The sequence below is a fragment of the Anas acuta genome, chromosome 5 (genome assembly GCF_963932015.1).
Source record: "Anas acuta chromosome 5, bAnaAcu1.1, whole genome shotgun sequence".
Lineage (NCBI taxonomy): Eukaryota > Metazoa > Chordata > Aves > Anseriformes > Anatidae > Anas > Anas acuta.
Window position 1 is genome coordinate 3097970 of NC_088983.1, and position 59420 is coordinate 3157389.

The window sequence follows — 59420 nt, forward strand, 5'->3', positions numbered from 1 at the left end:
GCTGTTGGGTCAGATTTTTTTTTTATTTTTATTTTTTTACCTTGCTGACCTTGCTAAGAAGTTCTAACTTCACTAACTTTCTAGGAGAAGAGATTCTTCCTCAATCTGCTCTTTTCCTTCAGGTTTCTAGGTTTAGCACTTTAATACCTTACAGATAAGTATCATTTCTGTTTAGCATTGCTTACAGCCTTTTTCTTAACTGATACAGAAAGCCAAACCTTAGGTACACAGCTGATCTTCAGTAGTCATCTTTAGCCTGTGAAAGGAATAAATGTATTTCCTTTATCTGATGGAGTAGAATATATGCATTATCCTCGTGTAAAACTTGCTGTATTTCACCTTAACTTCCTGTGTGCAAAATCCACCCTTCCAAAAAGCTTCTAGAGCCCTGTTCCCAGCTCCTGCTATACCCAGTGAACTGCGATTCTCCTCCTGCTGCTGCCCTGCTGGTAGGTGCCTCCTTTGTGCTGTGGCCAGAAAGTGCCAACAACTGAAGGAATGCTTGGTGTTGGGGTCCTGTGTGGGCCAAATGCGAGGCAGATCAAACACCCAGCCTTTCCTGAACTGGGGGCTGATGTTTTTCTCTAGGAGACCCCATTTCATCGCATGGCCATGGCACGTGGACCTTGAAGCATCGTGTGCAGGAGCTGGGTTCTGGTAGCTGCTTTATGCCTGTATAAAACCGGTGCCCTTAAAATAACAGAAATTTGTAAAATAGCTGTGAATCTCTGCAGGAAAAAAAAAGTCACCAGTTAAATCTTCTGCGTCTTGCTTCGGAAGGTTCATTTATAAGTTAAATGGTGACTTCTAAACCGAGAAGCTCTAAAAATGCGAGATGAGAAACCATTAATGCAAGATCATCAGTAAAGATAAAATTTGTTGCCTGTGCTTCTCCTTCCAGCGTGTTTCAGCTATGCTTTGCTGAGCCCGAACTGCAACCCCATTTTTTTCCCCTGTCTGACTGGTAATTCCTCAGGAAGGATGTCTCCGTGTCCTTGGCACTCAGGAGAGCTGCTCCCTCTGCATGCTTGCTGTATTGAGACTCCACTTCTGTAATTTCAGCCACAGGTGAGTGTGTGCGGCACGGCAGTGACACTGGGGGCTGTTTGCCCATTATCATCATCATGAGTTCCCTCTGTTTCCATGCAGCTCAGAGCTGCAGCTCGCACCGGTGCTATAAATCCCTTCCAGCTGGCTCCTCGGACTATCCAAGTTCTCTCTCTTCCTTGCCACTGCCCGCTGAGCCCAGCTGATTTCCTCTTGTAGGCCACCTCAGCCCTGAAGTCTCCCAGGAAAAAGTCACATTTCCATTATTTCTTGCCATTTTCCAACTGCAAAGCTGATTTCTTAGGTGACTGGAGGTGAGTAAACGTGTTCTCCTGCTCCTCTCCCCATCCCCTCGTGAAATATTTGGGAAGGCCATGCAGCGTGGCCTTACACCAAGCTCTTTTTTAATTATTATCATTCAAGAAGGGCTTTGTTAACAAAACTTGAGATGAAGCACTTGGCATTGAGCAGGCTTTGGTGTGGGCTCTGTGTGCACCTGGTCAGAAATAGAAATTCCATTTTTATGTCCCCTGTGTCTGTGGCCAAATTTCCCAAAGGCTTTGAGTCGCCGAAGGATCCGCTGTGAGCAGTGGTGCTACAAAACGGGGCTAATTGATGAAATCTGTTTTGATGGGTGTTTTCGGAGCCCTGGAAGCGGGTGATGGATCCCTTCTGGGATCTGCTGAGCCTCCAGCTCGCTGCCAGCCCAGCCGCAGGAGGTGAGCCGTGGCTGAAGCCAACCCGAGTAGCAGCGGGGTTTTTGTTGGAGCTTTCCCTCTATTTTTTAGGCACGAGAGACGGAAAGAAGCAGAGCTGTGTGTCCCGACGCTTTGCTGGAGCTGTGCAGTGATGACTAAAGGAGCCCAAAACGAGACCTCGCCGGGCTGGAGGAGCCGGTCAGCCCGGGGCCGGGTCGGAGGCACCATAAAGAGGCCTTTTTTTAGAAAACGCTGACTAACTCCAGTCCCTCGGCTGGATTTATGCGAGGCACGTGGTGTCCAGATATGCCTCATTTCTCTTCTGCTCGCTCAGGAAATGGTGAGCCTGGCCGATGCCTGCAGCAGCGGTCTCAGCTCCTGCTGGAGGGGACTTTTGGGGAGAGATTTGGCCAGGTGCATGTAGTGCTGGGTGTGTGGAGCTCAAGGGCATCACTTTTTTGGGGTTTGTCTGCTGCAATTAGGGACTCGGCCAAGCTCCAAAGCCCCAAAGAGAAATCTGCTCCAATTTGGGTATATATGCAGACAAATGTTTTGGAGCTGAGCAAAGAGTTAACTCCTATCTCTCCTTCCTTATTCACAGCAGCTGGCTTTCCTTCAAGATTTTGGGGTCATCCAGGAGAAAACAAGTGCCAGAAAGGCCGGGGATGTCCCCAGCAGGGGCAGTGGCCTCACTGCAGGGATCAACTCCTTTATTTTCAGGACCAGCCCCACTGCTGCAGCCCTGTCCGAGCCGGCCGGGGCGAGCGGTGCTGCGGGGGCAGCTCATGCACGACCTCCTGCATCATCAAAACCTGTGCCCGTTTGGATTTTCCAGCCTCCCCGTGCTCTTTTCTCCTGTTTTCGCTGCACGTTGCGCTTGGCCAAGAAGAGCAAGCCGGGGCTGGCAGCGAGGGAGCTCGCGAAGGCAGCAGACGGCTGGTGGCAGCAAAGCCGTGCGGGCGCAGGCGATGCTCGGCAGGGAGAGCAAAAAACACAAAACTTTTGTCTTTAGGGCAGCAAACGTCAGGGTTTTTTCCCCTCTGTTGCTGCAACGCCTGAAGGCAGAGCAGCCCCAGGTCCAGAGGTGGGTGCGGGTGCTGCCAGGAGTGCCAAAACCACCTGCCCCTAAAGAAGAATTTGGGAACGTAGCCTTGCTGCTTAAATCCTTAATTTCCAGGTTTTTGGAGAAGATCTGCTCCGTGTTGTGTTTTGCTTGGATTAAATACACTGCTGGTCTCTTGGCTTCGATACCCAGGTGCAGGTAGGGCAGTATAACAAATTAATTCAGCATTTGGGGCACGAGGCAGCGGATGGGGTAGCTCAGGACCTCTCCAAAGGGGCTGCCTCCCAAACCCTGCCCCATCCCGGAGCAGGATTTGGCCAGAATCTCCTCGCTTTGGAGATTTCCCCATCGTGGTGTTGTTAACCCCGCACTGGCCGGCCACATGAGCCCTGCCTCCGCTGCAGGTTTTTTTGGCAGCTGCACCTCTGAGTCACCTCCCCATCCCCTCCTTCCCTCTGCCACCTCTCCTCGGTCCCGACACGCATTTCCCTCGGCCGGGCCCAGCCCGTGCCTGTTTTTTTTTTTTTTTTTTTCTGGCCGGGTTTGCAGGAGTCGTTTATTTACAAACCTCTCCAGAATTGGCCTCTTTTCGGCTAAAAAGCGACGCGGGTGTTGCTTGAAGGAAAGCTGATTTCTGACAGACTCAGCACGAGGAGGGGAACAGATGGAGACTCGGATGAATGAGATGGCGCTGAGTGTTGTCCTCCTGCAAATCAGCTTGGTTTTCCCTATTAGCATCAGAAGCAGGAAAAAAAAAAGGATTTAATTTCTCTAAACATTTCCCCTTAACGATCTACCTCTCCAGCTTGGAGATTTACAGGGCTGTTATCAGCAAAGCAGCTGAACGCCTTCCACGGAGAATCAGCAGCGAATTCGAGCTGATTTCGGGCACTTCTCCCTCCCCGGGATGAGCGCAGTGCTTGGGAGAGATGCTGGCCGTCTTTAAATTCCATCTACTTATTTTTTATACGTTTTTAGGAGCTTAACCGAGGGATTTTTAATTTTATTTATTTTTTTAAGGGCTTTGTGCTGTTATTCTGGGAGAGAGGAACGGGAACGGCACCAGGCTCGTCCTGACAACGGGGGAGAAACAGAGGAGGCTTCACCGAGGCTCCGGCACGGGATCTGTACTCAGAGCAGCTCCTCCAGCCTCTCCTCCTTGCTGCTCTGTCTCTTTTAATCATTTAATTGCACTGGATTTTCTGGAAGGAGGAAGAGTCCCTGTATTCAGGCTCTCAGGTTGAAATAGGGGATTTAATCTTCTCCCCTTTATTTATTTATTTGAACGCCAAGGGCCCGCGGCTCCCAGCAGGAGAAGCTGCTAAAAGGAGAAGGCCCCGGGATCTCCAGGCAGCGTCTCGGGGGATTAATTCGGCTGTGAGTGAGACAGTTTTACTCTCGGATCTCGCTCTTCCTTTAGGAACTTGGTCCAAACTCAGCCACGAGCTGCAGGTCAGCCAAGGGAAGGGCATTAAAATTTGGGAGCTGGGCCAGCATCCCCCCACCTGCGTCCACAAACCACAGCGCCCCGGGGCAGCTCCGAGGGTGACCGAGGCGCACCGAGACGGGACGGTGATGGCACCATTGTCACCACCCTCTCAACGAGGAGGCCTTCCCATCACCTGCAGCCCCATAAACGTCCCAGAGCAAGGGATATCAGAGCTGGGGCTTGATTTCCCCCAAATTTGACCCCTGTTGGTGCGCTCTGCGCAGGAGCGAGTGCCGTGGAGTCGTTGGCTCTGCCTTTGGCCAGCACAGTGCCTTTGTGTGTGGGCACGGGATCAAAACCCATTTATCAAGGCAAGATTACGCCCGCTTGGCTCTGAAATACAGAAAATCCCTCCTCGCCTGCGAACCCGGCCGTGCTGGCAGCCTTCAGCCCCCCGCTGCTCCCGGCAAGCTGGGAGGATTTTGCCCGCTGGGTGGTGTCAGCCAGGGCATCGACCTGCCCTGATTTCTTGGGCTTTTTTTCTAAACATTTGGCACAAACGCAGCTCCTGCTGAAGCTCTCGTGTGTCTTTTGTGTATTTGGACCAGATGAGCATCGTCGGGGCAGCTCCTGTGGCTGGTGAAGGCTGGCTGGGGACCAGGCTGCCCAAAATGCTTCCCAGCCCCTCTGGGAGCGTGTCCCTGCCTGGAGAGCCATCAAAAGCAGACCTTGCTGGTAGGAAAGGTGACTTTGGTGCTGTGACAAGCTCATGTGGGCATTTTCCTCCAGGTGATGCCACAGGGAGGAAAAGTCTGAGCCCGTCAGAGCTCTCTCAGGCAAGGAGGGATGCAGCAAGCAGCGGTGGGACCCCAAATTCCCATCCTGGCCCTCGCTGAGGTCCGTGGAGCCAGGACCCCTGGGCTGGAGGAGCTGCGTTCACTCTGTCGCCTCCTCCGAAGCTCCCCAGGACTCCAAATCTGGATGCAATTTAAGGCAGCCTTGGACCTGGTTTTGCTGCCGGCCCCAAGGATTTAAGGGATTGTTCGTGTAAAATGGGGTGCCGGGGGTGTGCAGGGGGGGAGGCGTTGCCTCGCAGCGTCAGCCCTGCTGCAGCCAGCCCACCCGCTGCAGCTTTTACCCACAAATTATCGGGATTTCAGGCCATTTTCAGAGTCTGAGCTAAATATCTGGAGGGGACGGCTCCCAGCCCTGGGGAACTGCCTTGGAAAGGGCGGATAAATGGGGAGGGAGGGGACGGGGGCACGCGTCCCACGCAGCGGGGAACAAAGCGCTCCTCTGTTCCCCCCAGGACAGCTGTGCCATGGTGGCAGCTCCTGGCTCAGCCCAGGGTGGGCACGAGGGGACATCCTGCTGCTGGGGCTCTGCTGGGGCATCTGCCACCACCTCCTGCTCCCCTCTCCCATCCCCTGCCCCTTGCTCTCCGCTCTCCTGCCCAATTTGGGCTAAAAGAGAGCCCAAAGTTCCCCTGCGACCACCCTCTGAAACCCTCGGAGCGCTTCCCTCTGCGCAGCACCCGGTGCACGGTCCCTGCTCGAAAAAAAAAGAGGTGGAAAAAAAGTGGCACCGCCACGCCGGGTGACGAGGAGGAGGCTGGAGGTGGCAGCATCTGGGGGCGATGGCCCAGTGCGCCGCGACGTCAGCCCAAAAGTAATGCAGCTGGTGTGGCCCTGCCCTGAGCCCCGGCCTCTGCTCCTCCCCTCTGGCAAAATCAGAGAAAAATTCTCTTCTTCCAGAGAAAAAAATAAAAGACAAAAAAAAAAAGGCAAAGCAAACACCTCGGCCTTTGTTTGGGGAGACAACGGCCGCAGCCCGCTCAGATGGAATTTATTTTGCGCTCGGTAATTCAATCCATTCGGGCTCAGGATGTGGCCGGGAGGGTTGAGCCAAAAAATGCGAGTTTAAAGCAACTAAATTTTATGCTGTGTACACAGCTAAGTTTGGGTTTGGCCGAGACGAGCAGTTTCCATGGTTTTTTGGGATTCCTGTTGTAGCAACGAGCTCCTCGTGCAGCCGAGGGGCCGGAGGCGCGCGGCCCTCTGGCCGGAGAGGGGCGCAGGGGGAGCCCGGCGGGGGGCACGGTTTGTTGTAGGGTCATCCACAGGTTTTTGTGGGAGGGCTTGCAGCCAGCCCACGAAGTGTTAACACCTTAATTAACAGAAGGAGGAGGAGCCGGTCCCATTAAGCTCGCCATCTGTTTTAATTACCCACTGAAGCTCGGGGAGAGCTTTGTGCCGTAATTGCGTAATTAAAACAAACCGTCGGGATGGCACGGAGGTGACTGTGGAGAGGGAAGCAGCCCTTGCTCCTCTCTCTGGGAGCAGTGAGGATGCTCATTTTGGGGCCGAGCTGAGCATCTCGCAGCCCCGCTGCCTTCCGATGGCTCCCCGAGGCCGTGCCTGCAGTGGGGCTTTTTGGGCATCGCCAGCAAACTCTGCAAATCCTGCGTTTCCTGCCCAAAATCACCACCCGGGTGCGCCCCTCCCCGTTGTAGCTGCGTGGGTGCAGCCCCTCTGGGTTTAGGCAGCAGCACCGGGGGTGTGGGCACCCCAAATCCAGGCTGTGGGGTCAGTCATGGGGAGCTCCCCCAGAGCCTGGCCAGGTGATATTGGGGATGGAGCAGGCACATTTGCACGGCACAGGTTAAAAATCAGAGCGTTAGTCCTTAAAAAAGCCTCTGAAACTTCCTGGGAATCGGAGTGGAGCTTCTCTGCGAGTTTTTTTTTCATGCCTGTGGTAGGGGAACGATGTTCTCATGTCTTCTTACACCCCTTTTTCCCCCCGTACCACTGCCCTCTCACATCTCCTGCAGGCGTAATCGCCGGATTAGCACATTTTGCCATGATCCGTGCTGAGGAAACACAGTGAGGTCACCACGAGTCCAGAAAAATAGGAAAAAACCCTTCTTGCCTGAAGCTCTCAGGGGGAAGTTCTCCAGCAAGGAGGAGGTCCCAAAACCCAGTGGTTTTGGGGCAAAATCTGACTCCTGCCGCCTGCCCACGCGGGTCGGGCTGTTGGCGAGCTCACGCTGGGTCATAATTAGGGAATAACTGAGGCTGGCCAAAACCTCCTGGCACGGTAAAAGGAGCACAGCTGCTGTGCCCAGAGCCAGGGGAGCCCCAGGTTGGGGCGATGGGCTCTTCTCTCCCCTGCAGCTTTCCCCCAAATAAAAGCCTCCCAGCGCTGCTGGCCCTCAGCAAGTAACGCCGGAGGAAACATGGGGCGATCCTGCAGCCGCCCCCAAATCCACCAATTTTCCCCTTCCTGGGCTTCTTTGCCCCATGAGACCCTCGGAAACCTTCCAGCCTGGGTGCAGGAGGCAAATCTGTGTTTGGGGCAGCCCCCACGCTATGGAAAACTGGGCGCTGGTTTCATCGTTCCTACCTCCTCCTCGTCAGCATGCATTTATATAACATAAAATAATGCAATAATTAATTCAGCTAAGAGTCGGAGTGGCGTAACTGACCCGGCTGGAAAAAATAAATAAGAGGAGAAAAAAAAAAAGACAACTTTTTTCCTTTGAACATGCCAAAATAAGGCTTTGTAGCTCACCCAGATCTAAGCACCACCAAGCACCCAGCCCAGCCGCCCCGCGTGGACACAGGGCGCTTTGTGCAGGACAGGTGAACACGCCCCAGAATTCACAAAAATGAATATAATTCACATTTATTTTGCACTTATTTCTCTTACAACGGCCTCCACAGCGAAGCAGAGGAGGCAATAAGGCAGAAACGGGAATAAAAATAGAAAGGTGCTCTGAGGGCTGGGGAGGCGCTCGGGATTTCAGCAGCTCTTGGAGAGTTTATTAATGGGGAGAAGTTATAGATGTTGTATATATATAGAGAGATTTTTTTAAGATGGTTTTCTATTAGTGTGGATGAGCAAAAGGATCTCAGAGGTTATGAAATGCCAGGGCAGATACGGATGCTTTTGGTGGAAAGGAAACTGGGAGGGTGCTGGCACGGCCCCTTCCTAACCAAGCGTGTTTTAGTGCGCTTCTCAAAAAAGAAAAAAAAATATACTTGAGGGACTATTATTTCATGTCTTTTTAATAAAAACACCGAGAAATGCCTTGCCCAGACCCACCCAGAGCTGCTCCTGGGACCAGCACAGGGCTGGTGCTGTTGGCATCGGGTTTGCTCCCCCTTTTGTGCCGCGATTCCTCGTGAGCGCAAAGTGCTGTTTGCTCGGCAGCAGCGAGCTCTGGGCACAAAACCCCCCAAATGAGATATTTTGGCACTGAACCCTGCCCATCCTCACAGTCCCACTGTGCTCAGCACGCTGTGGCCACAGGGATGGTTTTCCTGGGCTGGAACTGGGACAATTCAGGTCCTCTTCTCCATGAGCCCCGGGCAGGACAACGCCGTGCCCCAAGGGAACCCCACGGCCAGCACAGCCCCTTCCCAAATCCAGGGGAGAGGTTCCCCAAACCCCTTCTGTCTCCATCCCACGGCACGGCCCACATCTTGCAGCGCTTGCCACGTTGCACATCTCCAGTGCAGAACAAGTGCCAAGGTCTCGCAGGGAAACCTTGAACCCAGACGGCAAAAAAAAAAAATAATAAAACCACCTCGGAACGATCTCCGCGATCGCGTTTCCATCATCCTCTCCTACCAGCTGCAGCCCGAAGGAGCAAAGGATGCAGCAAACCGTTTAAAAAGCCATCTTTCAAGTGAACCACCCTTCCCCGACGCTGCGGGAACAGCCTGTGCCGGGCTGAGCTGGAGGCCTGGAAGGGAAGCGCGGGGCTGGTGCTGTTCGGCCTGATCCCGGCCGGCTGAGTCACGCTCTGAGTTCATACCTGGCACCGGCCCCGCCGCGGGGAGCAGCTCCTCTGGGGAGAGCCGGAGCTGTCTGTGAGCCCGGGGATGGGCAAGGATGTGCAGGATGGGGAGGGGAGAGGTGGAGGAAGGGGTGAGGGGTTGGGGGAGAGCCGTGCTCGGGGCTGGCACCGATGTTTTTTTGCACTGTTGCTGCGCCTCGGCTGTGCCAACCTCGGTGCCAAATTGGGTAGCGCCTGGATGGGGTGAGGAGACACAAAGCTGGGGGTGAAAAGGGGATGAGAAGGGTCTGGGAGGGAGGTCAGGGCCATCAGGGATTACCAGGGGTGGGAATCAGCCAGGATGGGAAAAGGAGACCGAATGCTTCGTGTCCTGTGCAGCCAGGAGGGCGATGCTCCAAAAAACACCGCAGGGATGCTGCGTGCCAGGGTCCCCCCGTCCCCTGCTCGCCCCTTCCAACCCCGTGCCACAAAAAAAGGGAGGGGGAGGACGCAGGGAGTGTGCCCACCCAGCCCAGGGTGGAACAGGTCAGCGCAGGCGTGGGTGGCCAGCCTGTCCCCGGCACGGGGAACGCCTCCTGCCCCGCTGGCTGACTCCCAGGGCTGCATTAGGAAGGCAAAACCAGGTTAATTAGGGCCGCCGTCGAGTTGCCCATGGAGCACGGTGCCGCTGGAACTCCAGGGAGGGTTGATCAGCTCTCGCCGTGGAGCACGGCAGGGTCCATTAGCCAAATGTGACCCAATAAGCAAATAAATCTCTGCAAATCAGCTGCAGCTCCGACAAGTTCCTGCCTTTCCCCATTGCCCTGCAACCGCTCAGGGCAGTGGGGTTGGGTAATTCCTCCTGCCTCCGATGCGAACCCGCCTGGCTGTGCGAGGAGCAAAGCTGCAGAAAGCCGTGGGAGGGAGGGGAAGAGCTCCGTGCCACGGATCTGCTGCTCCAGGGTCAGGGCTGGCTCCTCAGCCCCCGAAATCCCAGGGGATGGGCACAGCAAGTCGGTGCGAGCCCCGGCTGTGTGTGGGGGGACATCAATCACCCCCTAAAGTCACCTTGTGCCGGAGTCATGTCTGCACTGTCCCCCTGAGTCAGCCCGCGACGACTTCTAGACCGGGCTGGAGATGGGATGAATCATTCAGGGCATTTTGCATTGGCTTGGTCCATGCAAATTCCCAGCCTGAAAGCCTGGCTCAGCTCCAAGCGAGGTTTCCACCTTCGGAAGGGGAGCCCTGCTCTTTTATCGCCCTGGCCCAGTTTCTGTTCGCAGCAGGGCTTGGATTTGATGGCAGGTAGAAAAAAAGGGGCCAACGAGCTGAGAAGTCTCCAAGAGCTGGAGAAATAAAATAAAAAATAAAAAAGGGAAATTGATTCCAAGGTGGGCAATGCGTGGTGGGCAGGGAAGGTGCCCATGCAGCCATCGGGGCTGTGCAGGGACAGCAGGACGGCATCAATAGCTCCCCAAAAACCTGATGCGCCTGGTAAATCACTAAAAGGGTCCCTGGTGGGTCTGCGGGGGAGGCTGGGGGTGGTGCTGGGCACCTCCTTAACGCTCAACCATCCTCTTGGTGCAGGGAAACGCCACTCCTCCAAAAAAACTTATCTGGGTTCATGCATCTGAGCGGTTGGCTGGATGGAGGAGCAATCCCCATTTCCAAACGTCATTTTCTTTACATTCCTGCTATTTTTAAGCTCCCCAAAAAAGTCCCCCAGCTGGTTTGGGTGTGCTCTGTGCCTGCACATGGTTTATCAGCAGAGTTTTTGCAGCGATGCCCGGATTACGGATGGAGAGGTCGATCTCTCCACGGTGCCCTCTGCTTCTCCGGGGCTTCTCCAAGCGCAGCAGCTTGCTGGGATCTCCTCGCCCGTTTTTAATCCTTTAATGTGGGCTTTAGCGATGCTCTACGGAGCTTAGTTTTCCGTGGCGAGCTGAGAAGCGAGCTCCTGCTTTTGTTAAGGCCACGTTAGGCACGGCCCTTCTGCTGCGGGCAGGTGGGACCAGCAGCTCACCCCTCTCTCCCTGCCCACCGGGGCTTTCGTGCCTCCTGCTCGGGGTGATTTTCTTCCTTTTTGTGCTCACCAGCTGGCTCTGTGAGATGATCCACCCTTACAAAAACCCTGCCAAAAGAGGAAAACGTCCTCCAGCATCTCCCAGCTGCGTGCTCTGGGTCCTGCCCGGGCACCGTGTTTCCTGGTTTATTTCTTTTTGCCTGGCTGAGGATGAGACTCGGGTGCGCTTCCTGGCGAGGAGCGCCACGAAGCAGGTTCCCCTGGGTCATTAAAGGGCTGCTTTCCCGTGCTTTCCCTGCAGCCAAAATTGCAGCCTGCCGTCCTGCATGCGCCTCGCTGGCAGGCTGCAGCTTTGCAAAGATTTCCAGGGTGCCAGGGGTTGCTACCCAGGCTGAATTTTGGGGCAAAATGGCAGTAAAAATGGGTTATAAGGAGCTCCTGACACATCACTGAGGTGTGCAAGAGGGGCGAGAAGCTGGGCGCAGAGGAGGGCTCGGCTCTCCAGCTTTCAGCACAGGGTCAGCACAACGAGGAACCCCTGATGTGGCCACAAAAACCTTCTAGGATGGTGGCAGAGGATGGAGCAGTGACAAGAGATGCGTCGGTGCTGGGAGAAACCCTCACCCTCCTGCCCCGGGGAGGCTTAATTACAGCCGCGCGCGGAGCCTTTGATGTGGGAGCCTCGTGCAGGTATCTCCAGGAGGAGATGGCTCCCCGCCGGCCCGCCGTCTAGACTCCCTTTGCAGCGGGGCCCGGCTCGCAGGGTGTGATTCAGCTCGTCTCCTACCCAAATCCCACCCCAGGTGACTTTTAATGAAGCAGCCGGCGACGAAGTGGCAGCCCCGGATGGGAGCCGTGGGCTGAGGGATGCGCCCTGGGCATGGGGCGAGCCGTGCCTGGGTCCTGCACGGTTTTGGGGGGGGAAAGCGAGGCTTAATTGCAGCATGGGTGTCCCTGGCACAGCTGCTGGAAGGCTGTCGGGGTGATTAAAGCCCGTGGAGGGGCTGGAGCTGCCTTTTTCCAGGGCAGGAGGCAGTGAGGAGGCAGTGAGGGCACAGAGCAGAGCCCCTCTGCAGCTGGCTCCTGCGCCCCGTGGCACCTTTCCCATTTCGTTTGGCGCTTTTCCCGCTTTTGATCTTGAGATAAATAATTAAAAAAAAAAAAAAAAAAGAGAGAGAGACGAGCAGATGGCACAGATCCCTCCCAGCCCTTCACCACACTCTGCAGCAGGACGGCAGCCGTGTCCCCGTGGTCATTGCACCCGGGACCTTTGGGACAGTGGGGGGATGACCGAGCTGAGCACCGACTGGGAGCCGAGACCCAAACAGAGCAAAAAATCTCTGGCTTTCCACAGCAGCCAGCCTTTTCCTGGGGAAATGTCTGTGTTCCTCTGCCCCGGAAGGCTTGCTTTAACCGAAATCCTGATTTCTGCCTCCCACCGCTCACCACTCCCCTGACGAGGAGCCACGTGAAATTTCTCTTGCCATCTTTCATTAAAATAATCCCATTAAGCAACTCTCAGGAATCTCTGGTCCGGGCCAGCCTGGTCAGCCGGCGTTCCCGTGTTTCCAAAGCATCTTCTCGCCCTGCTTGCCCTCACTTCAAAGCTCCGGGGAGCAGCCCCGTCCTTGGAGCGCTTCGGCAAAGTATGTCAAGAGATTCGGGAAGCCGGTTTTAATGCCGAGGAAATTAGTAACCAAATGAGCCCTTAGCCAAACGGCTCCTCTTCTTGATCTTGGGAAAAGTGGTGTTTAAATTCTCTATCTCATGGTTTTAGACTCAGGAAATGTGATTGCACATCTGTCATTATTTTACTCTCCTGTGTTGATTGCTCATATTAAACAAACCACATTCCTGCATCGCTGAGTAATCTCTGCTGTTCCCTTTCCTCTCCGAGAAGACAAGTCCCGGCTTGACATCAATGTACCTGTTGTGATCAGAGCTCTCCACTGTTAACCAACCGGCAGATCTGTTCAGACACCGGCCGCGGGGAGCGTTCGCACCACCACCGGCCCCTTTCCTCCGGATTGCCGCAACGCCGCGGCGCCTCTTCTCCCTAAAACCCTCGCTCGGACGAAGCGCAGGAGGAGCCGCCGAGGTGCACACCCCGCGGGGACCCATGTGCTTCCCAGAAAGGCTCTCCAGCCTTCCCCCGGCCTCCAGCGAGCAGGTAAGAACACGCGTTTCGGATTTGGACACCAGTCAAGGCAGGGTAGGTCCCTCGGAGCACAGCGCGCTCCCCAGGAGCCTCACCAGCCCCGCAGGACGCGGTGCGCCCCGGCACGCACCATGGGCTCCCATCGGCCGAGCCCTCTCTGAGCCATCGCACTTTTGAGGGACGCTGAGCTCTCCCTGTCGTGGTTTTTGTCTTCCAGCTCTGCTGAGATCGCCCCCAGCTCGCCATGGAGCTGCTGGAGGATCCCGACTCGTAGGTGTTCCCAGCTCCAGGTAGGGAAGCTGCTGTGGGTTTGCGATGGCGAGGGAGGGATGGTGAGGGTGGGGAGCTGCTCCTAGGGGGGCGTCTTGGCTGGCACCCGTGGGGACGTGGCTTTCACCACGACGTGCCTGTCCTGTGGCTGGAAATGCTTTCTGGTGGAAGATTTTGGGGCAATCTCGTTATCGAGCTTTGTATTCCCCTGGCGAGGACACGGGGCACGTGTTCCTTCCCCGTGTCCCATCGGGGTGTTTTTTGGGTGTTGGGGCCGTGCAGGGCTCCAGGGTGCTGGTGGGGACGGTGCCATCTCCAGATCCCCCAGCCCCCAGGCTCTTTTTTTTGAGGTTGTTTGGCTTGGATCACTCCATTTGGATTCGGTTTATTCGGTTTTGTTTGCCTTGTCTGTGGCGGTGCTTTCCGTAGGATCACCAGGGTGGGTCGCTTGGGGCCGAGAAAGGAAAAAAGGGCAAAAAAAATCATGTCCTGTGGGTCAGCGATGGAAAAACAGGAGGAAAGGCGGGCGGGGAGGAAGGGGGTGGTACTCGGGAAGGGAAAGGAGGCCGCCTGCGAGCACCGTCCATCTTGTGCTCCGGCAGCTCCGCTCCCTCCCCGACACCCACGTCCCCGTGGGATGGGGGCTCTCGGTGCCCCTTTGGGTGGCTTTAGGGACTGGGGGGCAGATGGGAGCCCTCTTGTCCTGTCCTTGAGCTGTTCTTGGCGAGACACCTTGGAAACAAAGCTGCTTTTTAAAAAATAACTCTTCTTTTTGCACCGCCATGCGAGGCCCCGAAGCGTTTTTCTCCACCAACCCCTATGGGATGAGAAGGAGAGGCCCTGGGAAGGGCTTGTGCCGGCCCCAAATGATTTGGGGGCAGGAGGCATGGGTGCTGGGTGTCACCCCGGGCACCCCAGGGTGCTCCTTAGGGTGACAGCAGGGCCGTGCCAGGTCCCCTTTGGGCCGCCACCAAATGGGAGTTGACCCAGGGCCTCCTTGCTCTGGCACACGGTGGTTTTTGTGTATAGGGCAGATTTTGTGGCTATGATTGAGGTTCTTTGGGCTGGTGTCACCACCGGGTTGCCCAAACCATCCCGACACACAGGGCTGACCCTCGGCCTTCCTTCTGGTCACGGATATTAGGCCCCGGCCTTGCTCTGCCTTCAGCCAGAGCCCCGCTGTGTGGGACCGGGGCGGGATGAGGCCTGCCCCGAGCTCTTTTTGGGGTTTTAGCAAGCAAATTCATGGGGTATGAGGAGCTTTCGTCCACGCTGGTTTCAGCTCGGGGCCCCCCCAAGCCCTGGGAGCTCACAGGAACGTGGCGCTGGGTGCGTCCAGCTGGGCGATGCGGTTTGGGAGCATTTTGTGGCTTGCCCGCAGCCAAACCCATGCAAATCCCCGCGTGGGGTTTGAGGAGGCCTCACAGGGCCGTGGGGGAGAGGACGAGGCCCCGTGCTCTGTGTCGAAACACAGCGCTGTGCTCGGCCGCCCTACACGCCATTTTGTGGCGAAATTCACCTCAGGAAGAAGCAGAAGCAACCCCAAGCTCCCTTCCTGGCCTCACCCCGTTACTCCATTTTTAATTTTTTTTTAATTTTTTTTTTTGATGTTTCAAACCTTGCAAGCACGGCCAGCAGCAAGGCCACCATCCCTTGCCCCGTCCCGGTGCCTCACGGGGCCGGCGGAGACGGCGCCTGTGGGACGGCTCCTTTGAAACCATTCAGAGTTTCTCCAGCTCGTTTCCTTCCATACCCTTGCTTAATTAGCAGCCTCGGTGAATAATTAATTAATTTTCGCTAATTCTTTCGATAGCTCCTCTAATAGCGAGGGGAGGGCTGGGTCAGGCACGAGCTGCCCCATAGCTGGCGCCTGCAGCCCCCAGATAAAAATGTGCTCCCTTTTGATCGGGGCAGCCCAGGGGGGTGCAAATATCCTAAAAAGTGGGGTGAGAAGGGGCTGGGGCTGGTCTCCAAGCGGTTTTCCATCCTGGCATCCCATGGACATCCATCCACCCTATTGATCCCATGCGTTCCCTGCTAGAGCACGGGCACGCGGCCCTATAGCCTCCTGAGCTCCTCTCCCATGGAGAGGGTTTCGAGGCGCTCAGCCCGTGCAGATCGGGTTGATTTTCAGCTTTGGGCTCCCTGCTTTTAATAACAGGAGGGTCTGCTGTTGTTTAGACCTGAGCCGAGAGACTTTAATTACTCCTTCTGTTACGAAAACGATGTAAATAGGGACTCGGGGAAGCGGCGAGGGTTATTAAAGCGAGGAGGCTGTAATTGCCGTGCCCCACCCTCTCCATCAGATCTTTCCTCGCTTTCGGGTTTGGAGAGGACCGGCTGAGCCTGTCGGGTGTCCCCGGCCGCGGGTCGGCCCCGTAGCCTGCCGGCAGGGCGAGGACGTTCCCGGCGGCACCCGGCGCACCGAGGGCGGTTATCGGCCCCGGAGAGCATCGCCTGCACCCCACGGAGCCGTGCCACGGGACCCCTGTTTTTTGGCACCCCCAGTGGGTTTGAAGCTCGAGGAGCACGGATTTTGCGTGGTGAACCAGGAGGGTTTTCCCTGGGGAGAGCCTTTTGCAGAGGAAGGAGCTCCCAGCAGCATCTCGCCGATGCAAACGTCCTGCGCCTTGGGTTTTATTTTGTCTTTTTTTTTTTTAAGTCATATCTTTGAGTTCGTTTAATAATGGATGAATTATCAGAAATATGCGCTGGCGCGGAGCCCAGGTTTTGTCAGGAGGCGAAAAACTTCAATAACCCGTTGGTTGAAATGATTAAAAAAAACAAGGGAGTGAGAACAAATTTAAAAAAAGTGGAAAGTAAATCCGTGCCAAAGCCTCTGGGGATGGGGAAAAACCAACTCGGTGGCAAACTTTCTCTCTCTCTCTCTTTCCCTTCATACCTGTGCAGGAGGTGGGACTGCCCTCACCCAGCGTCAGCCAAATAAAATGGCTTGGTTAAGCCTGAATCTGGCAATTTTGGGGTCAGCAGCTGAACCTGGGGCTGGGCATGCCCGGCACATTGCCACCGGAGGAGGAGGAGGTGTGAGACCCTCCTGCAAAAGCGGGGACGATGCCGCGTGCCGGTGGCTGCTCTTAAACCCATGGCCAGAGCCTCTGGGGTGAAGCAATCACACCCGTCATCTGGCAGGAACGAGGCAAAGCCGGGGCAAGAGGCAGCAGGGGGGGAGCGTTGCCTCCCCGCTGGCGTGCAGCGACACGCCGGGCAGCACGGCTCCCCCGGGTTCAGGTGTTTTTGGGGTGGGAAACGTGCTTTTTGCATCTGCCCTCTTGCAGGGCAGTGAGCTCAGCATCCTCCTGCAGGGCACTGGGCTTCCCGGGGTGTGGGGTGCAGCCTGGTCCCCAACTCTGGGCTTTTGGGGCCGTGGGGAGCAGGGGGTGGCTCGGGGCGTGGGGCTTCCCAAAAGTGCCGGTGGCCGCAACCTCTCCTCTCCTGGAGCTTTCCCCGAGCCCTGCAGAGCCAAATCCTGCAGAGCTGAGCCCCTGCGCCTGTTGCGTAACGCGCTCAGGGTTCAATCTGGGTGGAAAAAACATCCTTTTGGGCACACTCGTGGAAAGCCGCGGGCCCTGGCCGCCCTCGCTGGCTCCAGCGCTCGCCTTCGGGATCCTGGCGCCCGTGGCGAGCTTCCCTTCCCCTCCCACCTCCCAGGCTTTGGCTCTGCGGAGGGGGAATTTCCCCGCTGCCTGCAATTAGCCAGTTTTGAGGTGAAAATATGCGCTCCCCTCCCTGCTCCCAGTCAACAGCTGCGGCTGTGCGAGAGCCCAAGCAGGAGGGCCCCCCCCCCGGGCTCCAAACCAGCCCCGCGCCTGCGTGCCGTGCCTCGTTTTGGGGCAGTTTTGGGGGGCAAACGGGGATTTCCAGCTCTCCACGTGGCTTGGGGGCGATGCTGGGCAGTGGGGAGGGAAGGGAAGGGAAGGGAAGGGAAGGGAAGGGAAGGGAAGGGAAGGGAAGGGAAGGGAAGGGAAGGGAAGGGAAGGGAAGGGAAGGGAAGGGAAGGGAAGGGAAGGGAAGGGAAGGGAAGGGAAGGGAAGGGAAGGGAAGGGAAGGGAAGGGAAGGGAAGGGAAGGGAAGGGAAGGGAAGGGAAGGGAAGGGAAGGGAAGGGAAGGGAAGGGAAGGGAAGGGAAGGGGAGCACCCTCCTGCCTGATCCAGCTGGGTTAATAAGCAGGTAGCTGCGCCCTGGCTTCCCCGCCTGGGTGGGGAGGATGCTTCCAGCACCGAGGGTTTGTAACGAGGCATAAGGAAGCAGACAGGAGGTAATTTTTAGCCCCGAGATCTAAGCAGCGTCGTTTTGCTTGGAAAATGCCTGAATTTTCCTGCTGTTTGCCCCGGCAAACCCTGCGCTCTTCCCCATCTGGCTTCCTGCTGCAAGAGGGAAGGAGAAGGCGCCCCGCCGGCCGGCTGGGGGGTGTTTCACCACCACGACGTGGGGGCAGCTTCGTTTTGGGGTGGGGGCTGATGGTCGGAAAGCAGAGCCAGGAGATGCTGGGGTTGCACCGAGGGTGTTGTGGTCCTGGGCTGCCTGAAGCAAGGGGCAGGTGGAAGCTGCTGGCGTTGCCCTAAGCGGGTGCCTGCTGGGGGACAGACCCGTCCCCATCTCCTCTCCTATGGGAAAATCTGAACATCCTTGGCCTTGCTGATTAACCTTTAATTACCCTGAGTGCAAACGATTTACCAAAGGAACGCAGATTTTAGTTCTTTTTTGGAGAGGTTCGTGCACGCCCTGGGAAGGAAAGCGCTCGCTGGCGTGCTCCTCCTCGGAGCGCCTGCTCGGTGTGAGCACAACCCTTTGGGCAGAGGCAGGGAAAAAAAAAAAACTTCTGTTTTTTTTTTCTTTTCCCAAAAAGCTTCCCACCCCCCGTGAAAAATCCCCCAGCGCCCTCGACAGCCAATTTTCCAAGTGAGTTACATTTTCCTGGGCCTCTGGCATCCGCATGTTGAAACCTCTCGCTGGGAAGCGCAGGGATGGGGAGGAAAAGGGGGCCCTGGCTGTTTTTTTTTTTTTGTGCCTGGAGACGTGATTGCAAAACCAGCCCTGGGTTTGGAGGGAGATGGAGGTGCAGGTGCTCGCACTGCAGCCGTCCTGTTCCTCCTTGGCTCCTTTATCTCGCTCTGCAGTGCTGGTGATGCCTCTTTGCGCCCCGAAACTTGCAGGCAGCAGCACGGGCAGGGCTGCTGCGAGCCCCCTGCCCTCTCCAAATCAAAGCGAGCTGGCGACGCAGGAGCAGCTTGTCCAGCACAGCACCGTGGCTTTGCATCCCGGTGATTTAAACCCACCAAATTCCCTCTGCTCCGATCCCTCCTCAGCCTCGTGCCGGCGGCGGCGTGCGGGGCGTGCAGCAGGGGAGCGAAACGCTGCCGAAAACAGGACTGCAGCCATCCAGCTTGGGGAGCGCAAAGGCAGGCGGCCCTCTGCAAGCAGAAAAACACCCGGCACCGTGTAATTAACCGGCTCCTGCGCGCTCAACCCCGCCTGCAAACGCTGCGGGAGGCTGCCCACGCCGCTGGGATGGGCACCGGGGGGGTGGGAGCCACTGGGATGGGAACCAGTGGGATGGGACCACTGGGATGGGAGCTGCTGGTCCTGCAGACCCCGGTATTTCTTGTGGACCTGGCTTATTTTGGATGAAGAAGGAGCAGCACAAACCTGCGTGCCGGGAGGAGAGCTTTGAGCAATCCCTGCCTTGGGAAAAAAAAATGTATTTCAAGCATTTTCTCTGCCTTGAGCCTGTGGGCACCTGGTAGGGGTCCTTGGTTGCGCAGGCAGAGCTCTGGATCTGATGGCACGAGAGCCAAAAAGCCTGCAGCAGAGGGATGGGTGGCTTTGGGGCCACATGGGGTCGGCGTAAAATGGGGAGAAATCCCCAGGGTGGGTGAGGGCTGCCCCCTCCTGCGTGCACCCACCATGGGAGGTCCAATCCTGCACCCTCCAGGCTGATTTATTCACACCAGTGCCTTGCACCCGAATAACAGCGCTGCAAAAAGCCCCTGGGGGGCTTTGGGGATGCAGGGGGGGCTGCACCCAGCCCATGGAGCATCGCAGCGAGGGGCAGAGCCATCTCTCCCCGCTCCCCCAGGCCAAATCCTTCTCACGGGCGTAAATCAGGGGAGTGGGATTTGGCACAGGGGAGAGCGTGGAGAGGGGCGAAGCGGGTGGCGAGGAGCTAGGACACGTGGCCACAGGGGTCCAAAAGCAAGCAGAGGCTCAGCATCCCTCCTGCAGCGGTGCCAAAATCGGTGCTGCCACACAGATGTGCCCTGTACCCCTCTCATCTTCCCCTGCCCGGTGCTCTGGGGGTGTCCCCGTCCCCAGGGAGGTGTCTCCGTGCCCTCACCCCGCAGCTCGGCGTGGTTTTCCATCCGCCTGGCGATGCTCTAATATTAGCACCCTGCTTTTCCCTCCTGCTGGCAGCTCCGAAGCATATCCAAAAGCGAAAAAAAAAAAGAGGAAAAAAAACAAAAAAACACTGATACTAAACACAGCAAGTGCTGACAAAGCGAGCCGGGGCTGGAGGCTCGCCTGCTCCCCACGCCTCTCCTCCTCCAGCCCCGCTCCTTCTCCCGTGTAAAGCCCTGGGCGAAGCCCTGCTGGCCCAGGGAAGCTCTGTGCAAACACCAGCGCCGAATGAGAAACACCTGGGATTTCTCCCCCCGCCGCCAGGCACCGTCGCAGCCTTCCAGGCACTTTATTTTCTCCCCCCCCAAAAAAATGAGAAAAGGGAATTGTGCAAGGAAGCTGCCAGCCCGGCTGCTGAGCGGCTGGCAAAGCCGTGCCAAGGAAATGCGAGTGGATCCCACTCAAAGCAACGCCCAGGGAAAGGTTTACGTGTGTTTTATGCCACCGCGTTAAAGGGTGTCAGTGCTCTCCCCTAAGTCTTTATATCTGGATCATAAAATTTCAGAGGAGCAGGGGAAAAAAAATCCCATAAAGGAGGCGGTAGCCACAGCTGCTTCTGCTTTATTGCGCTCCTCGAGCTCATAAACAGCTCTGTTCTGCGAAGTGAGGAGCTCTCGGGCGTGCTGAGGGCTCCTGCCTGCTGCCACGGGGTGCCCAGCTGGGGACCTGGCTGTGCGCGGCCACCCCAAAAACCCGCCTGGGCTTTAGGATGCGCTGTGGTGCTGTGGTGCAGGGGAGCGTGGCTGGAGAGCAGCGATGGGGAAAAGTGCAGGGCTGGGTTGGGAAATTTCTCTTCCTGGGGTTATTACTGGACAGTCTGCACCCGGAGAGCTGGGAAAGGAGGGAAGGAGGCTCCCAGGCTCTGAAATCCAAGCAAGCCCTGTCCTGGAGGGGTAGGACCCCAGCTGGAATCAGCATCAGGTCCGCTCCTACCCCCCCAGGACACCCCCGTTGGGTGGCCTGGGCACCTCCAGCGCTGCCTGCGCTCACCCCGGGGCCTCCCGTTGGCATCCGCTGCTGTTTTTTCCCCCAGCTGGAGGAATCCAGATGGAAACCATCTGCTCGGCCCCAGCCGGCTGGCCCCGCATCCCCTGGCCCCGCTGGGTGCCAGCTGGGACACCCCGAGCGCACGGGGAGATGCTGCGGCTGTCGGGGCCGAATCCTGCAGCACGGAGCGGTGCTGCTGTGCCACACGAAGCTCCACGGGGCGATGCCAGCCTGCCCCGTATCATTTTGGCCCCGGGGTTGTGCCTGACTCACGGTTTAAGCACATTTTTTTCTTTTATCCCACCAACTGGGAGCCCTGTGTGCGAGCAAGTGCGGTGCGTGGCCAGCCGGAGACTTCCCAGCTGCCACTTCCTGGGGAAGCGACGTGTCTGGGGAATGTTTCTGTTGAAAACGGCCCTGCAAACCCAAACAACGTGCAGCATTTCCTTGCTGCTCATGTCTGGGCAAAACTTGGTGCCCTGCTGCACGGGAGGGCGCTGGGAGCCGCGCGCCAGTCGCGGGTGCGCTCTGCACCGTGGGCAGCGTTCCCTTAGCTGCATTAAATAAATATACGTGTATATGTGCATATTTATGGGTCTTCTCCGCAAAAGGAGGGACCAAAATACTGAAATAAAAGCAGTGAAATGCAGGTGACCAGAACTGGAGTTAAGGAAATGGCCCCGCAGGACCCCCGCGACGTGCCCAGGGAGCTCAGCCGCATCGCGCCTTATCCTGCCGGCTGCTAACGAACCAGGAATTAAACATTTTTTGGTGCGATCCCTCTAGATAGACGTTACCCAAAATATGGATGCTCCCAGAGGCCTGCTCAGTCTGCTCTTTTATAACCCTGGAGCATTTGGTTGGGCATTTAAGGCACGCCGTGCTCTGCTCCAGGGGCGGACCCGCGCATCCAGGACCTCTCCCAGCGCTCCTGCGAGGCACAACCCAAACACCCACGGTGCCAACGGGGGTGGTTTGGGGCTGGGGTGGCCACTGTGCTGCTGGCCCTGTTGGGAACTGGCTCCAAAAGGGGCTGGCACCCTCTGCCAGGCAGAGCACGGGTGTGGAAAGCAAGGGGTGGCCCCAAGGCAGCGTGGCACGGGGTGCTCTGGCATGGGGTGCTTTGGCACGGGGTGCTGCGCCCTGGGGCCGGCGGGGACAGGGCTGGCGTGGGCTGGGTTTCCTGCATATTTCCAGCCCTGCAGCCCTGCAAATTTGCAAAGCACGAGGCCAGAGCCCTGTTTCCCTGGCTCCTGCCTGCACCCTGGCTGCTCGTGCGCTCCCTCGAGTAGCGATCATCCACAGCACCCAATGCAACGTGGGGATGTCCAAAATATGAGCCATATTTCAGCATGCAGCTCACCCTACACATTGGGGCAAGCCTCTTTCAGTGCTGGAGTCCTCTCTGGTTTGTAAATCCTGCTGGTGAGGGACTCCTCCATCCAGATTTGAGCACACACGGGTGCAAACGGAGCGGCTCCAGCGCAGGAAGCATCTCCAGGGGCTGGTCGCTGACCTCCCGCATGACGTTTTAACCCCATTCCCTGCCGTCTGCAGCCAAATGTGAGCGGGGAGCGAGGCAGAGGTTTGCTGCCTTGTGCAAGTCCTTAATCAAAACCCGCTGCCGGGGGCTCCAGCCGAAAGCACATGTGCTTGGGGGGGGGCTGAGCCAGGAGCTGCAGATGCGCCCTGGCCCCAGACGGGTGCTTCCCCCGCCCAAATGGCATTAATTGCAATTATTTCCCAGCGGATTCCCCGAGCTGATTTCTCCCCCAGCTCCTTAACCCCATGCTGCCGTGGATCCTCTGACGTCTTGTAGGGCTGAGGCTGTGATGGGGTCAGCGGGGGGGCCCCATTGGGCTTCCCAAAATCCCAGCCCCTGCCGCGGAGAAGCCCCGGGGGTGTCTGTCCCCGCTCCGGATGGGGCTGGGATGTGCTGGTGGCTCTGCAGCTCTCGCAGGGAAGCCGGCGAGCAGGCGCACAGACAGGCTAAAAATATTCCCCCCCTGCTCCTGTGATCTTTCCTCCCCGCCGGCCGCTGCCTTTCCTGCATTGCAACACGTTTCCACAGCTTTCCAGGCAGGGAGCAGCTCCGGGAGATAAAAAAACAGGTCCAGAGCCCCCAAAAAGCTCATTTAGGGCCCCAGAAATGGGCAGACATGCGGATGGGAGAGGGAGATGGGTTATTTTGTGGGTTTTTTGTGGGTTTTTTTTTGGAAATGCGAAGTGCAGCGTGTTTCATCGCGCAGGGGGCTGAGCCAAACCCACGCCGTGGCACTTCCCTGCTGGCCTCATCAACTCGCCCCCCGCCCCCCCAGGCTAATTAATTGCCTTATCAATAACTCGGCAATGACAAGCAGCTGACGAGAAGCGAGCCTGCCCTCCCATGGGGCTGTCCCGAGGAATCTCACATCTTATCCCTTCGCATCCAGCTGCTGCGGCTGGGTTTTGAAGAGGATCCTCGGTGGCAGGCGGCTGCAAATTTGGGGGGGGGAGATGAGGGGAAAACCCCACACCAGCACCACGGCGGAGCTGCAGGCAGCGAGGACTCAGGCTTCAATTTTCCCGAAATTCCCAACCCTTGTGCACTCAAGGGTGGCATTTCCCCTTTTTCCAGCCCCGTGCGAACCCACTTTCCGTGTTCTTTCCATAGTGGGGCAAACAGAGCGGGAGATTTGGGGTCCAGACCCACGGCACCCCCCTCGGTGGGGACCCTGGAGCACGGCGTGGCCGGTCCCCCCCTGGCTGTGGAGCCGTGGGTGGTTCTGCATTTCTGGCATTCCTGCCCCGGCGCCGATGGCCGCGTGCCACCGCCGGCCATCCCCGCGCTCAGCTGGGCCGTCTCGGGGCCACCCCTTGCTTCCCGCTCCCCTGCGGAAGGGTGCGATGGAGCTCGGCTTGTGCGGGGTTTTCCCAAGGCTGTGCCAGCCCCATAACTCCGAGGATGTGCCCAAAATCTCCCTGTGAGCACTGGAGCAGGCGGGGACCTGCTGTCACCCTGCCTGGGGGCACCAGCTGTCCCACCGCCTATCCCACTGGGGTGGTGCTGGAGGTTTCGCTCATCCAACACCAAAGAATCGAGGCAGAATCAGGACAAAAACCCCAAGGAGGGCACCCACAGGTGCCCAGAATTTGGTCATCAAGCAAATAAAGGCAGGGGCTTGGTTGTGCCCCTGCAGAGCAGGCACCCCTGGTGCACCCCAGCGTGTTAACCCCACAGAATCCGGGCTCAGAGCTTGGTGCCCAGCTCTCCACGCACAATTTTGCCCCCACACAGGACAGGGCACACGTCTGCCTGGCCCAGGGGGGTGCAGAAGATGAGTTTCCTTGGAAATCCTCCATGAAATGCAAAGGACCCAGCAAGGTCCAGCTCCTCGCCGGAGTTTATAGCAACGCGCGGCTGTTGTGGTTCTGCGCCGAGCCGAGCGGGGCTTCATTATTTATTTTCTTCCCTTTATGGGCTGAGAAACCATCCCAAAGCCCAGCAGAGCCCGGCCTCCCCCACTCAGTGACCGCCGTCTTTGTCCTGCCTGCCCCGAGGAAGAATTTCGGAACCTCACTTTGCAGCTGGAGCCGTGGCCCTGCTGCCGTGCCAAGCGTCCCCGGGCGGCGGGGACACCCCTGCCCCTGGGGGCACCCCGGTGCCATGCCCACGCCTCTGGATATGGTTTATTAAAAAGCAAATATACACTGGGGGAGGCTGGCAGAGAGCTGGAAGCCCCCCTGAGACTTCATTTCATCGGCTTTTATGAAAACTATCTGCAAAATCAGTGCCACAGATGGAGGAGCTCGTGGCCAGGTTATGGGAGAAGTCAGGGAGCTTGGGGTTGCGCACGGGGGTTTTAGACCCTTCCTGGTAAATTCTGCTCTAAGGGACATCCTAAAAATTCCCCGTGCGAAACGGGTGGCTATTTTTGCAGCCCCCGGTGGTAATGCTGAGCGCTGACGGGGAACATGCCTGGGGTGAGCGCAGCCCCAGCCTGAATTTGGAAATGCTCCCCGGACGGAGCGCCCGGCGCGCTGCAGGCTGCAGCAACCCCAGCCCCTGCAGAACGGAGCCGGGCGCTGAGAACCAGATGAATTTATTTGTTACTCTGTGGCTTTGTTTATAAATTTTATCCCATTAGCAAAAATCATAGGGAAAATATGTATGAGATAAGAGAGCTTCCACGTCTGTGCAGCGATTCCTGCCAGTAACAATGCCGATATTGAGACGCTGCTACAGAAGATACTCGACTGGCGATAACGCAGGATCACAGTGAACAGCTGCTATTTCCCCTCCTCTCAATATAAATACATCTAGTGTGAAAAAAATCTGTATATTTTATGCGGATGATATTTTTGGTCATAACCACAACTCTTTTTTTTTTTTTTTTCCTTTCCGGAGACATGGCTCGCAATGCAATTAGCTCCGTTAAAACCTTCTCCGAAAGGAAAGAGAGAAAGAAAAGGTTCAATTTATTCCATTTTCCATCTGCGTTTCCGTTTCTTGGGATTTTTTTTTTTGGCAATCTTAATGCCCGAATTGTGAAAGAGAAATGTCACTGGAGTCCTTGGGGTTTTCCTTTCACGAAGCCGGCCGGCCGGACACTGGCTCGTGTCCATCTTTCCGAGCTCTCCCTGCGGAGGGGACGCGCCCGCAGCCCTGGCCTGGGAGTATCTCCATTTATCCTGGGATCTGTAACACAGCGTGAGCACGCTCGCCGTCCAAACACGTGTTTGTGTATCGCCTCGCTGGCATCTGCAAGCTTTCTGCTGCTTTATTTGGCTGTCCCAGTGCCTCCAGAGCAAGGCACCTTAGTACCGAGGGGCAGCTCACGCGAGCCCGGGGGTGAGCAGCAGGGAAGGGGCTGGTGTGGGACCCACAGGTGACATATTCAGCAGGATGGGACCCGTGTGGCACACCTGTGGCACTGATTCGCCCTCCTGAGCAGAGCAGGAGGTGGTGGGGATGTTTGCCCCTCGCTGCTGGAGCTGGCGATGTGCGCTCGCCCTCCCCAGCCCCACCAGCGCCACCCCAAAAACGTTTTGTTCATTTTCTAGAAAATGAAGCAAATTGCAGCTCCGCAATGTGCATGGCCCCTGTGCTAGCTGGGGAAGGGAGGTCTCCAGGGTGAATTTTGGGGGAAAAAATGACTTCTGGCAGGGGAGGTGGCCTCTGCTCTGCCCGTCCCCTTGGCTGCAGTGGCACCAAGCACGTGCCACCGGTGGCTTCACGGGGACGCGGTGTGCCGCGAGAAGCAGCGAGCTGCAGAGTGCAAACGCTCCCTGAATTTTTCATGGAACGAGAGCCCAAACCCGGCGCTTCTCCAGCCCCTTTCAGCTCTGCCGAAAGCCAGGCTGTTTTTTTCCATGAGGACAGCAGCAGCAGCAGCGCGTCGGGTTCCCACTGCCGGCACCGCGCGCTCGCGTCGTGTAATTACCCGGCACGATCTGCCGGGCTGCAAACAGATTTCAGGAGCGAGCGTCAGGGTATTCGCAGCAGAGCTGCTCTTTATTTAGGTCTGGGAACGAGCGGCTGTTCTCTCCCACAGCCTCGCAGAGACTGCGGGGGCAGAGCCGGCCTCGCAGGTCAGCCCGAAAGATGCCTATAGACACTTAAAAGTGAGGAATAAATAACTACTCCCAAAACAAATCTCGCCATATGGCACTTCTGAGGAAGGAGCGCCGCGGAAGATGCTTTGCCGCTAATTTATGGCGCTGCTGCTGCTATTCCTGGCCCGGGTCACCGATGGAGCCCGGCCCCGTGTGCGCATCGGCTGCCTTTTGGGCACGGGGCACCCCTTACAGGCACCCTTCGGCCGTCACAAAAGCCAGCCTGACCCCCCCGTGGTCCTGCTGCCAGGACATTAGGGGAGGATTTTGTAGGAGCAGGATCTGGCCCTAATTCTGGCTCGGTTTGGTTCCTGAGGGCAGGCCTGGGGGGTCGGTGGCACAGCTGGGGGGGCTCAGAGCCCAGGCACCGCACGCTGAGGGGTGGCAGCGGCTCCTCCACGGCTGGCTGGGGCTGTGGGAAAACCTGGGGGCTTTGGGGATTTTTTGGGGAGGTTTATGAGAGATTGGGGCTTTTGGGGAAAGCTTTCTGGGGGCTTTTCCTCGGTGGCATAGCAGTGGCCCAGGCGGCACGAGTTTTTAAGAGCGGGGGGGAAGGATGAGTGATGTGATGGGGCACAGGCAGAGCCCGGGGCTTTTGCTCCCAAGGGGCTGCCTCGGGATGGAGCTGGGGACCGCAGGGCTGGCTCAGGGGGTGCTCGGCTCCCCCCGCAGAGGCCAGGCGGGTGCCGTGGCCAGGCGACGCCGGTGTCCCCAGGGGGATGCCCGGCTCCCTCCCGGCTCCCCCCAGGGGCTGCCCGCTCCCTGCGGCTATCAGCACCCCGCAGGCAGCTCAGCTCCCCCAGGACCACCCCTGGGTCCCCTCCCCGGTGCCCTCCGTCCCCTCCCGGCCCCTCTCCGTGCTCCCCCCGGGGACTTCCCTCTGCCCCCCGGCCGGCCCCGGCCCCTCGCCTAGACCGGAGGGAGGCGGCGCCGGTGGCGCTCGGGGCGGTGCGGCCGGGGAAGGGGCGGGGGCGTCGGGCTGGGCTGGGCTGGGCTGGGCTGGGCACGGCTCGGCACGGCTCCGCACGGCTCGGCACGGCTCGGCACGGCACGGCTCGGCTCGGCAGCGCGGTCCCCGGAGCCGCAGGTAGGTGCGCACCCGTGCGCCCCGCACCGCGCGCAAGGCTCGGGCACGGTTTGGCACGGCTCGGCCGGGCACGGGCACGGCTCGGCACGGCTCGGCACGGTCGATCCGCCTCTCTCCCGGCTCCGGGGCAACCCCCGGAGGTGCCACGGGTGGGCTCGAGTGGCCGTGGGGGGCGTTTTTGGGCGGAGGGGGCCGGCGCGGCGGCTTGTTGCGCTTGGGGGCCGAGTTGGTGCCGGAGAGCTGCAAGTGGCTTCATTTTCCAGGAATGCGAGTCATTTCCTCTGGCCGGTCGCAGGGAGTTGAAATTTAACAGCGGCGGGGCTGCTCCGCCAACCCCCCGCCCGCCCCGCTCCGCTCGGCCCCCGGGACCCCTCGCCCGGGGCTGTGCTCGGCCCTGGGTCCTGCCCATCCGTGGGACCCCTGCCCCTGGGTCACGCTCGCCCGTGGGCTGCGCTTGTCTGGGGGTCCCATCACCCGTGGGTCCCATCACCCAGGGGTTGTGGTCACCCATGGGTCCCATCGCCCAGGGGCTGTGGTCACTCATGGGTCCCATCTCCCGGGGGTCACAGACACCCAGGGGTCACGGTCACCCATGGGTCCCATCGCCCGGGGGTCCCATCCTCACCCGGTCCCCTCACCTTGTCCATGGGTTACGCTTCTCCATGGGACCCACCACCCATGGGTGCTGTTGGTACCCTCACCGTGGGGCCTCTCGGCCATGGATCGTGGCCTCTGGGTGCCGCTCACCCATGGGTGGCCCTGCCTGTGGGTGCCGTCACCCCACGACCTGCTCGGTCCCAGGGGAGGCTGCGTGGCCAGAGGGGCACCGGGGCGGGTGGGGACACGGGGGTGCCATGGCACGGAGCTTGGTGGCACCCAGCGCACCCGATAGCACCACTACGGCTCAGTGCCATGGGGATGTGAACCCCCATCCATGAGGATAAACCCATACAGCCCCGTAAGGAGGCCCTAAACGAGCTGGTGGCCCCATAGGGACTAGCGTTCCCATGAGGAGTGCCTTTCCCTGCTGCTGCCACCGCGGTGTCCCCAGGACGTGCCACCACTGCCCCGGGGACGCCGCGGTGGCAGCAGGAGGGACGCAGCCGGGTGCCTTCGCTGTCACCTCGCAGTCCCAAATCAGCTTTTTTTCTGCTCGTGGCTGATGCGTTTTCTGGTCATGAGGGTGTTTTTCGCTCGAAGCCAAGCTCAGCTTTTCCAGAACGGTTCCAGCCGCGCTGATTGCGCGCCGAGGGTTCCTGCTCTGCGCGGTTCCTGGGCTGGTTTGCGTCGGTGTTTTTCCACCAGGCTTGCTCATACTCCCTAATTCTTAGACAGAGCGGGGATGGATTTGGTCTCTGTTGCCTGAAAGCGACGTTGTTTCGTTTAAAACTCCGAGCCCCGAAGGCAGATTGGGATTTGGTTATAGGTTAGAGGCTTTTTACTATCAGTTTTGCAAAGGGGTTCTTTTTTTAAACTCGGTTTATTCAGGCTCTTTAAACCCAGAATCTGTAAGCAATTATTCCATTACATGAAAGTCAGTACACTGAAAAGGATTAATTCAGACCAGATGTAAAAATAAATGTGAATTTCAAATTAAGATGATGTCAGCTCCCTCCTGCTAAAAAAAAAAAAAAAAGAAAATAAAAAAAAAAAAAAGAAAGGCAGCGCTGTGGACTCCAGATGGAATATACAAATTATGGTTGTGGTTAAAATATCTGCCTGGTTGTTAATTTAGTTTTATGCTTTTATTTTTTTTTTTCTTTGCCTCTCTGAAAAGCAGGCTTAGGATATTTTCCAAAGGCAGAAAGCTCTCCCCAGTGCTGCCAGGGAAGGGGAGCCGGGGAGGCGCAGCGTGGCTCCCCCAACCCCGGTGCTTTTGGGGCTGCCCGGGGCGATTTGGAGCGTGGAGGTGCCCGGCTGCTCGCAGAGACCACGCTGCTCGCTCGTGGGCTGCCCAGCCAGGGCGTCTCTGCTCTTCCCCTCCAGTCCTGAGAATCCCAAAAATAATAACTTTGGATTCCTTTGCCCCAATCTGGAGCCGGAGGCAAAGGTGCCGCGGACTTCGGAGGGCGCAGATGGGGGGACCTGAAGGTTCAAGGCGCTGCCGTGTGCGTTTCGGCATGAAATGGAGCTGGGTTTGTGCAAAATGGAGCTGAGGGCTTGGCGATGCTGGGAGCCACCCCGTGAGGCTGAATTTGGGGAGCCCGCCGGCATCCCGTGGGGCTGTGGCTGGGTTCAGCACCCACCCCACGTGCTTTGCACCTCGCTGCGGACCCGGGGCAGGGCAGCGCTTCCCCACGTGCGGTTTTGAAGCCGTCTCCTTCCCCTGGGAAATCTCCCCTGTCCCGGGGCTACAATAAATAGGATCGAGGCTTTGGGTTTGGGGCTTTTTCCACGTGCACCCGGAGCGGGGACCGGTTTGGGCGCTGAGCCCCAGCTGGGCCGTGGCAGCGCGGCTCCTGCCCGGGAGCACGGCCATGGGATGGGGCTCCCAAAAGGGGTTTTTGCACAAAAATCTTCCGAGCTCTCCCAAAAGCCCTTTCCCTGTGAACAGGGACTTTTTCCTGGGGTCGGGGCATCACGCAGGCAGGACGCTGCCGTGGAGTTGGTGTTATTTTTTTTTTAATAGGGGCTCTCATGGTTTGGAAATGTCTCTTTCCAGCACAGGGAGGCCAAGCTGGCTGCGGGGAAGTTGCTCTGCTCCTTGTGGCTGGAGAGCAGATCCTGCAGCCAAACCCCCGAGGATTTATGGATACTGCTCGGGCTAACCCCATGGACGGAGAGGGCAGCGCCGCTTCCCATCCCCGGGCATCCTTTGGGGCAGCTGCTGCCATCCCGGGCCCCGTGCTCCAAAAAACCCTGCTGTGGGGCTGGGGGAAGTTTCACAAAGCCCCGGAAAGCGTAGGGGGGGGTGTAACAGGATGAAAGCACTGCGCAGGGGCTCGGGGTGCCCGCGCCGGGGTCCCGTCTGGCCGGGGCGCACAAAGCCCCGTCTGTTCCCCTGCCTCTCCTCGAATAACCCGCAGCAAGCGGAGCAGCGCCGCGTCTCCTCCTCCTCCTCCTCCTTCTCCTCCTCCTTCTCCCGGCGCTGCCGCGGGGGATAATTGCTTCCAGCCGTGTGCCAGCCCGCCTTGAGCCGTGCGCCTCCTCTCCGGCCTCCGAGCGGTCTGGGCGCCTCGCGGGGCGATTTTGGGCACCGCCACGGGACGGGGGTGGTGGTGGCCGGGCAAAACCCGGTTTTGGGAGGCTGGAAAATCACTGGAAGGAAGCCCGAGTGCCCCAGTTGGATGCTGCAGGAGGGGGAGCTGCTTCCCAGTGCCAGCGGGGAGGCTTGGGCTGCGTGGCCATCCTGGCGTGGGGGCATCTCTGCGTTTCCAGCCCTCCCAAATTGGGCAGAGCTGCGGGACACCAGCTTGGCCGGATGCGTGCGTGCAGCCCCGGCCTTGTCCCTGGTGATCCGTCCCGATGGATCATCACCGCCAGCTTCCTTCAGGGCTCGGACATCTGCAGCAGCCGGGGGGGAGCATGGATAAAGCCCCCCCCGACCCGGTGGTGCCGCATCTGGGAGAGCTCTGGGCAGGCGTTGCTGTGATCCCAGAGGCCGGCGGTGAAGTTTTCCAGAAGGAAATAAAATGGAAGGGGCTGGTTCGTGAAACAGGAAAGGAAAAGAGAGAAGAAAAAAAAAAAAAAGCAGGAGCTGGCGGCCGGAGCCTGCCGAGATCCGTCTCCCGAGCGCCTCCGCTGCTGGTTTGAGTTTGTAGAGCACCCAAAAGAAGGCAGCGAAGGCAGGAGGAATTGCTGCGCCGCACACGGGTAGCGCACGGCTGGAAAACTCCGTGCTCCCAGGCTGGATTGGACATTTTGCATGGCACAGGGAGCAATTTCCTGAGCCCCCGGCTCAATTTCCTGAGCCCCTCGGTTTGCCCCAGCTGCAGTGTCCCCGTTTTGGGATTGTGCTCGTGTCCCAGCCCTTGGTGGCCGTCCCCGGGTGTCCCCGGAGCTGCTGCGCACCGGTGGCCGCGGGGACCCCGGTGCTGCCCCGGCCGAGTCCCCAGCACCCCAACAGCTTTGTGGGGGATGAAGTAATGGAATATTTATAACCCCCGTCCTTTTTCCCAGTGCAGGTCTCTTTCATCTGCCTCAGTTCGTTATGAGGAAACTGTTGAGTTCAGGAGGAATCGGAGACAATTTTAATTACGGGGTGACCGCAAGCGTGAATTAATCTCGCTTTTGGGTTAGCAGAAGCTGCGTTAAGTGACAGCCTCCAAACTTGTAATAACAGCTTGCGCATACCTGCGCCCTGTGATGTGGGGTAGAACCGACTCTCAGCTCTTCCAAACAAGAAATTCCTGCCCCGTGAATTCATCTTCCCATCCAGCTCTGCACTTTGTTCTGCCTTTCCTCTCCCTGCGCCGATCAACCCTTGCATAATCCCTTAATGCGCTGCTATTGTGGCTCCCAAACAAAAGCCGGGGACCGGCGGCCGGCTTGGACGGCTGATGGGACAGAATTTACAGGGAAAAAAAAAGGAAATTGGTCAAATATAAACATGACAGGCCCGGGGGATGCTGTTAAGGGATGTGCTTTCAGCGCGTGCCTCGTGCTGTGCTGCTTCTCCCCGCCGTGGTGGCAGCAGGAGGGACTCGCTGGTGACCGGTGCCACCCGCCAGCACCGTGCCACCCGTCCTCGGGCATCCGAAAATCACAGAAATGTCACAACCCGAGAGCCGGCCACGTCCTCTGGGTCCGATGCACGTGCAGAGCAGCCTCGTTTGGCACGGCGAGGAGCAAAAACCCACCTCGGCCACGGAGTTCAGGCGATGCAAATCCCCGGCGCTGGAACGGGACCAGGATTGCTGCTGGCTGTGAGAGCCTGGCAAGCTGCTGCCCCGCTGCCTGAGCCCTCGCGTGCCCGTAGCCGGGTTCCACACGGTGCGTGCCCGGGTAGCAGGGATGTCGGGAGCTGCTTTCTGGGGTTTATTGCACAACGTTTCCCTTCCAGGGCAGCTCTGTAAAAGCTTTCGTCCCGCGGCACCGGGGCGAGCACAGCGGGTCGAGGAATTTTCTCCCTGTCCCCCGGAGTCCTGGGGCACAGGGAGGCTGACGAGGTGCCTGCAGTGCCATCCCGTGATGTTTTAATGTTTTTTGTCCAAGCTCCCTTTAGCAGGAAAACCAGCAGCGTGCCGTTCTAGCTGCGCCGTGGCTGGGAGAGCCGCGTGTGCCGGCACCACGGGGCTGCGCCGTGCCCAAACCCTGCACGGGTGCCAGCACCGCTTGGCTCTACCCCACCTTGCCAAATCGCACGTGGGGAAGGTTTGCTGGGGGTCTCTGCGTGCACAGGGGCAGCTCTGGCTGGAAAATCACGGGACCCGAGCAGAGCTCCCTTGCTGCAATCTCCTCTCGCCGTTCCCAGCCCGGAGCCGTGCGTGTTCGGGGCTCGTGTCAGCGCTTGTTTGGGCACACGGGGAGAAAAATACCTGTTGGCTGGGAATCTTAACAGCGACCACAGATCGACCGAGTTTGCCCCCGGCTCACGGTTAGCCAACAGCAGCACTTAACCGGGTTATTTTCCTTATTTTTATGCCTTTTCCACCCAGCGCCGGCGGGTATTTTTGGGGAGACAGCCGAGCGCAGCGCCCAGCCCGCGGCTGTCTCGGCGCACCGGAGCAGCACAGGGAATGCGAGCTGACCTCGTGGGAAGGAGCAGCAGCTGCCCCAAAATAATGCCCCCAGCTCTTGGGGGGCACAGCTCACCCGGAAGGGCTCAGGGTGCCCGATGGCCACCTCTCACCCAGTTTGCGGACACCCAGGGGAAGCTCCGGCAGCTGGGGGGGTCGTGAAGCTGCCCCGACACAGGGAGACAACGTTCAGCAGGAGGATCTGGAGCGTTTCCTCTACAAACACAGAAATGTGTGGGTTTTTTTTTTCCTCCAGCGTTTTGCCTGCTCTCGCAGGCAGTGCCCTGCAGGGCGAGGAGTGAATGTATGGCCTGGCATCGCTCCCGGGGCACGGGCGGTTTTGCCAGGGCCCCGAAGATGTGGTTTTATTTCCAGGAGCTCTTCGGGCGTCTTCCTCGGGGCTGGGCCGGGTGCCAGCAGCCCGGCTGGAGGAAGGACCCGCTTATTTCTACCCGGAAAGTCAAAAATATTCCGTGCTGTGGCTGCAGCAGGAGGATGCTCGGGGGCTGTGGGGCACCCGTGGGTGGCAGTGGGGTGCCGAGGGCACCGTGCAGCGCCCGCCCGTGGGGCACGGCGCCCTCCCTGCTGTTGAGGACGCTCCCCAAATACCTTCAGCCCCGTTTCCTTCCCTGCTGTGATTTTTAATGAACCCTGAGAGCAGCCTGGCAGCTGGGCACAGATTTAATGCACGGCCACACAACACCTCGGAGGGTCCAGCCCAGCGCGGCACGAGAGCTTCACCTCCGGGTTTCCCACCTCGTGCTAACCACCAGCAACCACCTAGCGCCAAGACACCTCGGGGCACTTCTTCCTCCGCTATAAAAATCTCCGAGTGGAGCTGTTTTTGGAAGCCAGGCGTGTTTTTGTTTAGAGCAGGGCTGATCCTTGGTGCAGAGGGAGACGCTGTGGTGCCCTCGGTGCCAGCACCGAGCTGCTGGTTAGGAAAAGGAGCGAGCTCGTTGGGGTTTTAAAGATCCTTGCTCATTGTTTCACACCGGCGTTTGCGTCCCTGGGGACAGCTGTGGGATGAAGAGTGCTTAAGGAATATTTGCCCTTGGAAATAGGATCAAACCCAGTTGCCTGTGGTTGGTGCTGGGACGGGTTTGTCTTGGCCCCCGTCCCGACTCAGGCGAACGCAGGGGATGAGCGAGCAGGGGGCGAGGGCTGCTGGCTGCCCCGTGCATCCCGTGGGGCTCTTGCAGGGTTGGTCTGAGCCCTGCAAGAATTTGGGGCGGTGCTGGAGGGGCACGGGGCTGCTGGGGGGGCACAGATCCTAAATCCAGACCCCACTGATCTGGGGCTTTCTGCAGCTCGCCGCAAAACCCCCGGCGAGGCAGCGCCGCGGCGGGCCAGCCCGGTTTGTTCCCAGCACAAAGAGTTTTTTATGATGGCTGCGATGCCCGGAAAGCCTCTTCGGGGGTTTTTCCCAAACTGGAGCCGGGAGAAGAAAACCGCTGCTTCAGGCTTTTAGGGCTGGGCTGAAACCCCACGCTGCCCAAACCACGGCGGGGCACGCTCGGGTGTCCCCTGCCACCACTTGGGGGGGGGACCCCAGCTTAATGGGAGGGGATACGACTGTGGGGGGCTCCTGGGGAGCTCATCACAAGGCACGAGGCAGGGAATTTGGTGCAGGGCTCACCCGACCCCATATGCTACAGGGATGGCGCCCGCGGGGACCGAGGCCGCCCCGGCTCGCCGGTGAGGTGCCCGCCGCCCGCCCCCAGCCCCAGCCCGGCCACGCGGCGAGGGAGAGCCCGGCCCACGATGAACAAGCTGCCCTTCCACAACAACCGAGTCATGCAGGACCGCCGCAGCGTGTGCATCTTCCTCCCCAACGACGACTCCCTCAACATCATCATCAACGTAAGGCGGCGACGGATCGGGGTCCCCCCCGTTCCCGCTGCGCACGGCCGCTGGCGTCGCCCCCGCGCCTCTTTTGCCAGCTCTCATCTCGCTTCTGCTTCTCATCTCGAGCCCCCCCTGCCCTCTCCTTGCTGATGAAACCCCCAAAAATGCTGAACCCCCCCCTTGAAGGTGCTTTGCGCTCTCCTGCTGCTTCTCCGTTCCGTGTGTGCCGCTTGCTGAGCTTTCCGTTGGGTGCTCCACGTGAAATTCCCACCCTCTGCTTATTGATTTTTTTATTCAGCGCCAATATTCCCCTTTCTGCCCCCAAAGCAGTGCCTTACGCACCACCTGCACTCGAGCTGCCCCAGCCGCGCGTATCCCACATATCTGGGGGGGGATTTTGTCCCCGTGGAAAAGACCCAAACCCCCCCCCGGTGACCGCGCCGGGGGCCACGGCAGGGTTTCGGTGCCCGTGCGACGGGGCTCGTGCGTGCGTCCGCAGGTGAAGATCTTGTGCCACGAGCTGCTCGTGCAGGTGTGCGACCTCCTGAGGCTGAAGGACTGCCACCTCTTCGGGCTCAGCGTCATCCAGAGTAAGGCTGGGGCCGTGCCACCCTCCCCAGTGCCCGTCCCCGGTGCCCGTCCCCGGTGCCGTTTGGGCGCGCGGACGCGCCGGCCACGCTCACCCCTTTTCCCCCCTCCCCGCAGACAATGAGCACGTCTACATGGACCTGGCCCAGAAACTCTACAAATACTGCCCCAAGGAGTGGAAGAAGGAGGCCAGCAAGGTCAGCGGTGAGGTGTTGCATGGAGAGCTGACGGCACTAAGGCCACCTCTGTCCCCGGCGCAGGTCACTGTCCCTGCGCAGCTGCGGGGGGCGGGCGGGGAGGAACGCGTTTTGGGGGGCGGGGAGGAGGGGGAGTGTGCAAACCCCGAGGGGGCTTGGTGGCCCTAACCCCCGTGCCACCACGTGCCCCAGCTGGGGACCCGTCCTCTACATTAATTTTTTTCCCCAGTGATTTTTTTCATCCTTCATTTCCCCGTATTTCAGCAGAATTTCAGCTGAAATTCTTTTCAATTTTTTTTCAGATTTAAAATCAAGCATCCTTTTTTTTTTTTTTTCCCCTTTATTTTCCCCTTTTCTTGTTTCCTTTTTTTTTTTCCTTTTCCCAAACCACCTTTTAATCATTTTCAGTGCAGCCTGCACGGGGAGCTCGGTGCCAAGGCTCCCGTGCTGCTGCTGGGGCTGGCAAAGGGGACAGGGAGGGATGGAAGAGGGACAGCAGCACGGGGGAAAGTGGTTTCAGACCCTCTGGGGGTCTCAAACCCAACCTCCACCTTCTTTAAACCCAAATCCCCTTTGTTTTTTGGGATAAGGCAGATTTGGGGAGGAAAATGTGGTGGTGGGGAGGGGAACCGCCAAGGCAGACCTCGCGCTGGGGGTGCCGGAGAGGGGACTGGGGGTCACAGCGTGACAGTGGGATCCCCGCAGGAGCCCCGAACGCCTTTTGTGTTTCAGGGGATCGACCAGTTCGGCCCCCCCATGATCATCCACTTCCGAGTGCAGTACTACGTGGAGAACGGCCGGCTGATAAGGTGAGGGCTGATAAGGTGATAACCGCGCGGGGGGGGGGCTCGTGGCGCACCGGGCTGCGTCCAGGCGGTGCCAAAACCCTGCAAAAAAAAACCTACAGGTTTTTATGAAAGTAACCCAAAACAGCGTGTCCTCTTTCAGGAGTGTGCAGGCACCCAAAGCTCGCCCCTTTTTGCCGTCCCTGTCCCTAAATCTGTTCGTGTGCCAAGGGACCCCACGCTCCGAACCTCCCTGCGGGGACTATCAGGGACGCATCTCCCCCTCACTGATGAAGGAGCCATTTTTGGGGTTGGGGGCTGCGATTTAGGATTTTATCCCTCTCCAGCAAGCCAGAAGGGATCTTGACATCTCCTTTCAGCATAAAAACAAGACATTTTCAGGGCCTAAAGCACCTCTGGGACCCGGTGGCCGCGCGGCGGTGCCGTGCCAGGGGGTTTTAATTCCCCAGCTGCGGACTGGGGGTGCTGCCAGGGGGTGCCCGCGCGGACCTGGTGCTGTTGTAGGATCCCCAACACCCCCTCCCCGAACCCTCTCGCCCCCTGCAGCGACCGGACGGCGCGGTACTACTACTACTGGCACCTGCGGAAGCAGGTGCTGCACTCGCAGTGCGTGCTGCGCGAGGAAGCCTATTTCCTGCTCACCGCCTTCGCCCTGCAGGCTGACCTGGGGGATTTCAAACGCAGCAAGCACTACGGGAAGTACTTCGAGCCCGAAGCTTATTTCCCTGCCTGGGTAAGCCCACTGCTGCCTGCCATAAGGATTTCCCGTGTCCGCGGCACCTCCTGCCCGCTCTCCGCGCCGCTCGGGGTTTGTTCCAGGGGAAGGGGCGATGCTGCTGGCTCCTCGCCTCCAGCCTTGTCCTGGTTATTAATAACCGGTGACAACTGCTGGGGCTGCAAATAGCTCTTGGGGTCAGCGTGGTGGTGCTACAGACGGGGATTTTCCTGTGTTTGCTACGGGGATGCCATCTACGGGGGGGTTCCCCTCGTGCCGTGCCGCCCGGCCACCCTCACGTGCCCCCCGTGGGCTGCCCAGGGCATCCCGCAGCCAGGACTGCTCAGGGCGCTGGGATGGCAGGATAAATAAATCACAGAATCATAGAAAATCATATAAAAGGTGTATGCACTGCTGCCCGCTTTGATTGATGACTTAAATGTCTTGGGTTTGCCCCAAATCTACCAGTTTCCCCATTTTTCATACATGCTGGGGAAAAGGGACAGCCCCATGGCCATGCCCAATGGGAAACCCTACAAGGAGGAACGTTTGGCCCCGGTATTTATCCTATTTCTACCACCAGAAATTGAGCACTACAGGGGTGGGGGCTCGCAGGTCTCTAGGACGGAAGGCGTTGCTCTGCTTTGCCTCTTCCCTCGACACCCTCCTCGCCTTCAAACAGGTCGTGGCCAAAAGGGGCCGGGATTACATCCTGAAGCACGTCCCCAACATGCACAAGGACCAGTTCGCTCTGACGGCCTCCGAGGCCCACCTCAAGTACATCAAGGAGGCCGTGCGCCTGGACGACGTGGCCGTGCACTACTACAGGCTCTACAAGGTGAGAAAGTGGGGAGGAGAAGTTTGTCTTTGGGGAATGGCGCGTATGGAGAGCGCCTGAGCACGGCGAGGAGGCATGTTGTTGAAAAGAGCTGGAAAAATGGTTTAAAATACCTTTTTTCCAGCCATTTGTGCCTTTCAGGGAGATGCGCACGGGTGAGCTGCGGCCACACGCGTGGCCACCGTCACCGGCGTGGTGTTGGTGTGGGATGTGCTCAGGCACAGAAGTGCCCCAGCCTTTTTTCTGGAGCTTTTTCAATGTTTTCGGGCATTTAAGCCGCTCTGCTGGGTGTTGGGCATTTTGGGGAGGGGAGGTGGCACTGGGTACCCGCGGTGACACGAGTGGCACCGCTGGCTCGGACCTGGCACCCAGTGCCCGCTGCAGGGGGAGATTTCATACTTCAAGCTGCAAATGGTGTATTTAAAATCCTCTCATTTCTCCCCCCCTAGGACAAGAGGGAGGTGGAAGCCTCCCTGACGCTGGGGCTGACCACGCGGGGCATTCAGATCTTCCAGGTACGGGGCCGGGCAGCGCCCAGGGCTGGGCTCCATCCCCGCGGGCTCCCCGTGCCCCTCGTATCCTCAGTTTCACCTCTTCTTGCAGAACCTCGACGAGGAAAAGCAGCTGCTCTACGACTTTCCCTGGACAAACGTGGGCAAATTGGTGTTCGTGGTGAGTGCGGGGCCGCGTGCGTGCCGGGCTGGCTCATTTTGGGTGCTCCAGCTGGGGTTCAAGGGGCCGGTGCCAATCTTGAAGAGCTTCCCCTGGTTCGTGCGCAGGGCAAGAAGTTCGAGATCCTTCCCGACGGGCTGCCCTCGGCCAGGAAACTCATTTACTACACGGGCTGCCCGCTGCGCTCCCGCCACCTCCTGCAGCTGCTCAGCAGCAGCCACCGGCTCTACATGAACCTGCAGCCCGTGCTGCGCCAGGTCCGCAAGCTGGAGGAGAACGAGGGTAGGTGCCGGGGGGGCTGCCCGGCAAACCCTGCCCCTGCCGGGCTCGCTGCCCGGCCTGGGGATGGAGGGCACCCCATGGATGGAGGGCACCCCATGGGTCCCCTTGATGGTGTGTTAGAGTGGTCCTGGTCCTGGTTCAGAGTCGGGCTGGGGGTGGCCAAAAGTCCTCTCCGGGTTGGGGTGGGTGCCTGTGGATATCCCTGGGATTTTGGGGGATGGGTGTGAGCCCTGCTGTGCTCCCCGAGGGCCCAGTTCCTCCCAGTGCCTCAGCACGGCGCTTCCCAGTGCCCCATGGCCCTTCCCCAAGCTTGTAAGACCCTTGTGGAAACATACAGTCCTCTCCCTTCTCCTTCTCCTTCTCCTTCTCCTTCTCCTTCTCCTTCTCCTTCTCCTTCTCCTTCTCCTTCTCCTTCTCCTTCTCCTTCTCCTTCTCCTTCTCCTTCTCCTTCTCCTTCTCCTTCTCCTTCTCCTTCTCCTTCTCCTTCTCCTTCTCCTTCTCCTTCTCCTTCTCCTTCTCCTTCTCCTTCTCCTTCTCCTTCTCCTTCTCCTTCTCCTTCTCCTTCTCCTTCTCCTTCTCCTTCTCCTTCTCCTTCTCCTTCTCCTTCTCCTTCCTCCTTCTCCTTCCTCCTTCTCCTTCCTCCTTCTCCTTCCTCCTTCTCCTTCCTCCTTCTCCTTCCTCCTTCTCCTTCTCCTTCTCCTTCTCCTTCTCCTTCTCCTTCTCCTTCTCCTTCTCCTTCTCCTTCTCCTTCTCCTTCTCCTTCTCCTTCTCCTTCTCCTTCTCCTTCTCCTTCTCCTTCTCCTTCTCCTTCTCCTTCTCCTTCTCCTTCTCCTTCTCCTTCTCCTTCTCCTTCTCCTTCTCCTTCTCCTTCCTCCTTCTCCTTCCTCCTTCTCCTTCCTCCTTCTCCTTCCTCCTTCTCCTTCCTCCTTCTCCTTCCTCCTTCTCCTTCCTCCTTCTCCTTCTCCTTCTCCTTCTCCTTCTCCTTCTCCTTCTCCTTCTCCTTCTCCTTCTCCTTCTCCTTCTCCTTCTCCTTCTCCTTCTCCTTCTCCTTCTCCTTCTCCTTCTCCTTCTCCTTCTCCTTCCTCCTTCTCCTTCCTCCTTCTCCTTCCTCCTTCTCCTTCCTCCTTCTCCTTCCTCCTTCTCCTTCCTCCTTCTCCTTCCTCCTTCTCCTTCCTCCTTCTCCTTCCTCCTTCTCCTTCCTCCTTCTCCTTCTCCTTCTCCTTCTCCTTCTCCTTCTCCTTCTCCTTCTCCTTCTCCTTCTCCTTCTCCTTCTCCTTCTCCTTCTCCTTCTCCTTCTCCTTCTCCTTCTCCTTCCTCCTTCTCCTTCCTCCTTCTCCTTCCTCCTTCTCCTTCCTCCTTCTCCTTCCTCCTTCTCCTTCCTCCTTCTCCTTCTCCTTCTCCTTCTCCTTCCTCCTTCTCCTTCCTCCTTCTCCTTCCTCCTTCTCCTTCCTCCTTCTCCTTCCTCCTTCCTCCTTCCTCCTTCCTCCTCCTCCTCCTCCTCCTCCTCCTCCTCCTCCTCCTCTTCCTCCTCCTCCTCCTTTTCTTTCTTTTTCCTCTTCCTCCTCCTCCTTCCCCTCTTCCCCTTCCCCTTCTCCTTTTCTTCCCTTTTCTCCTTTTCCTCTTCCCCTTCCTCCTCTCCATCTTCCTCCTCCTCTTCCTTCTCCTTCTCTTTCTTCTTCCCCTTCCTCCTCCTGCTCCTTCTCCTCTTCTTCCTCCTTCCCCTTCCCCTTTTCTTCCCTTTCTTCCTCCTCTTCCTCCTCCTCCTCTTCCTTCTCCTTCTCTTTCTTCTTCTTTCTCCTCCTCCTCTTCCCCTTCCTCCTCTCCATCTTCCTCCTCCTCTTTCTTCTCCTCTTTCTCCTTCCCCTTCCTCCTCTCCATCTTCCTCCTCTTCCTCCTCCTTTTTCTTCTCTTCCTCTCCTTCCTCCTCTCCTTCCTCCTCCTCCCCCCACTGGAGGCAGCGCCCAGCACCTCCAGAGCCCCTCACCCACCTCCCCCAGCCCCGCGTGCCCCCGACGGAGCCGCCTCCCATCACACCACCCCTTTGGGTTTGGGTTTGGCACCCTGTGGGTGGCTTGGGGTTGCCGTGGGGGGCTCAGGGTGCCGCGTACCACCCCGGCAGAGAAGAAGCAGTACCGCGAGTCCTACATCAGCGACACCTTGGACCTGGACATGGAGCAGCTGGAGAAACGCTCGCGGGCCAGCGGCAGCAGCGCCGGCAGCCTCCGGCACAAGCGCCTGTCGCGGCACTCCACGGCCAGCCACAGCAGCTCCCACACCTCGGGCATCGAGGCCGACCCCAAACCCCGCGAAACGGGGCCCGAGGAGCCCGGCGTCCACCGCAAACTCAAGACCTGCAGCTCCATGACCAGCCACGGCAGCTCCCACACCTCCGGCGTGGAGAGCGGGGGCAAGGACCGGCTGGAGGAGGACTCCCAGGATGAGGGTGAGAGACCCCAGTGCCTCGTTTCCCCCCCTTCCCGAGGGCTCTTGGGGTGCTTCTCCGCGCTCAGCCGTCCCCATAAATCCCCCCCCCTTGCCCTGAGCAGAGATCGAGATGCTGGTGGACGACCCCCGGGAGCTGGAGCAGGCGGGGGAGCTGGCGCTGGAGGTGAGCCCCGAGATGTGCGTCTACATCACCGAGGACATGCTGCTGTCACGGAAATTCAACGGGCACTCAGGTAACACCAGCTGCTCCCCTCCTCCCCTGCCTTTCCTCTTCCACGTTTGTCTCGCTGTGGGATAAAGCAAAACGAGCCCGAGAGTCCTCTTGGGAATTTTCGGGTGCCCAGTGGGTGGAGGGGAGGATGGGGCACGTGCAGCCGGGTGAAAATGTGAAAAGCCCCAAAAATGTGGGTTTTTCTAAGAGGAGGGTTTGCTTTAATTTTTTTTTGGGGGTGCACGAGGAAATGAAGCACAAACCCAAGCAGCAAGCCCCTGGGACAGCGGGCAGGGGGTGGCAGGAGGCTTGTGGGGACGCCGGGAACGAGGGCAGAGGTGCCCTGGCCGGAGCCAAATGTGGTCGTTGGGAATAATTTCGGCTTTGGGGGCCGTTTTGGTGCCGATTTGGGATGCTTTGTGGGTGCCACCCAGCTGGGGGTGCCATCCATAGGGGGGTGCCTTCTATCCAAACGCAATGGGGTGGGCACCCCAAGGGAGCTGCAATGCCATGAGATAACCTTCACACCCTCCTCTTCCTCTCTCCCCCCGGCGCAGGGCTGATCGTAAAGGAGCTCAGCTCCTCCACCTCCAGCTCCTCGGAGACGGTGGTGAAGCTGCGGGGGCAGAGCACGGACTCCTTACCCCAGGTAGGTGCCACCCACGGGCTCCTCACCCCGCAGCCCCTCTCCCGGAGAGGTTTGGATCTCCCTTTCCCCGAGGGACCCCGGCTCCTGACGCCCTTTCTTTCACCCAGACGGCGTGCAGGAAACCCAAAACCTCGACGGACCGGCACAGCCTGAGCCTGGACGACATCAGGCTCTACCAGAAGGACTTCTTGCAGCTGGCCGACCTGTGCCAGGACACGGCGCAGAGCTACACCTTCGGCTGCGCCCACGGCTTGGCCGAGGACGGCCTCTACTGCCACGGCTGCTTGGCCCAGCAGTGCCTCAACATCCAGGAGGGCTTCCCCGTCAAACGAACCAGCAAATATTTCTCGCTGGACCTGACCCACGACGAGGTCCCGGAGTTTGTCGTCTGAGCGCGGAGAGGCTGGGACTGGCTGCTGTGTGTGTGTGTCCCCCCCTCATCTCCCCGGCAGCCTTTTGCCTTTGGGAATGGTTTGTGCAGAGCACAAAGTCCTGGTGCGCCTCGGAGGAGCACAGCTCGCTTGGCCAGCCCCCGTTTTTTCCTCAGTGCCTCGGGGTAAATTTTGGTTTTCTCCCCTCCCGGCCCCTTCCCTTTGCGCCGCCGTGCCGCTCGGTGGCGAGGAGATGCTGGGAAGGAAAGACCGGATCGCTGCGCCCAAGCCAAGCCAAAGAGATGTAAATCCCCTCCAGGCCAGTATGGGAAGCAATAAGCAGCCGGGGATGATGTCCCTGCTCGGGGAAGGGAGGGGAGGAAGGCGTCAGCGGGTTGCTGCCGAGGCAGTGCCCGAACCCAGATCTTCCAAAAAAAAAAAAAACAAAAAAAAAAAACGCGCTGGAGCTCGGTCCCGGTCCCGCTGGGGGACGCGGGGCGAGCGGGGCCTTCAGGCCTTCACGGAGCTTTATTTAAAAAAAAAAAAAAAAAGAAGAAAAAAAAAAAAAAGAAACCAAAAATACCGCACCCAAGAAAACCCAAAGGAAAGGAGAACGGAGAAGGATGGGTCACCCGTGACGACGCTGCAATAACGCTCCCCGACCGATAAATACCTACAAATCCCATATATAAATACATCCGAGTACGAATGTTTATATATGTCCGGATCCCACAGACCCGTTTTCAGTTTGTTTCTGCGCTGAAATGCCTTTTGGACAAAGGATACGCCTTCCTTTCACGAAGCATACAGACAATCAGATTGTTTTTTGTTTTTCCAAGCACTCAGAGACTTTCCTAGCCAGGAGAAAGCTCCGATTGAACACGGCTTTCCCTGCGCCCTTCAGGCTTTTACGCTTCGAACGGCTCTGCCAAAGGACGGTGGCCACGTGCTGGGAAAAGGCACCTCGGTTTTTGTTTTTTTTCGGAGAGCATCCCCGGGAAGGTGCAAGGAGGGGAAAGCGCCGGGGCAGCGCGTCCTCGCGGCACAACGAGGGTTTAGCCGTCGACAGCCAAAGTTTTACCCTGTTTTGATATTACCGCCTTTTTTTTTTTTTTAAACTGGAAACTTTTCTTAAAAAAAAAGAAAAAAAAAAAGAATATTTTATAAATAAGCACAATCTTATTTTTCTAAGAAATGTTCAGATTTTGGGGGGGGATCGGTACCAAAAAAAAAAGCGGAGCGGAGCTGTCGGCACAGTGCCAAAAAATTCGGGGTTATTGCTGGGTGGGAGGGGTGGGCACGGTGGGACTGATGTGTGTTATGGGAAAATGATGTAGGGATGCCAGCAGGAGGCTGGGGACCCCGTGGAAATCCCCCCGAAACCCACCCAAGGCAGCGGTGGGATGCTGCGTGGGGGCTCAGGGCCCTGCGTCAGTTTTTGGGGACCCCAAAAGGCCGAGGGATGGCGGTGACACCGCATCCCGGGCTGGGGTGCTGGGGTTTGCTACAGGCAGCCACCGTCCCTGGGTGGCTTACGGTGTGCTGAGGGGGTCGGGAAATCCCCCAAATTCATCCCTGGCCTCTTCCCCTTCCCTGCAAGGCTGCGGCGTGCGCCATTTGGGCACAAAATGCGCAAATTCGTGATGGAGGAGCATGGGGGGGGGATAGTGGCAAGCTCAAGGCCTCACTGTCCCTTTCCCCACCTCATCCCACAGCCAAAACTGAACCAGAGCAGCTCCCAAAACCCAAAACCAAGCACCAAGCAGGGTCGCTGGCAGCGGTGTGGGGTGAGAGGCCAACATGTGCCCGGGGGCTGCGGGGTGCAGAGGGTGCCGCACGGGTCCGGGACCGCTGTGTGGGGTGGGATGGGGCGTTATGGGGTTGTCGGTGGCCTTCTGAGGTTGGTGCTGGTCCCTCGGCAACACCGAGGTGGCCGCGTGCCCGAGCTGCGTGGTCCTTTCTGTGAAAGGAGCCTCCTGGCAGGGCGAGGCGATTGCGGAGTGACCGCGTGGCGAAAGCCAAACCCGAGTAAAACGGCCCCAAAAACCCCAGCGCCGTGTGCTTTGTGTAACGAAGAGGTTTGTCGGGCGCCTTGTGCGGTGCGGCCGGAGGTGACAATAAAAGTGCCCCTTGTTTGCATCCCCTTGGCTCGTGGCGATTTGAGGATTGAAGAAGGGATGGAAGGCGGAGGGCAAAAGAGGCTGGGAGGGGGGGTCCCCAACCCTGTCCCCCTGCCCTGTCCCCTGCCCGCTGCTGCCAGCCAAGCGGTGGCATTTGCTGCCATCCTGTGGCCGTGTCCCCGGCCCCATCCTGCGTGGGGAGCCCTGTGTGTACCAGGGACCCCCTTTGTCCCCAGAAATAGCCCTTGGCCTTGGTGGGAACGTGCCCAGAGGAGGCAGCGGGTGGGCACCGGTCCCTGTGGGCTTTCCATGGTTCCCCGCTGGATTTTCGGAGCAGCCTCGTGCAGGAGGGACGAGCACGACGCAGTGCACGGCATTTTTGGAGGGGTCGGCGTTGCGTGCTGCTAAGTATAGCCTCCAGATTCCATCGCCGGCCTATAAAAACCTACATTTTCCTCGAACCAGATGTCGAATCCTTTTTATTTTGGCAGCGCAGCGGGCAGCAGCCCCACGGCTGGGGCAGAGCCAGCGCTCTCCCCTCCTGCAGGCTGCGCCCGGCGAGCGCTTTTCCACGGATCCTGCGCCATCCGAAGGCATCTGGGGGCTTTGTCCCTCTTCCGAGGGCTTTGTCCCCATGGGGGGAGCTCCAGGGGAAGGGCTCCTCCAGCTCCCATCCCTCTCCAAGCTCTTTTTTGGGCCGCCCTCGTGCCCCCGGTGCCGGCAGCCGCCAGCTTTCCGATTTCACAGGTTCGAGCTTTCGCTGCGAGGTTGGAGTTTCGTCTCCGGGAGCTGCTTCTCCTCCAGGCTTCGCACCCCTCTGCCATCGCTGCTGTGCCAGGAGCACCGCGCAACGGGGCGACGTGGAACTGGTTACGCTCAAAAGCCAAAAAAAAAATGGGAAAACTGGATTTAAAGGGAAAAAAAATCAAATACCAAGAGGAGAAGCGCTTTGGAGGTGAACCGTGCTGATTTAAGGATACAGCCCGGCGCAAAACGCCCTGCAAAGGGCAAAACGCCCCGCGCCCCCCGCTCGGTGTGGGGTTTTGGTGCTGGATGTTCCCCTTGGGGGGTCAGATCCAGGCCTTTTGGGGTGCCGGGTGCTGGCTGAGCGGGTGCCGTGCGGTGCTTGCAGGGCAGCCTCGGAAATCAGTCATCGGCGTTGCTGTGGAAACGGGGGGAAAACCCATTTTCTCGCAGCCCATCGCCTCCCTTGCAGGAAACGCGCTCGGAGCACGGGGAGGCCACTGGGGGCCCCCGGTTTTTGGGGGGGGACACAAGACGCTCATGGACCCACAGATCCCATTGTGGGGCTGGGAGAGCTGCGGTACCCCAAATGGCACCAGCCTCTGCCAGGGGGCTGCCAAAGGCATCCCCTAAATCAACCCAGTGCCACTGGGTGCCCAGTGCCACTGGGAGCACCCCCCCCCTGGCACCTCGCCCCCGTGTCTCCTGTGGGATCTGTGATCCTGCTGCGTGCCCGGGATCTCCTCGGGATCCCAAACAGATCTGTGGGGTCAGCCAGGGCCCCGCAGCTGGGACATCAGCGCTTGTTTTGGGGTGCGGGTGGGGGAAAGAAAAAGGTTTTATAAAAACCCCGACGGTGCTCGCCAGCTGCTAAAATCCTAAAAAATAAAAAAAAAAAAAAAAAAAAGAAAAAATCCTGATCTTAAAATCTGGGCGTTTGGGTTTAAAGAGCTGAAAAAGGAAATACAAAATGGGGAGCGCGGAGGGTCTGGGGGGGTTGGATTGGGGGTGCCGGGGGGATGTGATGGGTGCAGGGGTGGGATGGGTGCAGGAGGTGATGGGGGGCGTGATGGGGGTGCAGGACGCAGGAGGGGGGGTTGTGGGGTCGGTGTGGGGCGGGGGGGGGGGTTGTGGGGCAGGGCAGGGCAGGAGGGAGGGGAAGGGAGGGGAGGGAAGGGAAGGGGAAGGGAGGGGAGGGGAGGCTGGGGCGCAGCGGGGTCTTGCAGAAAAGCGGTGCGCAGAGAACGGGGGGTCGGAGGGGCGGGGAGGGGAGGGAGAGCAGCAGCAGGAGGAGGAGGAGGAGGAGGAGGAGGAGGAGGAGGAGGAGGAGGAGGAAGTCGGGGCCGAGCCGCTTCCTGTAGGCAGAGGGATGAGCGCAGACAAAGCTGGGTGGGGACTCGGCGCTCCGGGCTGCTGCTGACCACCCCTCCTGCTGCCTCCATCCCTCCCTCCATCCCTCCATCCATCCCTCCATCCATCCGTCTGTCCTCCCCCCGGCGAGCCGGGGCAGCTCCAGCCGCCTGCAGGTACCTCCGAGGGCTGGGGAGGCACTGGGAGGCACTGGGAGGCACTGGGAGGCACTGGGAGGCGCTGGGAGCGCAGCCACCGGGGCTTGCGGGCAACTGGGAGCGCCCGGCACTGTGCGCACTGGGCGCACTGGGAGCGCTGGGGTTTGGGCAGCCCCCCCCGTGGCAGCCCCACCCCTGGCTGGCTGCTTGCGGCGGGCCCCAAAGGGCCCCCCCCAACCCTCTACACCCCAAAAAAGAGGGACAAAAAAAAGCTGAGCCCACCCAAACCCCCTGGGTGCCACCCCCGGGCAAGGGCGGCGGCGCCCCATCACCCCACCGGCACCCCATGGGGACCCGCTGCCACCCACCCCAGGACCCCCGGCGGTGATGGCACCTGCCTGGGGACACTGGGGGGACTGGGAGGACTGGGAGGACTGGGGGGACTGGGGGAAGGTGCCTGGCGCACGGCGCTCAGCCTCCCCAACAAAGCTCTGATTTACAGGGGCCGATCCTGGGTTAATCAACTGATTTGCCATCACACGAAAGGCTTTTGCCGAGGATGAATGAGGAGTAGTGTTCTCTCCTTTTTCCTTTTTTTTTAATTTATTTTTTATTTATTTATTTTTTCCTTCCCCTACAAAGGGCTTTCCCTGCCCTAAATCCCTGCCGGAACCTCTGGCTTGGGGACGGAGCTGCCCCCAGCCTGGTTTGGAGGGGGAAATTTTGGGGTGCACCATCCCTGCGCCGGCAGCCCTCCGCCTGGGGATTTTGATTGAAATCCTGCTTTTTTTTTCCCAGCTGTGGCCATACAACAGGCAGCAGCACGGCTTGTGCAGGGCGTCGGGACAAGTACCCACGGCAGAACTCCCCTCCTGGGGATGCACGGGGGGGAGACCCCTTGGGGAGAGCCTCTCCAGGGGTCCCCTGCGCCGGAGGGAGGGGAAGGCGGCCAAAAACTTTGGTTTTCCTGCTGCCTCGTGGGAAAACGGATTTATATTTTGGCAAAAACTTGAATCTGGGCTCTCCATCCTTCTTGCTAACGAGGCCCTGATAAAGTCGGGGCGTGCTGCCCCAGGGGGGCACAGGAGGGAAGGGCTGGGGTCGGGGCACACGCCCTGGCACCGGGCTGGGGCCAGGCATGGAGGCTTTTTCCTTATAACTGGATTTCCCTGAATGCAGCTGGAAGCCTGCGATTTTAATCCTCTTTTCTGCCATATGGCCGCTGGCTGGATTGAAATATGACTCAATTAATTATTGCCAGGAAAGCCCCGGGGCGAAGCCTTTCTTTCTCCAGGAGGGTGCCCGGGGGCTTTTCTCACCCCGTGCTGTGGGGCGTGGGGCCGGGCTGCCCCCTTGGCACCGTTCTTGGTGCTTTTTTTCAGCTTTTTCAGCCCCGCCTTGGCTTGCCAGGGGCGTGCTGCCACCTGTGCCACGAGTGTGGCGGTCTCAGCCCCATCTGGATGATGACCGGAGTCGCTCTCACACCCAGCACGGTGACCCCAAGGTGGGGGACCCACAGGTCCCCTGCCCCAAGCTGCACTCCCTGCACGTGCCCTTCCTCTCCCCACAGCCCTGGATGTGCACGCACTGGAGGATGCTCTGGGACGGCACTGGGATGCTCTGGGATGGCACTGGGATGCTCTGGGACCTGCCACCTTTTTTCCAGGCACCCACACAACCCCAGAGGATGGCTCTGGGTGCGCGCAGCGCTCAGCCACATCGGGGACGGGTGGCAGCAGCGGGGCACACGATGTGATTCCCGGCAGGTAGTGGGGTGTGTGCCACCAGAGGAGCCCTACTACTATTATAATTATAATTTTGAAGCCCCAAAACACACAGCTTTTTCACCACTCAGCACGGGAGCAGCCGGGAGCTTGGCGAAAACGCCTTGCACGGCGAGGCGGTGCCTCCCCACCCAGCCCCCGTGAGCGCGCCCGCACGGCTTTGGCTGTTTTGGCCTCAAAACAGCGGCGGCCGAGGCACCACTTCTCCTTTTGAAAACCCGTGAGTCATGGGAGGAGGGAAGCAGCGCCGGCGCATGCTGTTTCCATAGCAATTGGGGCTGGCGAGCCAGCGCCGAGCCCTGCAGCCCCCAAAAACGCTGCCCGGGGGGCTGCGGGGTGGCCACACCGCCCGGTCCCGCACCAGCTCCAGGGGGATTGGGACCGTCCCGCTCGTGCCGTGCTGTTTGCTGGCCACCTTGCCATCCCATAACCTCTTTTGGGTCAGGGATAAGGGGATCGCCCTGGGAAAAGCCTCATTTTTGGCACGAGTTGTGTCGGTGCTCAGTGTGAATGATCTGAGTGTTCCGGTCCTTAGTTGTGCCCGGGGCCGCGTGCGTTCACAGCATGCCAAAGCGGGAGAAACAAGCAAAGGGACCGGGGCGCATTTTTAATTTTTCTTCCTTTTCAGCCCCTTTCCTTGCTCTTTCTCCCTCTCTGGCTTCTCGCTCAGCCGCTCCGTGCGGTCGCAGCGGGTGCCGGGAGCAAGGAGGGGAGGAAAGGCAGAGGGAGATGCCACATCCCGTGCCGTGGTGCCTGGGTGCGGGATGCAGCACACGGTGCTGTGCTGGGAAGGGCACTTCTGTGCTTGTCCTTCCCCAAATTGACTGCCTGGCCACTTCCAGTTTGGGGTCACACCTTCCACGTGCGTTTTTTTAATTTTCTGTCTGCAAGGTGTGGTTGGAACACCCCCAGGACAGGTCCTCCACGGTGCAGGAGCAGCCCCGCATCCCAAATGGATGGGGAGAAGGGAAAGCGGGGGCTCTGCTCCTGCTGGGGATGGTGAGATGGCTGCAGGGGGGGGCGCAGGCTGCGTTTTCTGGCTGGATGAGCGAGGTTTGCTGCACGCTCTTGGCACGAGCAAGCTGGCTCTCGCCCCACTTCGAGGCAGGTCTGGGGAGAAGGACGGGCTCCAGCTGCTGTGGCTGGTGGGAGGACAGGGACTTGGCTCGGTGGAGAGGTGAGGTTGGCTCCAAAACTTCAGGGCTGGGCGAGCAGAGCCCACGGGCAGGATGTGGGGAGCAGCCCCATGGGGTCTGCAGGGGTTTTGGGGCTGTGGCTGGTGGGAGCAGTTCTCGGCCCCGACCCGTTCCTGGCCGCTGCCTCCTGCGTGCACGTCCTCGTGTGAGCCACGAGGAGGCTGAAGTCTGGCATAACGCTTCTCCTCCATCTCACGTAGGCAAAACCAAGTTTTCACACACTCAGTGGGGAAAAAAAAACATAAAGAAGTCTCTGAAATGGCATTGTACCAAACCTTAAAAACTTCCCACCTTGCCATTTGCGTGCAGCTGGTAACATTTTTGACAATTCCTGGGCAGCAGCTGTACCCAGACCAGCTCATCGTACCAAACACAGTTGGTTTTCACCTTATCTCATCCTCCGCTTGCTTATCACACAGGAATCATCTTCCCCTGTTGCTTCTTGTCGTCGTTGTGGCTCGGTCTAACTGGAGAGGGTCAGGGTGCTCCTGGGTTGTGCTTGGTGGGTACCGGTGCTGGTCTCCAGCAGCGGGGATGCTCCTGTGCGGGCTGAGATGCAGAGATGGGAAACCAGAGAAGTTTGCATTTAAAAAAGAGCAGCTCTGGGGTGCTCATCCTGGTGTGTTGGCTTCTTGATGGGTTGAAGGAGACCTCTGGATTTACCGAGCTCACAAAGAAGTGGCTGAGCTCATCCTTGCGCTGGAGCTCAGGAGCAGTGCTCGGGGTCGCAGACCTGGCAGCAGCGTGCGTCCTCCTGGCCCTTCCCGGAGCTCGTGGTGAGCTGTAGGTTTGCAGGTGGTGATGGTGCCTTTGGGGTTTCATCCCTTGGGGCACAGCACCGAGAAATGCCCTTCTCTGACGTGCTGAAGCACCAGCAGCACATCACGGTGGCACTGACACGTGTGTAAGACACGCCAACTTGGGAGTGAAAAAGCAGCATTACCTGAACCTTGGAGCTCATCACAGATCCTGAGCAATCAGTGCTCCTTCCTAGATAGCACGCAGTCCCAGCAGAGGGGAATAAACCCAGCACAGCACAGGATTTTCCTGCTGCAGCTGCCGGGAGCCCCCGCGGTGCTGCTGCCGTACCCCCACCGTGCTGCCCAGCACCCCTCCTGCTGCAGCATCCCCCCTTTTGGGGCTGCTAAAACCCATCCCTGCGGCTCGGCTGCCACGGCCGGAGCTGTTCCTTGGTGTCACGGGGACGTTGGTGCCATGGGCACCTCTGCAAGCAGACACAGACACGCTCACGACACCCTTGTGACTGGTGGGGAGCACAGGAGTGGGGCCAGATCCTACAGCCAGATCGGTCTGTGTGACCGAAAGGATTGTCCCACCCCACAGCCACAGGGACATGAGGCCAGGCAGGGCATCCACAGCAATTTTGGAGAATTTTAGGTCATTGTGGGTGGCCCTGAGGTGGGTGCCCTCATCCTCATGGCAGGGCAGGCTCGGGGTGCGTCCCTACACTCTGGGGCTGGCTGTGTGATGGGGCTGCTGCCATGCCGGGGCTCTTCCCTAGGCCAGGATGGTGTTACCAGCCCTGTAACTCCAAAATTTATGGCTTTGGGGGAAGGCTAAGTGTCTGCCTTGGACAAGGGTCGTTTTGTAGGGACACCAACACGTTGGATGGAGTCCCCTGAGCTGCACAAGGCCTGTCCGTCACCCCTGAGGTGACCAGGCCCCATCTCTGTCTGCTTGATAGTAAATCCCATGACACTTCTTGCTCTTATCTGACAAAAACCTCCCATCATCTCCAAGAAGGGGCCACGGATCTCTAGCGGGGCCATGGCCGCCCTCAGGAGGTGCCAACATGGCCGGGCTGCGACAGGCCCAGCCCCACACACAGCCCTGCAGGGCCTTGACGGGACATGATGGGACCCCTCCGGGGGCTCAGCAGGCATCCCAAAACCACCCCAAATCATGTTTGTGTAGGGGAGGCTTCCCAGCCCGTGTGTGGTTGGGTTTTGGCTCCTTGGGCTGCTCTTCTGGCACGTTTGGGCTGCCAGGAGCACACTCGGCCTCACTCGTGTTATGGTTCTCGCCCCCTCTCGCACCAGCTCCCAAATTTGCCCCGTTTTGGCAGGAGCTGGATGGGGAGAGTGAGGAGATGGCTCCTCCCTTGACAGCTGGGATGAACGAGGGGCTGGCTGGTGTTGCAGATGGAGCCCAGGCCGTGTGGTTTGGGGTTTTTTGGCTCAATGTGTTAGCCCCAGGAGCTGGTGGCCTCAGGGGGGCTGCCCAAGGGTCTGTTCAGTCCCCCCTTCATTTTGGGCTTTTCCCAGGGGTTTGGCAATGAACCACCATGCTCCTTGCCCCTTTAGGATGGAGGGGGCCCCTGGAGGTGCCCAGTCCCACCTCTGGGCATCATATGGGTCCTTGTGGGCCCAGCAGCACATCAGCAGCCACTTGACCCTAAAAGCACACGGTGCCCTGGCCAGGTCTCCTCCACCCAGCTCCATGTGCCTGCTTGGGGTCTTCTACCCCCTCAGAGGGTCTCCAGGGGTTTGGGGGTCTTTGGGGTGGGTCGTCAGCCATCCACAACCTATAAACACTGCTCAGAGCTCTTCTCATCCATCCCAAACTGGGTCTGCAGCTCCTCTCATGCTGGGACGTGCCCATGAATGGGGTCTTCTGCCCCAAATGGGAACACTTTGAATGCTGACAGGGACAAATCCACGGCCTGGTGGCACCACCACGAGACCCGTGCCCCATCCCACCCCAAGGGCAGCCTTTCGGCAAGGCTCCAGGCTCCATTATTCAAGTCATGCTGACCTGATTGCGCTTCACCCCCCTTGTATTTTTAATGCCGCGGAGCCGTGATGGTGTTTGTGCGGAGCTCGCAGCGCCGCTGCCATCAAAATACGTTGCATTATTTATCAGCTGATTTAATATAATTGCTGCTCAGCCTGACGTCCCCGCCTGGGGGCCGTATTCATGGCCGGTGCTTCCTGGCTGATGCCTGCGGGGGGGACGCTGCCGCCCCCGGCTCCTCCCTCCATGCTGGGCCAGGCAGGAGTAAAAAGATGATGTTAAAAAAAAAGATGATGTTAAAAAAAAAGATGATAATACAGCAACCCAGGCTTTTAGGGGGGCATTGACAGCAAATAAGGGACACACCGATGATTTTCAGGCCTAAATCTGAGCCCTGGACTAACGTTTCCATTAACGGATGTCAAACTTAGGCTGTTTTGGCATCGATGCTACTCCTCCATCCTACCTGTAACCAAAGCCTGGCCCCAAAGGTCATGCATCCCATGGCCAGGATGCACCCTACAACCTCGGGTCCCATCCTGCCCCACATCCCTGGTGTGGCTTCACCCCAAAAACAGCGGGATGGATGGACAGGAGGGCACCTTGCGCCACTTTATCCCAGATTTGGCACACGTTCTTTTGGCTTTGCACATTTCCTTTACATTTTTTGCAAGGCAAAAAAATCTCAAACGTAAGAACACGGCCTCGGGGAGCAGCTCCCGGCTCCCTCTGCGTAAAGCGGGGTTTGCCAGGCGCGTGTCACCCCCGGCACGGCAGGGACGATGGCTGGGGTTACACGTGGTGCCAGCGGCTCAGCAGGGAACGTGGCAGGGATGTGGCTCAGGGGCTGTGGTAGCTCGTTGTAAATAACAGTGTGAGAAAAACTGGCTTTTGACAAAGGGAAAAAAATGCTCCGTGTGCGTTTTGTGGGAAAAACAGGCTGGTGAGGGATGTCAGGCTCCATGGGAAAACCTAGGTGCTCGCTGTACCTGGAGCTCAGTGGGAGAGGAGGCGAGGAGCAGGGACCCAGGTGTGCTCCCCGCCGCTGCCATCGTTTTGTGCTTTCTGCTTCTGAGCGAGATGCTCAGGGTTACAGCAAGAAGGGCACAGCAGCGAGTGGCAGAGGGGGAATTTAGCGGAGGCAATGTGGGTCAGCTCGCCACGCGAGGCCGGGGCGCCGGCAGCCTACTTCTGGCTCGCCTGCCCCTGCTAACCCGGTTTGCAGGGCTGCTCGCTCGCCTGCGGGTAGTAACTCCGCTCACCACATACTATTTAGCACGCTAAATTACTTTTACATAATTTTAATAGTAAGTTGAAAAGTACGGGGATCTATTTTCCCTTTTTTTTTTTTTCCTCTCCGCTTGGAAACCTGCTAAAATCACCCACATTTAGTGGTGATCCTCCTCCTGCTTGGGATGCGGCCGTCGGAGAGCTCTCTGCTTGCTTAGCAGGTGTCTTATTGATGCTGTCGCCAAACCCGTGCAGGTTAATCGTAGCCAAAAAGGCGTGGGAGGTTACTCTACAACCCCTGCACAAAGCGCAGCACATCCCGGGAAGCGGCTCCAAAGCTCTCCGTCTCCACGCGGTGCGCGAGTAGCGGCTCTCAAAGGCACCTGCTCTGGATTTATGTATGAAAAAAAGATAGAAAGTGAAAAAAAAAAAAAAAAGAGAGAAAAGGAGGAAGAAAAAACCAGCTTCCAGCCTCCTGCTTTGATGGCTGCGGCGCAGGGATGGGGAGAGAAGCGGTGCTCAGCAGCACCGGGGCTCTGCTCCACCCCAGCGGATAGGCTGTGACCTGTTTGATGTATTTGAAGCTGGAAATAGATCCTTATGAGTAATGTGGTTCAGGTGCTTATCACTAATTAATTAATTCTTTTGTACTGCAGATGCCTAATTAAAGCAGTCTAAGGTAATTCCCGGGGGGTCTCGAGCTAATGGGGGTGGTTCAGGGGGTTGTTTCTGCGCTGATGTAACTTGTTGGGCAATTCCCCCGCGGCCGGGGAGGTTTATTAGGCTTCGTGTGGCTGGTACTTAAAATAAAATTCCAATAAAGGTTTGGTTCGGGTGAAATCATCAGAGATGGCAGCGGGGCTCCCGGAGCGCAGCTGGAGGCTTCACCTCTGGGGGTACGGGAGCAAAAAGCGCCGCGGGGCTCTCGTGCTGGGAGTGAAAGTCGCAGGGCTGGGCTTTAACTGGGCCAAACTGGTGGCTTCCCAGCTTCCCTGTCCCCGTCCCCAGTAAGTGGCCACGGCTTCGAATGAAGGGCCACCTCGAGCAAGGCTCAGCAGGGATTTGTCCCTTCAGGAGTGGTGTCGGTGCAGCCAAATGCCCAAATCTGTTTGCCAAAATGTTCCCAAAGCTCACCCCGTGCCTCCCCTTGGGGTCTTTATCTCGGCGCTGGAAGTAAGCAGCAGGATGCTAGGGGGTGAAACTTGGAGGTATTTTGGTGAAGGAATCAAGAATTGAAGGAAGAAAGAGCTCAGCGCGGTGATGCCTCCTCTAACCGAAGGGTGATTTGGGTTTCGGATGGTCTCAGAAAGGAGCTTTTGGGGTTTTCTGCTCTCCTCTGTTCCCAAGCAAGACCCCTGTGGTTTTGGCTGAGCAGGGGCAGAGCCGTGGTGCCGTGAGCACCCAAATCGTGTTTGAGAGCAGAACCAAACAACGAAAAGGAAGTTGAGGTTGCTTTCTGTTTGCCTTCTCTTCTGAACCGTTGGGGCACGTGTGGGAAAACAAAAACCCCGGGTTCTCACTCGGGTGTGACGCCCGCGGGGACGCCTTGGGGCACGAGGGGAACCCTGCGGCAGGGCCCCCAAATGCTTGGGGCTGGGGCCGCCCCTTCCCACACCCAGAGCCGGGGCTGCAGCACCCCAGCACGCTGCTTTGGAGGCTTTTGGGGTGTGAGTGGGGGGATCCTGTGCCGTTTCCTCCGTCCCTAAGCGAGATTTTGGCTTTGGTTGTGGCCGGGGATGGACGGAGGGGGCAACCAGAGCTCAGCCCCCTAGGATCCAGGACCAGCGATGAGCCCCCAATCCCTCACGCTGCTTTTGGAGACAAAACAGCCTCCAAATCTCCCCCGGGGTGCCTCATCCCCTTGCCGTGCACCACCTGGGTGCCCAGGACCCCGGTGCAGCCTTTGGGGCGCAACGTGGGGCAGCGCCGAGACCCCCAACGGGGACAAGTCACCACCTTTGGGGCCGATCCGGGTGCCGGGCGGGATCGTTAGCGGGTGTGCTAACGAAGCAGTTTCCATGGAAACAGGCTCGGTTTCGGCTCCGGCGCCTTGCGATTTATTTATTTATCTATTTTATTCGCTGGCGCGCCTCCGACCCGCGGGCTGCTCCTCAGCAGGAAAACCCACGTCGGAGAAGGGGAATAAATCCCAGATGGGATGAGGGGCTGTGGGGTCCCGGTGAGGGGTGTGTGAGGATCCCAGGGGCTCCGAGCTGGCTAATTAATCCCGTGCCTAATGAAACAAGGGGCCACCAGCGCTTTGGGTGTGCCGGGGCTCCTTCCCCAGCCCCGTCTGCTGCTCAGCTCAGCGAGGCTGCCCCCTGGAAACGTGGCTCTTTGCTATTTTCTTTCTGTCTGTAGTATTTTTTTGGGGTCTTTCTGCGTGTATTTAGTCGTTAGTTTTCAAGCGAGCAGCCTATCTTTAGAGGCAGCCCTTAGCACAAGCACGGGGATGGCTCAAAAACGCATCCGCTCCCCCCGGGTGGTGCCGCTGGGCTCCGTTACCCCCCTATATCAGCCTTGGGGTGGGATGTGCAGGCGATGCCTGCCCCATAGGAACCACCCTGAGCCCTTTTCCCCCAAATCCTGGCTGTCCCCAGTGTGGTTTCCCTGCTGTGCAGCTCCCTGGGTGGACTTTTTTTTTTCAGGTGCACCCCCAGGCTGGGAGGTGCTCCGAAAATGCCCTGGGTGGGGGGTGCCGGGGTTGGCGAGCTGCTTTTTGGTCCTCGAGGTGGAGGAATCAAGAGGGTTTTCTCAGGCAGATGTCAGAGCTTTCGGTTTCCTTCCCACAGAGCCACCCTGCCTGGGTGCTGCTTTTCCTTTCGCTTCTCCAGGAGCGGTAGCGGGGAGAGCGATTTTCTTTAAAACAGGCAAAAACCACCCAGGACCTGGAGGAAAAAAAAAAAAAAAAAAGATGTGGTTTAAGGTGTTTGGGTTAAATTTAAGGTGTTTGGGTTAAATTTAAGGTGTTTGGGTTAAAGTTCTGGTTGTTAAACATTTCGGAGGATGCTGCACGCAACCTGAGATAAAACCCCGCTGACAGGGGAAGAGGGAGGCTCAGGTTTTGTGTTTGTGGGGCTGGAGACAAGGGGACGGAGCCCGTGCAAGGTGCAAACCAACTCACAGCTTGGGGTTTTGCTGTCCTGGGGAAAAAAACAGAGCTTTTGGCAAAACCGGACTGCGCAAACAAAAAAAAAGTCCCTGTCCCCGTGCCATGCAGCCCCTGGTGCTGTGGGGACCCCTGGCACAGGGCACTGCGTGTCCCCATGTCCCCCGCTGCAAATAGGGCTCAGGAAACGTCACAAAGCACGCTCCCAGGGCTGCTGTCACTGTAGGAACTCCCAAATTCCCCTAAGAACACTTCCTAGCAAGAGCCATCCTCAAATATTTGGGCATTTGAGCATCAAATCAGAGGATTTACCAGCTGGGGTGGTTTTTACGCGCCCGATGCTCTCGGCACCGACCCGCTATCCGTGCATGGAGCTTTGGGGTTTGCTCCCGGCGGTACCCTGGGTGTCCTCACTTTGGGATGGAAAATAATGCCTTTAGGGCTGTGCTTTTTTGACAGTCTGGGATATTTGGGGTGGTTTTCCAGTGCAGGATGGCCACGAGCTGTATTTTTGCATGAAGGAAGCACGCCCGGCGGCTCGCAGCGTGGACACGCCGGCTCCAAAAATATTGTCGTTCCCACGCTGTGCAGAGGGGCTGTCTCCTCCACCGGAGGCTGGGGATGCTCAAGGAGGGGGGGATAAGAGGGGAGGATTTCTGCTGATTTCGCTGGGAAACAGCCAAGGGACCGCTTGCCAGGAGCCCTCGGATATTTGCCCGCTGCCTCGAAACCTCTTCCTGTGCCGAGAGCCGCGCGGCGTGCAAACAAACAGCGTCACGGGGGACCTGGGGGGAGCGGAAGGAAACCCCCAGCCTGCCCGGGGGCCATAAATACCCCTATAACCGTGGCATCGCATCCATCTCCTCACCCTCCTTTTATTTTTTTCCCCCCCTTTTCTCTGTTTCTCCCTTTATTTCCAGCTGTCGGACGCCCGAGAGGAGCAGCCGTTCCCCTAGGGACACCCGTCGCCGGCGAGCCCTGCCTCTGGTAAAAGCAATCGCTGCTGGGACACCCCCCCAGGGGGTGTGGGGCTGCCTGGGGGGTGTAGGGTGGGCTGGGTGGGGTGGGTGCTGCGTTATGGGGTGGTGGTGCTGTTCTGGTAAGGGGCAGCACCGTGCCGGAGCGCCCCATTAATAGGAAATCCCTGCTCCAGCAACGATGCCGGTGGCTCTCTGCCCTCGTTAAACACGGGGTTTAAAAACCGCTCGGCATCCCCCAAATATTCTGGCGGCCCCCTAACACCCGGAGGCAGCCCCAGCGAGTCGCTTTTTGGGGTTTCAGGGCGGCGAGCAGCTCCGTGCCGAGCCCCCCGCGCGCCCGGCGTGCCGATGGCCAGCAACAACACCGCCAGCATAGCGCAGGCACGCAAACTGGTGGAGCAGCTGAAGATGGAGGCCAACATCGACAGGATAAAGGTAACGATGCCGGGACACCCCCGCGGGGTGCCGCGGGGCTGGGGGGTGCCGCGGGGAGGCCCCCAGGTGCGCCAAAATCCCTTGGGGAGCTCCTCCAGGGCGCGCTCCAAGCCCAAAGCATGGGCGGCGGTGATGGGGCGGGATGTCCCCAAGGGAACCGTGTTGTCCCCAAGGGGGGGATGTCCCCAAACAGCCCGTCCCCAGCTCCTTTTCTTCCAGGTGTCGAAGGCGGCGGCAGACCTGATGGCGTACTGCGAAGCCCACGCCAAGGAGGACCCCCTATTGACCCCCGTCCCGGCTTCAGAAAACCCCTTTAGAGAGAAGAAGTTCTTCTGCGTGATCCTGTAAACCCTCAAGGAGCCTGACGGGCGCTCAGGCCACCCTGAAGACTGACGTCGAGTTTTTAGGAACGGGGGGGGGACGACCTGCTAGTCCACAGAATTTAAACAAAACAAACAAACAAAAAAAAAAAGTAAAAAAAAAAAAATAAAAATAAAAAAATACACGGCCTGGAAGCGACGGGGGATGTGCATGTTTAAGGAACCCGGCCGCCCTTGGGGGAATCAGGCGATCCGCATTGCGAGGCAAAAGAGCTGAAGGCTGGAGAGTTGCCTAGAGGGAAAAAAAAAAAAAAAGGAAAGGAAAAAAAAAAAAAAAGAAAAGAAAAAAAAGAAAAGAAAAAAAAAAAAAGAAAAGAAAGAAAAAA

The 59420-nt window shown here is 58.5% G+C and overlaps 2 protein-coding genes across 4 annotated transcripts; both read left to right on the forward strand.

Annotated features, from left to right (window-relative positions):
• The first annotated feature begins 13036 nt into the window (after positions 1–13036).
• FRMD6 (FERM domain containing 6) lies at positions 13037–44993 on the forward strand. Of its 3 annotated transcripts, XM_068682273.1 has the most exons (15): positions 13037–13210; positions 13416–13488; positions 34891–35095; positions 35580–35670; positions 35786–35928; positions 36598–36674; positions 37218–37404; positions 38069–38224; positions 38674–38739; positions 38828–38896; positions 39004–39178; positions 41298–41621; positions 41725–41856; positions 42392–42483; positions 42591–44993. In XM_068682273.1, the coding sequence occupies exons 3-15, from the start codon at positions 34997–34999 to the stop codon at positions 42873–42875; spliced, it is 1896 nt and encodes a 631-aa protein (XP_068538374.1). In that variant the 5' UTR covers positions 13037–13210; positions 13416–13488; positions 34891–34996; the 3' UTR covers positions 42876–44993. The 3 variants fall into 3 exon arrangements, with proteins under 3 accessions (XP_068538374.1, XP_068538373.1, XP_068538375.1); XM_068682272.1 differs by lacking the exons at positions 13037–13210; positions 13416–13488 and adding an exon at positions 27401–27554; XM_068682274.1 differs by lacking the exons at positions 13037–13210; positions 13416–13488 and adding an exon at positions 27401–27554 and having other exon boundaries at positions 35786–35865.
• A 2042-nt stretch (positions 44994–47035) lies between these two features.
• On the forward strand, positions 47036–59170 carry GNG2 (G protein subunit gamma 2). The gene is made up of 4 exons (XM_068682276.1): positions 47036–47244; positions 58220–58286; positions 58581–58714; positions 58934–59170. Exons 3-4 carry the CDS (start codon positions 58628–58630, stop codon positions 59060–59062), a joined length of 216 nt encoding a protein of 71 aa, XP_068538377.1. The 5' UTR covers positions 47036–47244; positions 58220–58286; positions 58581–58627; the 3' UTR covers positions 59063–59170.
• The last annotated feature ends 250 nt before the right edge of the window (positions 59171–59420 follow it).

What these genes read in the sequence shown, in the direction of transcription:
- GNG2 (XM_068682276.1), top strand. Translation starts at nt 58,628, where the DNA reads ATGGCCAGCAACAACACCGCCAGCATAGCGCAGGCACGCAAACTGGTG. An exon ending in CCAACATCGACAGGATAAAG is followed by an intron (nt 58,715 to 58,933) that starts GTAACGATGCCG and finishes CTTTTCTTCCAG; the next exon opens with GTGTCGAAGGCGGCGGCAGA.
- FRMD6 (XM_068682273.1), top strand. Translation starts at nt 34,997, where the DNA reads ATGAACAAGCTGCCCTTCCACAACAACCGAGTCATGCAGGACCGCCGC. An exon ending in CGGGCTCAGCGTCATCCAGA is followed by an intron (nt 35,671 to 35,785) that starts GTAAGGCTGGGG and finishes CCCTCCCCGCAG; the next exon opens with ACAATGAGCACGTCTACATG. An exon ending in CACCTCTGTCCCCGGCGCAG is followed by an intron (nt 35,929 to 36,597) that starts GTCACTGTCCCT and finishes TTTGTGTTTCAG; the next exon opens with GGGATCGACCAGTTCGGCCC.